The 62,837-nt window shown below is 45.6% G+C and overlaps 1 protein-coding gene across 1 annotated transcript; it reads left to right on the plus strand.

Moving 5' to 3' along the window:
- Positions 1 to 1,575: 1,575 nt before the first annotated feature.
- LOC142290714 (cytochrome P450 3A24-like) lies at positions 1,576 to 60,297 on the plus strand. Its single transcript, XM_075334703.1, has 13 exons — positions 1,576 to 1,782; positions 7,486 to 7,579; positions 12,118 to 12,170; positions 26,856 to 26,955; positions 27,045 to 27,158; positions 32,925 to 33,013; positions 34,877 to 35,025; positions 35,278 to 35,405; positions 39,863 to 39,944; positions 46,257 to 46,417; positions 48,422 to 48,648; positions 53,395 to 53,557; positions 59,484 to 60,297. Exons 1-13 carry the CDS (start codon positions 1,712 to 1,714, stop codon positions 59,577 to 59,579), a joined length of 1,527 nt encoding a protein of 508 aa, XP_075190818.1. The 5' UTR covers positions 1,576 to 1,711; the 3' UTR covers positions 59,580 to 60,297.
- The last annotated feature ends 2,540 nt before the right edge of the window (positions 60,298 to 62,837 follow it).

Here is a 62,837-nt window from a genome sequence, read left to right on the forward strand (position 1 = left end):
CCAAGGTGGTCGTGTGGACACCGTCACACAGCATTTCTCCCAATGATTCCGGTAATGACAGAGGCGTATAATTGTCCATAGCATACACCCTGGCGTGACACCAATCAGAGCAGAGGAGGCGTGGAGCATTGCTCGTAACGACACGCCCGCGTCGCTGATGACGGACGACCTAACGATGTTGTTCGTCATTTGCAGGGTGTCAAATGTAGCAATATTTCTGCTACGTTTGAAATGACGAACAATATTTTGAAAATGAACGACGTGTCAACGATCAACGATTTTCGCTACTTTTACGATCGTTCAGAGTCGCTCATAGGTGTCACACGCAATGACGTCACTAACGACGACGGACGTGCGTCACGTAAACTGCAACCCCGACAACATATCGTCAGATAAATTGTAGCATGTAACGGGGCCTTTAGGCCTCAATCAGACATCAGTTACATTCATTGATGAGAAAAAAAAATGTTTCTCCACCTTCTCCTATTTAACAGTAAGGCCTAAGCCACACGGCGAGAAAAACAGTGCGAGTGGAGTGCGATAAAACATCGCATTCCCCTCGGACCAATTCTAGCCTGTGTGTCAGCACACATGAGCGATTATTTTCTCAGCCCTAATCGGACTGAGAAAACAATCGCAGCATGCTGTGACTGTAATGTGAGACTCTTTCTCTCGCACCCATTCAAGTGAATGGGGCGAGAGAAAAATCGCACTGCACTCGTGGTACATCGGTGTATCACTAGTGCAGTGCGAGAATGGCAATAGCTGGCTACGCAGGAGAGAGGGAGAGAAATTCCTCCCTCCCCTCCTCAGTGCCGGCCCGCCCCCCGCAGCTGAGGTCTGCTCGCACGAACGGACCTCAGTTGCAAGGACACACGCATGACACTCGGCTCTGCTGTACTGCCAGCACGAGCCGAGTGTCATGCAAGTGGATCGCAGTAGTCCCCGTGTGGCCCCAGCCTTAGTGTAAAATGAACAGCACAGGGATGGCATCAAGGCCACTTGGTCTGCAAAATGTCACGGACTTGTGAGTAGCCCCGTAGACTGTCATAGGTGTGATTTTCTATCTGTGAAAAAAATGGATATCACCCGCACATGAAAAAGCCCTTTTTGCTTATTCACGTCAGTTTCTCCAATATGAGTGCATGTCTGTGCGTTTTTGCAGACCAAGTGGTCCACGCAAAATCACAGAATCATATCCGGTATTGATACCAGTGTCGGATCAAACTCGGCAATGAAAGTCTATGGGTCAGGAAAAAAAAAAATAAAAAATCGGACAACATTCATGTGATATCTGTTTTTCACTGACTGATAGATGGACAAACTTTTTTTTTTCCCCATGAGTGAAAAAAAACCCTCAAAGTCTGATGATTCAAATCATTAATGAAACTCACTCAAAAAAAATCACTGTCTGGATGAGCCTGATGTGATCAAGGCGTACAAACTCTCTGGGCCTTTCTGTGTATGGAGAAGTTTTTACAGGAAGTCCATAGTGAGGTAGAAGAAAGCAGTCTGTGGCCAGCAATGTTCTCAGTATGTGATTCCTCCTCCAGCGTCACAGGGGAGGGAGCAGGGAAACGTCACCACAAGGGAAGGAGCAAAATATAAACTGCAGCTCAGGTGTCCATAACCAGAAGTGCAGGAAGACCATCACGAAGAAGGGAAAGACCCGGCATCTATAAGAGAGAGTAACATCTAAGAAGGATTAAGCATGTATCTCATCCCAGATTTCTCCAAGGAAACATGGATCCTGCTCCTCACACTGCTGGCACTTCTCACTTAGTAAGTTCCTATGCTTAGTTTCTCTTTATATGAAGTGGTTTGTCTGCGTCCTTTCATTGCGATAATAGGCGAAAGATAGTGGCTTTATATCCGTGATCCTGAGTAGGTCTATTTCTTATAAATGGATGGGACGTATTTACAGTAAACATTCCTGACGCTGACACTCCTAAGGTCAGTAATATGTACTGTCCAAATGTAATATGTTAGACTGAGTTCACATGTCCTGTAATCATCTGTTTGAATGGATCCGGCAGAGTTCCGTTGGCAAAAGCATTTCTGCCGAATCCGATTTTTTTTAACATGGGAGTCGCACAACTGATGGGGGCGGGTACGCACGCTGGCGATATCAGTACCGATATCGCAGTGTGTAAAGCGGCCTTAAGGCCGGGTACACATATCCAGCTTTTTGCCTTATGCGGCGCATGCCAGTACAGTATGATACAGTACAGTGGCAGCGCCGCAACTTCCGGGGTCACTTGCTCCGGTAACATGACAGCATGTGACCGGCGCTTGTTGCGCTGCCAGTGTACTGTAGACACTGTACTGGCGTGTGCCGCATCCGTTAAACCGGCGAAAAAGCGGATGTGTGAGAGTGCCCTAAGAAAAAAAAACAGATCAATTACAAATGCAAGAAAAAAGGATGGCTAAATAGCAATTCGTTAATGGATCCATTCTGCATAGACTCCAATGTTACGAAAAGAAAAAGGATCTGGCAGACATCAGTTATCTAACAACGGACAAAAAAGTTGTATTTTGCAGAATTTTTTTCTTAACAGATCTCTGAAGGATCCGTTCCAATGGATAATTACAAGACATGTGAACTCAGCCTTAGAAAGGTAACTGCACATCATTTATTCTGTTAAATGCACACATTTATCTTCTGCCTCCATTTATCGCCACCTCCAGATTTTCTCGTATTGCACTCATGTGAGTAATATGCCAGTGTGACTCTGCCCTTCTAATCACACACAGCTCTGCAGTGGCCATCACACATCACACTCATAACTCCTCCTTCTATTTATAATTTCTGGAAATGGAATTATCTTCTTGTCAGCATCCGCCCCATAGCCTGGAAGAGCTCATTTACATGAAGATGATAAAAGATGATTTATCAACAATGCTTCTAATATGAGGCAGACAGGAATGACTTTTTTTTCCAGCATTCTATAACCTGTATGCCCATATTAAAGGGAACCTGTCATCAGAAATGTTGCTTTAAACCTAAATGTTTCCCCCTCTGCAGCTCCTGGGCTGCATTCTAGCAAGGTTCCTGTTGGTTTTTTGCTCCCTTTTAGACCAAATATAATACTTTATAAAGGTGTACCTTTTGGGATGCAAATTTTCTAAATCGTCCATGGGGGCGGGCTCTCTGGTGTCCGTTATGTCCATCCTGCCGATTTACGACGTCCCCCAATGAGATTATGGGCGGGGCTGTGATTATCATTGCAAGTGCCCACCCATAATCTAGTGCACGCGCTTTCCTCTCTGCCTCCAGCGTTCTGCGCAAGCGCTGGCCGTAACCGGTGGTGTCCTGCTCCGATTCTCCCATCTATTTCCTGCTACAGGGAAAGAGGGGACGTGCGGTCATCTGGCCAGCGCTTGCGCAGAACGCTGAAGGCAGAGGGGAAAGTGCGGGCACTTGCGATGATAACACAGCGCCGCCCATAATCTCGTGCCTGCGCAAATGTCACCAGCGGTCACACTGTGCACGCAGTGCACAGTCCCGCTACAGTGGCACTGCGCATGCGCCGGACCACGGGCTCACTGGGCGGCATCCTGGAAGTATGAAATGCTGCGTTGGGGGACGACGTAAATCGGCAGGAGGGACATAACGGACACCAGAGAGCCCGCCCCCATGGACGATTTAGAAAATTTGCATCCCAAAAGGTACAACTTTATAAAGTATTATATTTTGTCTAAAAGGGAGCAAAAAAACAACAGGAACCTTGCTAGAATGCAGCCCAGGAGCTGCAGAAGGGGAAACATTTATGTTTAAAGCAAAATTTCTGATGACAGGTTCCCTTTAACAGTTTAGATAGATCAAATGTGGTGACAGATTCCCTTTAATAGGAACTTGTCACCCTGAAAAAGCTTTTTATCTGCAGATGTGTGTACATGTAGGTGGTGGTCGGGCCCTGCAATATAAAGTATATGGTTATGTAGAGTGCAATGTGTTATGCTTATTGCTAGATGTGTATGTTATGATGCTAACTGGGTACATGTTCCAGATACAGTAGAGCAGGACTATTACCAAAGGCGCCACCTAGTGGTTCGGCTGCAGCACCGCTCTGAACAGCAGTAATGCCGATTCCCTGGCATTCACACACCAGAAATACGTCATGACAGTGACAGTGGTCATCAGCTGACCCCCCGGCTTTCATGACATCCCATTGGTGCCTCGCAATCACGTCATGGGGCCGCCAATGGCAGAGGGGAATGGCGTGCTCCCGTTAAATCCCACTGTCAGAGATTAACAGCAGGATTTAACTAGTTAACAGGCGCCTGTTAGCTGCACATGTCGGCTGATCAGATCAGCTGACGTGTGGCATAACATGTCAGCTCTCTGCGCGAGCCCGCATTAAAGGGACAGACACAACCTATGACAGACGTACTGGAACATCAAAGATTTTAAAAGGGTTAAAGCCTCACACCACAGACACAAAAAAGGCAGCATCAAGAATGCAATAAAAACACGTAAAAAAACGCACACAAAATCACACGTGACTTAATTACACAATACGTGCAGAAATAATACCATTTCATGAACCTGATACATACCCAAACTGATAACTGTCTGTGAATTGCATTTGGCAAAACATCTGGCGTATTCTCAAACTTGATTGTTCCATGACAGCTATCTCTCCGATTTCCACATACACAGGGGACACTCAGGGGGATGGAGGGTGTACAGTCAGGCGTTCCCCCCCCCAGACACATAAGATAATAATAATAATCTTTTATTTCTATAGCGCCAACATATTCCGCAGCGCTTTACATTTCAGGAGTATCATATACAAACAAGTAACAGTTATAGAAAATACAATATTTAAAGGGAAAAAAGACAACCCTGCTCATGAGAGCTTACAATCTACAATGAGATGGGGGGGCAAGGTACAAGTGCTTATTTACAATGACAATCCAGCCATCTCAAGAAAATGGAGGATAGATAATGGCTTCCTGGATCAGTTGGCCAGAGCATTGAGATGCATTTGGGTGCCGTGGAGTTTGACGTGGGGTTACTTTCTGATAAGTTGTGGAGGGATTAGGTGAAATTAGTTCGGCTAGGGAGTGTAATAGGCTGCCCTAAAAAGATGCGTTTTTAGGGTGCATCTGAAGCTGAGTAAGTTGTGATTCGTCCTATCTTCTTGGGGTAGAGCGTTCCAGAGGTTTGGTGCAGCTCGGAAGAAGTCTTGGATTCGGGAGTGGGAGGTTCGAATTAGTGTGGATGTTAGTCAAAAGTCATTTGCAGAGCGTAGAGAACGGGTGGGATGATAGACAGAGAGGAGGCTGGAGCTGTAGGGGGGTGCCACATTGTGGAGAGCTTTGTGGGTGAGAACAAGCAGTTTGAATTGGATCCTGTGATATATGGGCAGCCAGTGCAATAACTGGCACAGAGCAGAGGCATCCGAGTAGCGGTTAGCCAGATAGGTGACCCTGACTGCTGCATTAAGGATGTACTGTAGAGGAGAGAGTCTAGTTAGGGGGAGATCAATTAATAGAGAGTTACAGTAGTCAAGGCGAGAGTGGATCAGGGCCACGGTGAGGGTTTTTGTCGTTTCCATTGTGGGAAAGGGGCGGATTCTAGATATGTTCTTGAGGTGCAAGCGGCAGGAGCGGGCAAGAGATTGTATGTGGAGAGATTAGTGTCAAGTATAACACCCAGACAGCGGCCCTGCTGCCTAGGACTTATCGTTGTGCCACACACAGAGAGGGAGATATCAGGTTTAGGAAGGTTGGAAGACGGAGGGCAAAGAAGAAGTTCAGTTTTGGAAAGGTTACGTTTCAGATAGAGAGCAGACATGATGTTGCAACTGCAGTCAGGCAGTCACTAGTGTTCTGTAGTACAACGGGGGTGAGCTCAGGGGATGAGGTGTATAGCTGTTTGTCATCAGCATAAAGATGGTACTGAAAGCCAAATCTGCTGATGGTCTTTCCAATTGGGGCAGTGTAGAGGGAGAAAAGAAGAGGGCCAAAGACTGAACCTTGAGGGACCCCAACAGTGAGAGGCAGAGGAGAAGATGTGGAGCTAGCAAATGATACACTGAATGAGTGGCCAGAAAGATAGGAAGAGAATCAGGAAAGCACAGTGTCCTTTAAGCCGATAGAATGGAGCATAGAGAGAAGGAGATGGTGGTCAACATTGTCAAAGGTGACAGAAAGGTCAAGAAGAATAAGCAGAGAGTGGTCACCGTTACGTTTTGCTGTCAATAGGTCATTGGTCACTTTGACAAGGGCAGTTTCTGTTGAGTGTAAAGGGCGGAAGCCAGACTGTAAAGGATCTAGAAGAGAGTAAGTGGAAAGGTAGCAGGTGAGACGAGAGTAGACCAGGCGCTCCAAGAGTTTGGAGATGAAGGGGAGATTGGAGACTGGTCTGTAGTTGCTTGTGCAGGACGGATCAAGAGAAGTTTTTTTTAACAATGGAGTAATGATAGAGTGTTTGAGGGAGCAGCGGAAGATACCAGAAGAGAGAGCGAGATTGAAGATTTTATTTAGGTGAGTGGTGACAACCGGAGAGAGGGACTGGAGAAGGTGTGAGGGAAAGGGATCAGTAGGGCAAGTGGTAGGACGAGAAGAAGAAAGGAGCCTGGAGACTTCCTCCTCTGTGACTGGGTCAAATGTTGAAAGTGAGCTGGATGGGATATGGGGAGGGATGGGATTCACAAAGCTTGGTGGCTGGGAGATGATCTCTCGGCGGATGTTTTCTATTTTCTCTGTGAAATACGAGGCTAGGTCATCAGCATGAAGGTCTTTGATAGGGGTCTGTGCTTTCGGACTGAGGAGGGAGTGAAAGGTGTCAAAGAGCTTTTTTTGGATTGTTGGATAGTGAGGCGATAAGGGTGGGGAAGTAGGCGAGGTGAACGGAAGAGTTGTAGGTCCTTAACATGAACTTGTAGTGGATGAAGTTTTCTGGTGTGCGGCCTACTTTTATTAAATGTGCCTAAGACCGGGATTACACGACCGTAGATTCTCTCATCTGAGAGAATTGGTTCGATTATGCTAATGACAATCTGATCAGAGTTTGATCCAAGTGTCTGTATACTGTGATCCGATTTTCTTGGATGAGAAACGAGAACACTGTGACATGAAGTGGAGAACTAAATTTTTCCATCTTCTCCATTCTTTGAGTTGACAGAAATCAGACTGCACTTGGATGTCACCCGAGTGCAGTCCAATGATTTTCACATTCCCATAGAAATGAATGGGTGACAGCCATCTGATTTCAGAGCAAAATTGCAGCATGCTCAATTTTTTTCACTGACAGTATTCATAATCAACCTAATGCAAGTCAGTGGTGAACCCAAGCATTTTTCAGGGAAATCTTCAAGAAAAATACTCATATTCCCATTGATTTGCATTAGATTTGTTATTTGTGACAAATACTGGAATAGTACTAGGTATTTGGATAGCATAATCCAAACCCGAATATTTCACTATTCGCGCATCTCCAATAATAACCCTTTTTTATTTCCATTTTCTTTCCAGTTATGGGATCTGGCCATACAGAATATTCAAAAAATATGGCATACCCGGTCCTAAACCCCTACCATTTATTGGAACTTTTCTTGAAACCAAAAATGTGAGTATAAAGACAAATCATCTGCTTAAAGGAGATTTGCAGATAAAAATAATATACAGAAATAAGCATTAACGGGAACTTCTCAACTGATTCATGCTGTCTAAACAATGGGCAGCATAAATCAGATCCTGGAATGATTATAGCCAGGTATAAATTTGTCTGAAATGTTCCAGCGTCTTAGAGAGATTAAACCTTAAGGCCACGTGCACACGTTGAGTATTTGGTGAGTTTTTTTTACCTCTGTATTTGTAAGACAAAACCAGGAGTGGAATAATCACAGGAAAGTATAATAGAAACTTGGGCACCACTTCTGCATTTGTCACCCACAGCTGGTGTTGGCTATAAATACTGAGGTAAAAAAGTCACCAAATACTCAATGGTCCAAGCAGGAACCATATCCGGAGTCAAGACTAATTTGGCTCTGCACAGTGCTGCTGGAAGAGGTTGATAGGTCTTTCCCATATCAGCTCTTGGAGAAGCAAAAAAAAAAAACCTATATAGTGAAACGAGTAAATAGAGCCAGAAAGAGTATTTCATATATAAAATTAGAAATCTTTATTGAAAAAATTAAAAAAATATTTTTTAAAAAAGAGGACACTGACAAAGGTTCAAGGTTGCCAGAATTTTGTACATGCAAATATATAGACATAGATACAGTGATTGTCACTGAATGAGACACACAATTATCTAAATAGGTGCTGCCAAACAAGTGTGGAAGAAAAAGAATCTCCTCAAGAATTTTGAAAAATACAAGAGGAATTGACCCCACCAAACTAGGGCTAGTTATTCTTGTGCATTACCATAGAGATATCTCAAAAAGAGGGGAGAAAGAAGACCTGGGGGCCCAGGGGCTCAACAGTATGTAGCTGTGTATAGGGATATTGTCAAATCACAATATTCACCGTACTCATATCTCTGCCATAATGGCATATTCACCATACTCATATCTCTGCCATACTGGCATATAATGGGGCCAACAGACCAACAGTGAGTATGATAAAAAGAAAAAAAGAAAATCTCAAGTAAAGAAAGCCCAAAACGAGAAATGATGAAAGAGACTGCAAAATTTGCTTATGTTAAAATAAGACCAGAAGAGATTCAATATGAAAACCCCATAAGTATAATGCTTGCTGCCATACTTGGTTTACACATCAATATATTCGCCATAGTGGCAAGTAATAAAAATTGGTAGAACAGCTGTAAGGGTTGTTTAAAAGCAAACCCAAAGTGAAGCAACAGCAGAGAGAAATATGGAAAAAGTCCAAGAGGCAGCAGGAGATTTACCTAGGTTATAGCGTGTGCTCAAATATGACAGCCAAAGAACCAAAAGGAATACCCCTACGCGCGCGTTTCGCGTCTAGCTTCTTCCAGGGGGTGCAGATGAATAGTATACCCAGAGTTTTTGTACTCACTGGTAGCCGTGATGATCAATGGCGCTCCTGCGTCCCGCCTCGCCCCCACGACCGCCAGGTGCGGCGTCTGACGTCACCACGCTCAGCCCACGTCAGACGCGTCATGACGTGGACGGAGGGCGGCGAGGTACATGAGACGCGTTGCCATGGCAATCTGGAAACAGGCCGGACACAACAGCGCACATCACGGTAAATCACAGGACCCAGGCAGAGCTTCATAATGATATAATACCGGACCAACAGAACACAATTAAAGTGCAGACGTGCATGAAGTTTAGAGATGCAACCATAAAATTCATATAGTATGCATATATTATATATTCAATTATATAAATTAGAGTGAAATAAATAGTATAGAAAAAACATACAGACGAAGAAAAATTACCAAAACAAAAACATAAAATTGATGAAAAATAATAAAAAATAAATAAAAAATAATAAAAAATAATAAAATAATAGATAAAAGGTAAGTGAGAGTGATAGCAAATACACATATAATAAAATCAAGTGAAATCAATGAATATTGACAAAGACGAAATATATATATAAAAGTGAAGATGTGAAGTCAAGCCTACTTAGTTAAAGTTAGATATAAATATACAAGAAAAACAAAATCAAAAAAAGATAAAGAAGTGGCAAAAAAAAAAAAAAAAAAAAAAAATTGTCATGAAATCGGTCTGATGGTGATGAAGCTGGTCTCGTGGTTATAAAGCTGGTCTGATGGTGATGAAGCTGGTCTGGTGGTGATGAAGCTGGTCTCGTGGTTATAAAGCTGGTCTGGTGGTGATGAAGCTGGTCTGGTGGTGATGAAGCTGGTCTCGTGGTTATAAAGCTGGTCTGATGGTGATGAAGCTGGTCTGGTGGTGATGAAGCTGGTCTGGTGGTGATGAAGCTGGTCTCGTGGTTATAAAGCTGGTCTGATGGTGATGAAGCTGGTCTGGTGGTGATGAAGCTGGTCTCGTGGTTATAAAGCTGGTCTGGTGGTGATGAAGCTGGTCTGGTGGTGATGAAGCTGGTCTCGTGGTTATAAAGCTGGTCTGGTGGTGATGAAGCTGGTCTGGTTGTGATGAAGCAGGTCTGGTGGTGATGAAGCTGGTCTGGCACTGAGAATCCTGCATTTCTATCTGTACACAGTATATGGTGGAACATAATAAGATAAATCTTGATGTGACCTTTACTCAGGCTACTTGCCACAGTAATCAGTGAAGGCAGAACTTCCTGGATACCAAAGATTGTAAAATACTGTTTTATGAATGATTAATCTGAATTATCAAAGCACGTAAAATGCGTCATTATACCTGCCAACTCAAAATAGGCTTCATTTCAGCAGTGTTGCTAACCATCCAGAAATTCCAAGACAATCTGTAAAAATAAAGTACTCTTTTGCCCTGTCCGTAAAGAAAATTGAAGGTGTCAGTAATTTTTTTTCAAAGCTAAACACACTGATAGAGATTATTTTGACTGTAAAGATATGTGCCCACGATCAGGACCTGCTGCGTCCTGGACGCGACGGGTCCTAACCTGCGGGGCCGCGAGTCTCCTCTGCAGGAGACATCAGTTGCTTGCGCCCATGGTCAGGGTTCGGATCTCCCTTTTCTCCCTGCGGAGAACAGCTTGCGTCTCCGTAACAAACAATTGACATCCTTGCGTCTCGGGGATCCGCAATGCATGTCAGTTTACACTTACATGCACAGTGGGCATGGGATTTCTATAAAAACCCATCCACTGTGCTTGTACTATACAACTCAACGTTTTGAACGCAGCTGAAACATGCTGCGTCCAAAACACTGTGAACACTAATTATGGACACGCAACCTAATTACCATCATGTTACAGTTAATGAAGCTGATATTTATCAGAATTATGCCACGTTCATTGTTTGGTGAGCTTTTTACCTCAGTTTTTGTAAGCCAAAACCAGTAGTGGGTGAAACATGCATAAGTCGTGCTCGTGTTTATATTATACTTTTCTGATAGTCCCATTCCTGGTTTTGGCTTGCAAATACTGATGTAAAATACTGACCAAATGCTCAACATGTGACTGTGGCGTTATGGGCTTAGACAAGTGCGGAACTTTGGCAGATATCTCGTCCGCCACCGGGGGCAAGGTGGCCCGTCGACCCAAGCGCCTGCTTCAGCTGGATGTGCATTCAAGGGGGCACATCCAGCTGAAATGCATTGCAACACAGAGACCCGCTGGTCCCCGCACTGCAAAAAAAGCTGACCGCTAAACATTGGCAGCAGCTGACATTGGTGTCCCCGTGACAGTAACTCTAGTTACGCCACTGGGCTTAGACATATACCACTTCTAATAATAACGATTTATGGTTTTCCAATGTGTCCATAAAAAATATTGTCAGTCTGTGATTTTTTTTTTATAAGCTGTACAGGAAAAATAAAAAGCGAAATTGGCAACACTAATGGACAGGTTTCTGCTGTAGCCACATAGCTGAATCAGGTTCCTGGAGCATTTATCTTTTCAGCCCTATACCTTGGTGATCGGCATAGTGGTGTCTGTGTTGAGTCATGGAGGTTAGGTTTGATGTTTACACTTGGGTCTCGTGTAGACAAGCATATTATTGGACAGCACATTGATCAATGTATTTAGACAGCAATATTAGGATGACCATTTTTTCATACAGTTTGAGTGTCTGTGTTAAAAAACAGCACCATACATTATTATCTGCCTCAAAAAAAAAAAATTGGATCCCATACCAATCTTCCATATAGCATCAGATTTTCTTTACGGACACATTGCCATCATTAACATAATAAGTTGCATTTGATCATGTGCATTTTAAAATGTTGACACATAAATACAGATACCATACGATTCTCACGTGGGCATAAAATGGACATACATACACACAATGGACATACATACATACAATGGAAAATTGTCCGAGTTTCTCGACAAAAATTGGACAATTTTTCATATGCTCATTTACCATGGCCTTAGTTTTATGTTCACATCACATCCATGTTTTGTGAGGGTAATTACAGCTTGCATCATCCATCTGTAATGGCCAACTGTGATCTAATGTGCGTGTATCAATGTTTTTTTAAATTAGTAATTATTATTCCTTATTCCTACTTGTGAGTGAACCTAATATATTGTTTCTTTTAGGGACTTACAGAATTTGACTTAGAATGTTTCAAAAAATTTGGAAAAATATGGGGGTAAGTAAAAAATATAAAGTGTGCGAATGAAACAGTAATATTTTATGGTAAATTAAATGTATTTATAATCTTATCACTGAGGTGCACAGCTGAGACTATTCAACATTTACTTAATAAATGTAAACAATCAATCTGTACTTATAGTGGTGGTTTCACAATATACAGTCATGGCCGAAAGTGTTCGCACCTTTGTTTCAGAAAATGTAGTATATCTCCCAGAATTTTGTTTTTAAATTACACATGATTACCGTAGTTATGCACATGCATATTTTCTTTGTGTGTATCGGAACAGCACAGAAAAACAGAGAAAAAAGGCAAATTCAACATCATTTCAAACAAAACTCGAAAAATGGGCCGGAGAAAATTGTTAGCACCCTCAACTAATACCTGTTTACCTTTTGGAATAAATAACTGAAATTAATCGCTTATTATAACCATCAACAAGCGTCTTACACCTCTCAACTGGAATTTTGGACTACTTTTCTCTTGCAAACTGCTCCATGTCTCTCTTTTTTGAAGGGTGTCTTGCCCCAACAGCAATTTTAAGATATCCACAGGTGTTCAATAGGATTTACTGTAGATCCAGACTCATTACTGGACACTACAGAACTTCCAGCCCTTTATTTCCATCCATTCCTGAGGACTTCTTGAAGTAAGTTTGAGGTTGTTATCCTGCCGGAAGACCTATGACCTGGGATGCAAACCCAGATTTTTGACATTGGGCACAACATTGCGACCAAAAATCTTTTGGTAATCTTCAGATTTAATGATGTCATGTACACAGTCAAGGCAACCAGGGCCAGAGGCAGCAAAACAACCCCAAAAAATCTTTGAACCTCCACCATGTTTGACTGTAGGTACTGTGTTCTTTTCATTGAAGGCTTCATTCCATTTTCATTAAAGAGTAGAGGGATGTGCTTTACCAAAAAACTCTATTTTGGTCTCATCTATCCACAAGACACTTTGACAGAAGAATTTTGGTTTACTCACATATATTTTGGCACATGGCAGTATAGCTTTTTTATGTCTGTATCAGCAGTGGGGTCCTCTTGGGTCTTTGGCCATAGTGTTTAATTTCATTCAAATGAGGCCACATAGTTTGCGCTGATACTGATGGACCCTGAGCCTGCCGGGCAGCTGGAATTTCTTTGGAACTTGATTAGGGATGCTTATCCACCATCCGGACTATCCTGTGTTGCAAACTTTTATCAATTTTTTTTCTATGCCATCCACGTCCAAGCAGACTAGCTACAGTGCCATGGGTTGTGAACTTCTTAATTATGCTGCACACAAAGGACAAAAGAACATCAAACTCTCTGGAGATGAACTTGTAACCTTGAGATTGTTAATATTTTTCAACAATTTTGGTTCTGAAGCCCTCACACAGTTCTCTTCTATTTCTGTTCTCCATGCTTAGTGTGGCACACACAGACACAATGCAAAGACTGAGAGGAAGGAGATCCAGCACTCATCCAGATAAAATCAATTTTCTTTATTTAAAAAATTCATAAAAAACATGGCCCATAATAAAACAAGGTACTGGCACCAATAAACACTGCTTACACATTTCACACCGTGAGGTCCTTACTCATAGCATAAATGATTTAACAACATAAGCCATTTTTATAAAGCTAAAGAGGAAGTAAGTCACAAGACAACATTATTCGTAATTAGCATATTCAAATGTGCAATTATACAATGAAACAATTATTCAATGAAAGATTGCACTATCAGGGTGATATCAGGAACTCCCAAGGGCAATTATCCAAACCTTCTGAGTATAACCTGCTTTAAGCTATTGTCCGGAGTTCACTGTTATCACCCCAAAGTGAAACATACATAGAAAAGCATAAACAGGGTAAACATGAATATCATCATAATAAATCCTTTAATGTGCAATCTTAAGAATGGCAAATAATCAAAGAATTAATTTGAAATCCACATATTTTCTTATTTTAACAATGAGGATAAAAAAATTAGATTTATTACTAAAACTGTTACTCTGAGCTTCCTTCTGTTACTGCCATAACAGTGAGCAAGATGTTATACAGCACCTAAAGGGGCAATTAACATTGCAATAAGCAAGATCACATTTTAATTTTTAATCAAAACTCATCGATATGACTGACATGATAACGTTCCATAAAGCATAAAGGGAGTAATTGGATTATGCAAACATTAGTAAACTTCCTGCATCAAACCATGACACAGAAACTATTAATAAATAAATGCCATGTCAGATTTAATGTTAAATACAAAAAGAATACAAAAAAAGAGTTTGCACTCTGATAATGATAAAGTATGGAAACCATGAATGTGTGAACATGGACCTGCATTACTGCTAAGGGAAATCAAAGAAAAATTAGATATTTAGCATATAGAAATGGCCATTTGTATATCTGCCCAGTTGCCACTTCACGGCATATCTTGTAACTGGGTACCTACACTATGCTGCAGTAATGCTGGTCCATGTTCACATATTCCTGATTTCCATACTTTAGCATTATCAGACTGCAAACTGTCTTTTTTTGTATTTTATTACTGCAACATAGTGTAGGTACCCAGTTACGACATATGCCGTGAAGTGGCAACTGGGCAGATCTACAAATGGCCATTTATATATGCTAAATATCTAATTTTTCTTTGATTTTCCTTAGCAGTAATGCAGGTCCATGTTCACACATTCATGGTTTCCATACTTTAGCATTATCAGAGTGCAAGCTGTCTTTTTTTTGTATTTTATGTCATGTTCAGTTATGCACCTGTTCACACCTCAGTTTGGTGAGTGTTGTCAGTCTTTTTGTCTAGATTTAATGTTAAGTCCATCCGGTATTCTGGTGTTTAGATTTAAAATCCACATAGGAGATCTTTGCTATTAAAAAGAGAAGCTATCACCTCCCCTATTTAGTATTGGAATTGTTTCCAAAGCTATTACCCTAAACTCGCTGGTGTCACCACCATGGCAATAAGCAAAATGCCTTGAAGCACCTGAAGGACTTCTAGTGCTGCAATTCCCAATGTCATATAGATGTTCTCATATTCTCTTACGCAATGTTCTGGTCGTGCTCCCAGCATACTATTTTTACAGATACCACAAGTGATCATATATGTGGCACCCTGGACTAGCCAGGTCGTCACAGGTACTACAACATGTACCCCCACCCCGAGATAGGCACATCAGCCAGACACAAAATCCTTGTTGCCTCCCTCCAGGGGCTGATGTCCACACCAGGTGGGGTGGAGCCAGGCGGTTGGCCCCACCCACTGAGGAGTTCACAGTCCTGGAGGCGGGAAAAGGAAGGGAGTGTAGAGATCAGTTAGGGAAGTGGAAGAGTAAGGAGTACAGTGGTAGTAGAGGAGCAAACTGACTGTGTCCGGGGACGTGGCCCGGGCACCGAGAGCAAGGTTGGCAGACGGTGGTGGCCGTCTGCAGGAGAGGCAGATCGACGCGGAACCGTAGGACCAGGGACGGGCGGAGGCCCGCCAGTACCGAACCGGGGAGAGAAGTGAAGCTAGCACAAACTGGCAGGGCCTGCGGACCCCGACCAGGCTTGGAGTCGCCGTTAAATAGGTCAAATCCATCAGTGACCGGAGCCCCAGGGGTTTCCTAACAGCCAAGACCCGATTAAAGGCAACCGTCCAACCAGCAAAAGGAAATACAGCTACCGCCACAGCTAGAGTTCCAAGGGCCAGAGCCTGCAGGCAAAAGGGGTCCTCCGGCACATATACACTCTGGGGAGCTGGTTACCGGTGGGAATCCATCGGGACCGAACATACACAAAGGTGCAGGGAAAGGCAGCCACCACCAGCCGTCCGGGAGAAACCACAGCAGCCGGCTGCGGGACCCGTCCATCCAGCCATTTGGTTTACCAGAGACTTTGCATCCATTTGTGGCTGAGTGAGTACTACCGTGCCATCCGGCACAGCGCTGCGCAGTCCAAGCGACCCTGCATCTTGCCAACCCTGCCTCCCTGACACCTCACCGGGCCCCGGGACCAACAACCCCCTACCCACGGAGGGGAGAGAAACATCCCAGCTGGGGGCGTGGCCTGGACCTCATGTAGAGAGGAAGCAGCGTGGGTGAGCTCCTGCCTGGATCCTGAAATATCCTGCACACCGGCCTTGCTGACAGGCATTACCGACCCTGGAGGGCTGCAACACTACTTATAACACCCGGGGAAGCGAGCACAGCCAGGATATGCCGACCCGCAGCAGCAATAAAAGGGACAGAGACGCGCAGGAGCGCGCCTCTGAAGAATCCAATATGGCGCCGCCGGCATCCACACCATCCCGAGCTGGAGCAGTGGGAGTAGCAAGCAGGTTGGAGCGGTTTGCCAGAGTGGCCCCTGGCACAGAGCCTACCTACAACGAGGCACCCGATGGCAGCGCTGAACGGGCCCTGGAGCAGGGAGAAAACATACCCGATGGTGAGACTGAGTACCCTGGGCCCTGCATGTTCAGCAGCACAAGATATGCAGACACAGAGGCCTGCGCTGGCAGAGGGAGGAGGGGGAGATGTGGAGCAAACAACACCTGTTTTCACTGAGGCCATACTGAGAGACATTCTGGCAGCGATTAACTCTTGCAATACCACATTGGCCACTCTAAGCAGCCAGATGGGAACTGTCACCTCAGATATGGCCTGTATTAAACATGAGCTGCAAGGGATGACTGTCAGAATGGGGGAGCTGGAGGAAAGAGTGAGTACAACAGAGGATAAATTACCACCAATGTCACGAGAGCTGGGAAAGGCCACGCAAAATATCTCCACACTGCTAAACAAGGTGGATGATTTAGAGAACCGCTCCCACAGAAGTAATTTGAGACTGGTGGGGGTCCCAGAGAGGATGGAGGGCAAGGACCCACTGAATTTCTTTGAAAAATGGCTTAAAGACACCATGGGAAAAGACATACTATCCTCTTTTTTCACCATTGAAAGAGCGCACAGGGTCCCTGCGCGTGCCCCACAGCTGGGAGCACCCCCACGTCCTATTCTGATTAAACTACTGCACTATAAAGATAGGGACACTATCCTGCGCAGAGCCAGAGATATCAAAGAACTTGCAATTGATGGGAGGAAGATATCAATATTTCCTGATTTCTCCATGGAAGTGCAACGTAAAAGAGCGCAATTTATTGAGATAAAAAAACGATTGCGCAACCTACAAGTGCCATATTCCATGATGTACCCTGCTAAGCTGCGGATTGCTGCGAACGGAGAGACTCATTTTTTTGAGACGGCTGGGGCGGCATTGTCTTGGCTTCATATCAATGAGAGATCCCTGAGGAGGAAGAATACCTGAGATTTCCCTTTCTGCCGCCAGGCGTTGTTTTTGTTTGGGACGCTATGCTGGTGAGCTCATTACAGTTAAATTCATCTAGGATCCAGGTTGGGAGACGGCCGGTTCATTGTGGACACACGCTGCTTTAGCGAGTTGTGGACCCCCCTCCCTGCATGGACTTGGGGCGTATTTTTAGCCCTGATTCTCTCTATTTGGGAGAAATGTGTAAGATACACTTGATTTTGAGGGCAGGGGCACTGCGCACTGGTGTGCGGAGCCCTATCTCTCTCCTTGTTTTTCTTGTTTATTGTTGTATGATGCAATCTGTTTGGGAAGTGTGGTGTGCCTCAGTCGTGTCGCTCAACCTAATGTTTTTGAGAATCGGTGGAGAACGCCTCTCTCCTCCAGGTATGAAGTATCCGTCCGGATCATATCTTAGTCTACGCTTATGGCGACATCTTTAAATATTGTAGCGTGGAATGTTAGAGGGCTCGGAGATGCGAACAAAAGATGTGCTATATTTACTCACCTACAGAAACTTTTACCGGCTATTTTATGTCTCTCCGAGACCCACATGGTCAAGGATAATGTTCATTGGCTGAGGAAGGGATGGATCGCGCATGAATATCATTCCACATACTCGACCCATGCACGGGGTGTGAGTGTGTTGGTGCATAAATCCATCCCGTTCTCATGTACCAAATCAGTGATTGACCCGGGGGGCAGATTTGTATGTTTGCTTTGCACGCTGTATGGTATACAATTTATTCTGGTTGCGATATATATCCCTGCACCATATTCAGTCGAACCGGTAAAAAGGATATTGTCTATTTTAGATTCCCTTCCATCTGCGCCGACGCTTTTGATAGGGGATTTTAATAATTACTTACATCCCTATCTAGATAAATTACACTCTGGAAACATATCGGAGAACGCCGCCCCGACTTCATTTGCTAGAATGCTAACAGAGCTGGGTTTTGTAGATCTTTGGCGTGCCCAACACCCCACAACCAAACAATTCTCCTGTTACTCTAGCTCCCACCACACCATGTCACGGATAGACCTGGCTATTGGAAACGCACTTATGGCCTCATATACATAAAAGGTGGCCTACCTACCTAGAAGTGTATCTGATCACTCACCATTACATGTTACGCTTGCATGGGGAAACCCCCTCGCTCTGCCCAGGCCTATCTGGAAACTTAATCCCTTCTGGATCCAGCTTATTGGGGGATCTTTATATGATAACATTCTGGAATACTTTCATCTTAATGAGTGCTCTGCACCGCCACACATAGTTTGGTACTCTATGAAAGCTGTGGTAAGGGGCATATATATTAGAGAAATATACATACGCAAAAATCAAACCAAATGTTACACCCAGAGTCTGATTCAGGAGGTATCTGATGCGGAGGCTGCGGTGGTGCTCAACCCGACAGTAGACACTAAAAACACTCTAGAGAAGGCACAGATGTCACTCAAAGAAAATCTCATGTCGGTGGCAGAAAATAAACGCTATTTCCTTAAACAAAATTATTTTATGGCGGGGGAGGGCGTGGGGAACCTACTGGCCACAGTCATTAGAGCACAGGAAGGATCTTCCTATATAAATAGGTTAAAAATGGAATCAGGTGACTTTGTAACAGCAAGCGAGGATATAATAAGAGAAATAAAGAGGTATTATATGCGGCTATACACATCAGACTGTGACCTCACGGAGACAGAGATTGAGCAGTATTTGGATGCTCTCTCTCTTCCTACACTGAGTGATGTAAACAGGGAATTGCTGGACTGGGACATCTCATTGGTAGAACTGGAGGAAGCGCTTGGCCAGACACAAAATGAAAAAGCTCCGGGAACGGATGGCCTGCCTGGAGAGTTTTATAAAACGTATGCACCCTTACTGCTACCCAAACTACTTAAGGTATTTGAAGAATCTGAAAGGCAGAGGGTCCTCCCACCCTCTATGAGGGAAGCCTTAATAGTCTTAATATTAAAACCCGGAAAAGATCCAGAGATCCCGGATTCGTATCGCCCAATTTCTCTCCTACAAACAGACATTAAATTGCTGGCCAAGGTGCTCGCCAATAGGATGTCCCGAGTCATCTCATCTATAATGCAGAGTGATCAGACAGGATTCATTCCATGCAGAGCCACATCTATGAATCTCAGGAAATTATATTTGGGAATTCAACATAGTTCTGAGGTACCGGGGGAAAGGGCAATTTTGTCTTTAGACGCCGCTAAGGCGTTCGATAGCCTTGAATGGGAATATATGTGGGCTGTACTTCGGAAAATGGGCTTTGGACATAGATTCATAAATTGGGTAAAACTGCTATATGACTCACCGGTGGCGAAGGTTAGGGTTAATGGCAGGGTCTCCGAGTCTTTTCCTCTTGGAAGAGGTACTAGACAGGGGTGCCCGCTTTCACCCTTGCTATTCGCGACTGCAGTGGAGCCGTTGGCCGTGGCAATACGGAAATCCAGGGAGGTAGAGGGATTTCGGTGTGGAGTCGTGGAACAAAAGATATCATTATACGCAGACGATCTACTCTTATATTTAGACAGGGTACGTTCCTCGATTTTGCCGGCAATGAATATCATTCGGGAATTTGGACAGAGGTCTGGTCTACGAATCAACTGGTCCAAGTCGGCTTTAATGCCATTGGACCCCCTTCCGGGGGACTTTTTGGACTTACAGATTCCAGTTCCTGTGGTCCGGGAGTTTAAATATCTGGGAGTAATTGTCAGCCCAATCCCGAAGGATTTCCAGGCCCTAAATCTGGAACCCCTGTTACAGCGATTCAGAGCAAAAGTGCATACCTGGTGCCGCTTGCCGCTATCAAATATCGGCAGATCCAATTTAATTAAAATGGTAATGATGCCACAATTACTATACCTTATACATAATTCTCCAGTGTGGATATGTAGGGAATTTTTTGTAAAAATTAATACAATATTCCGGGAACTTATTTGGAAGAAAAAGCAAGCTAGGATTCGACTGGAAGTGCTACAGCGGGGAAAGGAGGAGGGAGGACTGGCGGTACCAAACCCATATATATACTATATAGCCTCCCAGATGCAACATCTGAGGGGTTGGGGCAAAGAAGGAGGGTATGATACCAGTGGTGATATAGTGAGAGAGGGATCAGTATGGAAGTACCCAGGTTGCCGGTTGGATGTGGGACAAAGACAGATAAATGGGGCACGATATCCCACACTGGCTATGATATTCCGGGTGTGGGACAGGGGTAAGTCTCTTTTGGGGATAAGCGGACCTACAGAGCTCTGGCCACTGTGGCAGAACCCCGACTTGCCAGAAATTAAAAAATTAGTAGGGTTCAGAGGATGGGAGGATAAAGGGATCCATTTAGTGTCACAAGTACTACAAAATAATACTCTTAAAAGCTTTGAACAACTGAGAACGGAGTTTCACCTTCCGCATGTCTTCTTTTATCAGTATTTGCAGCTGAGACACGCACTGGAAAGACAGGGGAGGACAAACCAGGTAACAGTGACACATAATCAAACATTACATAGGCTGCTTACATCTGAGTCCTCTAAAGGTCTTATTTCGGAACTATATAAAAAATTACTACCTGCCCATCTGGAAACACATCCATTGATTGTTAAAAGCAAATGGGAACGAGACGTCGGTCCCCTGGAAGGCCAGTGGTCTGATATATTGGAACAAGTTCCTAAACTGGCGGTATCGGAGTGCCAAAAGCTGTCTCAAATATATCTCATCCACAGGGTATATAAAACTCCCAGTCTACTATTTAAGATGGGACTCAGACCAAACACACAGTGTGTTAGGTGTGGACAGGATGATGCCCATTTGATGCATGTTATGTGGGAGTGTGGACACATTGGTGATTTCTGGAACCAAACCCTGGGACTTATAGATCAAATATATCATATCACAATACAACCGTCACCCCGCCTGTGCCTGTTGAGTCTGTGGGAAGGAGAAGTGGATCCGGATTCTCCAACAGCTCTGGGAATAGCCCGTATCTTGTACCAAGCAAGAAAGCTACTTGGATATCACTGGTTAGACCCTCTACCACCAACATTACCAGAGCTCAAAAACAAATTAAATAACGTCATAAGATTGGAAAGGGGAGTTTATTTAAAAAGAAAAACATTGAAAAAGTTTTACAGCATTTGGCGGCCATGGATGGAGTTGCTGGGCCTACCCTCTAGTGCACTGGTTCGGGATGCAATGCTGGACCGGTTACTGTTGTGCCTGCAGTGATGGCATGTGTGAGGAAGGGAATTAAAACTAGTCTTTTCTGTGACGAAGTGGACTTTGAATGAAGAGGTGAGAGAGGACTGGAACGGTTTCATGGATGACTGCACGGAGATGGAGCGGCGGGAGAGTATAGCAATATGATGTGGAGCGACAAGGCTGATGGAGGAGGTGTTCCTGTTAGTCTGAGGCATTATTGCATAATTTAAGTTTTGTTTATTTGTAGAGCCACGAGGTTTGTAGGCTCAAGCTATATAATATAATTATGATTTGAGAACTCTATTACTATATTTACATACATGCAGAGAAAGAACCTGATTTATAAATCACATGTGTTTATCTGTTGTTTATTGTTATCAGTTATATGAAAAGTGAAATACTCTCTGTATTGATCCCTAATGATTTAATAAAAAAAGATCTGATTTAAAAAAAGAAACATCCCAGCTGCTCCCTACCATCGCTCCCGGGATCTCCGTCAATATCAGCGGTGGTGCCCAACCTCACCACAACCCGTGGATGGCGTCACAGACCAAATCCCCAAACCGAACTACCCCCCCCTTTCACTCACGGGCGAGGAGCGCCGCTCGAGTCCCCGGATCCGGCCCACCGCTCGAGCCACCGAGCAGCAGCAGCGCCGGACCCGAGCGTGGTGAGCGCAGCGCCCCGCCGCCCGCGACAATATACACCACAAATGTTTGGCTACAGTTAATAAAACTTTTTATATCATACTGTAAACCAGTAGATGCCGATTTTGAATTTTTTTGTTTTAATTAGAAATTTACAAAGACCGCGTGTTCTTTGTCCACACTTGTAGCATCCTCTTATATTCATCCAATTTTTCTCGTTTGATATCCCTTTTTTCGCTGTGTGATCACTCGGAGAAAGAATATTAGCTAACGTTAATTCTCGTTTGGGAATGAAATTACAACCTTTCGATAACATAGAATCTAAAACCGGATCAGTTTGTAATATCGGCATATGAATTTTAATTATTTGAACAATCTTACTGTACTGATTGTTATATTGTCAAAAACTTGTGAACGAGGGGGGGTATTTACCATGTTTTTTTTTAGTAAGAATTACTGCACCACAATTGTGAAAAAAGTATACAGTTTTTATTACAAAAAATACAAAATACTGGTAATCACATGTGATTTCCAGTATTTTGTATTTTTTGTAATAATAAAAACTGTATACTTTCTTCACAATTGTGGTGCAGTAATTCTTACTCCAAAAAAACATGGTAAATACCCCCCCTCGTTCACAAGTTTTTGTATGTATTCTATGGGGTTCATGTACACTACCATCATTATGAGGTTCGCTGTACTTGGTCTTTGTTTTTCTATGATTATTATATTGTGTAGCAAAGTATACCTTAGAATTATGATGAATTTTCCTTGAATAATCCTGTAAATAATCAGCTCTAGTTTTTTTCTCTGTAATGTTTCTGTACCTAATTAGTAGACTTTGGTGATACCCTCTTTCCTAAAGGCCCCGTCACACATAGAGATAAATCTTTGGCAGATCTGTGGTTGCAGTGAAATCATGGACATATTGTTCCATTTATACACAGCCACAAACTTGGCACTGATTGTCCACAATTTCACTGCAACCACAGATCTGCCGCAGATTTATCTCTGTGTGTGACAGGGCCTTAAGTCTTGCATCTATTATCGCACATTCTTTAAAAGGAACCTGTCAGCAGAAATTTTGCAATAAACCCCTCTGCAGCTCCTGGGCTGCATTCTAGCAAGGTTCCTGTTGTTATTGTGCCCCCTTTGAGACCAAAATAATACTTTATAAAGTCTTACCTTTTTGTATGCTAACCTTCTTTTTTTTTATGTACACAGGGGCGGGCTCTCTTGTGTCCGTTATTCTCCCTCCTGCCGCTTTACGCCATCCATCGCTCATTTCCATAACTGAGGATGCCGCCCAGTGCTCCAGAGGTCCCCGCGCATGCCCAGTGCCACTCTCGCGGGAGTGAGCACTGTGCAGTGTGACCGCTGGTGATGTGATTGCACAGGCGTGAGATTATGGGCAGCGCTGTGATTGTCATCAGCAAGTACCCGACCATAATCTCGTGCCCGCGCTTTTCACTCTGCCTCCACCGTTATGCTGCTCTGCTCCTCCCATCTATTTCCTGCTCCAGGGAAAGATGGGTAAGAGGTGACATGGGTTCATCTAGCCAGCGCTTTCACAGAATGGTGGAGGCAGAGGGGAAAGCGCGGGCACGAGATTATGGGCGGGTACTTGCTGATGACAGCGCCACCCATAATCTCACGCCTGCGCAACACGTCACCAGCGGTCACACTGTGCACAGTGCTCAGTCCCGCGAGAGTGGCACAGCGCATGCACGAGACCTCGGGAGCACTAGGCGGCATCCTCAGTTATGGAAATGAGCGATGGGGGGCGGCGTAAAGCGGCAGGAGGGCGACTAACGGACGCAAGACAGCCCGCCCTGTGTACATAAAGTCTTTATTTTGGTCTCAAAGGGGGCACAATAGCAACAGGAACCTTTACAGAATGCAGCCCAGGAGCTGCAGAAGGGGAATCTTTTAGGTTTATTGCAAAATTTCTGCTGACAGGTTCCCTTTAAGATACATAGGTTCCATGCTGCAACATCTACGCGCACGTACATATTCTCCCACCGGGAGATTTTTCACCACATATGTGGGATGACTACTAGTGGCATACAATAGTGTATTTCCCATAACAGGTTTTCTGTAAATTTGACTATCCACTTTACAAGCTGATGCGTTCCCTGTCAACATGATATCCAGAAAGGAAATTTGGTTCCTATTTATGTGATGAGTGAATTTCAAATTTACTGTGTTGTCATTCAGATACAAAACAAAATCTTCATCTATGAACCTCCATAAAAATATTATTTGTTGCAAAAAGGGATTATTCTAACTGTCAATTTTTGATTCCTCCCACCAAGTGACAAAAATATTAGCCAGCGATGGGGAGAATTTCGCCCCCATCGCACAGCCTCTGTGTTGTAAAACCATATTATTTTTGTTGCCAAACATAAAATAATTGTTTTTTAACAAAAATTTGGCAAGTGACACCAAATAGACCTGAAACTCAATAGAATATTTGGTGTATTTTCTCAATTGATCTACCAGAGCTATTAATGCCAAATCGTAAGGTATAGAAGAGTAGAGGGCCACAATATCACAGGTGACCCAAGAATAATCTCCTTTCCAACAGAACCTATCCATGATTTGCAGAATGGATTTGCTATCTCGTACATAACTTATTGAAATACTATGTCCCAAGAATGACAAAAGCATATTAGGAGTGGTACCTTTTTATAGGCTAACCAGAAAAATTATATTAGCAAGCTTTCAGAGCACAAAGGCTCCTTCTTCAGGCAAATTACAAATGAATTACTGAGACCAAATCACAACATTTAAATGAATGTTACAACAGGACATGGGAAAGATGATGCCTCCTAAAGATAAGCCAACTAAGGCTGCTTTCACACATCCGGCTTGAGCTGTGCGGCTCAATCCGGCTGTGCAAGCTATGCAACGGATGCGGTGAAAACACCGCATCCTTTGCATAAGTTTTTCCCATGCAGCCCGTCCGGTTTTTGCCCCTTGCGGCATGCTACTGAGCATGCGCAGTGGCAAAAAACGCATGCGGCGGCCGTATGCGGTTTTTCCTGCATCGCGCCGCATCCGGCCGCCATAGGCATGCATTGAAAAATGCGCCGCATCGGCCGAATGCGGCGTGATGAATTTTTTTTTGCCGCACGAAAAAACGTGCCAGGCAACGTTCCATCCGGCCGCCGCATCGGTTAAGTCTGCCGCATGCGGCAAAAACCGGATGGAACGCAAGACCATGCGGCACAATGCAGCACTAATTAAAGTCTATGCAGAAAAAACGCAACCGGCAGCAAAAAAAAATGGTTGCGATTTTCCTGCAAAGTGCCGGATTGTGCCGCATTGCAGAAACCGGAGGTGTGAAAGCAGCCTTAGAGATCTAAGTACCAACAGCTGCAGCCTTTCATCAAGCCACGAACATAGATTTTCCAACAAAGAATCATTGCCAGCCACAATGGGTCTAAGGCTATGTGCGCACTAGAGCTTTTTACCCGCAGATTTGCCCGCGGATTTGCCGCGGAAATTTCTTGAGAAATGTCTGCAATCTTTGTGCAGACATTTCCCAGCAATTTCTATGGCAAAAAAAAAAAGCTGTGCGCACTGGTGCGGATTTTTCTCGAGAAATTTCCGCATGCGGATTTTCTCGAGAAACTTTCTCGAAAAAATGAACATGTCCATTATTTCCGCGGGTACCCTGCGGATTTCTGCAGTACAGCCTGCAAAAATCCGCAGGGAACCACCCGCGGGAAAATCGCGGCAATTCCGCGGCAAATCCGCGTCAAATCCGCATGCGGATTTGACGCGGATTTTTTCCGGAGGTCCGGAAATCTTTCACTCAAAGAAGTTTCTCGAGAAAGTTTCTTGAGAAACTTCACATCTCTAGTGCGCACATAGCCTAAAGGTTGGAGGAAAATCCCCCCTTATGCACTTTAGGCAGTGCATGAAATAAGGGGGATTTAGGAAAATCAGGATTAAAAAATTCCGCCTGTTTAGTTGTAATAAACCCCATAGAAATTAATTTTTTAAATAAAGAAAATTGATTTTATCTGGACGAGTGCTGGATCTCCTTCCACTCACTAGTATCCTGGACTGCCCGGCGTCTTGTTTCCCTGCACCGCCCAGTATCAAGTGAACTCACAGCCAGTAATATGGACACTGAATAGGTGAACTGAAAGAAACCCCCCTTTTTTCTGGAAATGCAAAGATTGAGTCAACTTCGCTTTTTGTCTGATTTCAAGTGTGCTTTTCATATTGCCCACACCTGTTACTAGCCACAGGTGAGTTTGAACGAGCATCACATGCTTGAAGCAAAGTTGTTTACCCACAATATTGGAAAGGTGCCAACAATTTTGTCTGGCCTTTTTTGGGGGTTTTGTGTAAAATTATGTTAATATTTTTTTTTTTTGTGTGTGTGTTGTTCTGATTCACACACTCACAAAAGGTTTATAACAAAACATGTATTTTCTAGAAGAAATAAATAGTTTTCTGGAACAACTTCAAGGGTGCCATGACTGTATCTGAACAAATCAGTTTTCTCTATCAGGTTCTTTGATGGGAGACAGCCGGTACTGGCAGTTATGGACCCAGCTATCATTAAATCCATTCTGGTTAAGGAATGCTATACTGTATTTACCAACAGAAGGGTAAGTCCTCCAACTAAATTCTGGTTTGTTTATGTCTGTTTCTAGGAATTTTTGTGATCTCTATTAATGATATATTTGCTTCTTTTTAGAATTTTGGCCTTAATGGCCCCTTAGAATCTGCAGTCAATGTTGCTGCTGATGATCAATGGAAGAGGATACGAACAGTGTTGTCACCGACATTCACCAGCGGTAAAATTAAACAGGTAAACTATGTAGACAAATCATAAGTATAAACAGTATATTGCACATACGGCTCACAGGAATAATAGTAAACCAAGCAAAGAAAAAAGAGGGTGAACAACTGTCCACATTATCAATTTTAGATTTTTATTAATCAAAATAGAAAAAGTAATATGGTGCAAGGATACAAAATAGTGGTGAAGACAAGCCTCACCCCACCAAATACAATGCAAAATACTCAATTGCAATCTTTTTTGATAATTTTTGCTTTGTTTTTGTATGTGTTTTTATCTTATTTTTATACAGAGATGATTCATTTTTATGTGTTTTTAGAGCAGACACATACGGATTCTGCATAAAAAGCATTTGTGTTTTTTACATGCTTTTCCTAGGGTTCCCATAGAGGCCTATGGGGAATAAACACACCAAAAAAAATTAGTTTAACCATATCTTTAAATGTACAGTGGGCATGAGTTTTCATAAAATCCCACCCACCTTTTTCTTTAATTGTAAAACACAGCAAATTTTCTGCATAAAAAATGCAGTATTTACACTATACTGGAACATGATGTAAAATGGCAGAATAAGATGGAAAGTTCTTACCAACCTACCACATTTTACTTCAACCTTAGATACTGAAAACTCTAAGGAGGCATGCTCACCTTTTGGCCGCGAGTCACATGTGGTCCACAGTGGCATTCTTTGTGACCCCCAGATATGTTCACCTGTGCGTTAATGCATTAAGGGGTTGTCAACACTTGGGGCACCAGTCTGCATTCACTCTATGGCTACTTTCACACATCAGTTTTCTGTATTCAGGCACAGTCCTTTTTTTTCCTGATCCAACGGATCCTGAAAAAAAAGTGAAAACCGGATCCACCGGATCCGTTTTTTAACGGATCCGTTATGCCGGATCCGTTAAAAAACGGATCCGGTGGATACGGTTTGCATCCGTTTTTGCATCCTTTTCGTCCGTTTTTTGGCTGGATCCGTTTTGTTAATTACATTGGAGCATGCTCAGTTTAGAAAAACGGATCCGGCGGCCGCATCCGTTTTTTACCGCATTACGCCGGATCCGGCGTCCATAGGCTTCTATTGTAAAACACGCCGTATTGCGCCGGATCCGGCGCGATGCGGTTTTTTTGCCGGACAAAAAAACGTTGCAAGCTACGTTGCCTCCGGCCGCCGCTTTAACTAATTTTGCCGCATCCGGAAAAAAATGGATGCAACGCAAAGCCATCCGGTACAATCCGGTAACAATGCAAGTCTATGGGGAAAAAACGGATGCGGTACCGGATCCGTTTTACCCGTTTTTTTCCGGATTGAACCTGATGGCAAAAAACTGATGTGTGAAAGTAGCCTTAGCGACTCCAGACTTGTGAATCAGACAGCGCACACTGTCAGGATTCCTTGGTGCCAGGGGCAGATAAGCTGGTGACCACAAATATTTAATTTGCTGCATCACTCAATACAAATGAATTGTATGAGGCTGGATACACCTAGTCCAAATGTGGCTGGAAGTATACATATCGCATACTTCATGACCACTCATTCCAAGTACTGTAAAATCCCAACAGTACACATACTACACTTTGAGAGGAATCACAAGTCTGCAATCACATGGAGTGACTGCAGACTTGTGCCCTAAGCCTAGACAACCCCATTAAATATTAATTCCAAATTAGAGAAAAAAGGAGTGGTACGTAGCCATCTATGTGCTGCCCATAAATATTAGGAGAAAGGGAATTCTTGACCTCTGTTTGGTTCTCTAAACAGTGTATATGACTTACAGGTGGCAATCAATGTATGTGGCTCTCTCCATTATAGTTTATAGCATTTGAATTTACAATGCAGCGCTAAATGCACCCATAACCTTCCCCTATCTGGAGTGCAAACTAGTAGAAAAGGGAACCCTAATTCTTCCCATAAGCACAGGTTCCACTTTCTAGACTTTTACCTACCAGGTATTTATGACATAATTTTGTTGTGCCCGAAATGTTTCAGATGGTGATGCCCCTTAAGTTTCATTGTTGCCCTTGAGATTTCGGATGACAATATAACCCTCAGACCAGAAAAGGTTGTGCAACCCTACTTTAAAGGTTGCTACATCCTTACATATGAACTAGTGTATGAGCATCTGTTTTAGGCTGGGGCCACACAGGGCACTACTGCGATGCTTGCATGAGACTCGGCTCGCGCTGGCAGCACAGCAGGAGCCGAGTGTCATGCGAGTGTGCCTGCGTCTGAGGTCCAACCCTGCGAGCGGACCTCAGCTGCGGGGCGCGGGCCGGCTCTCAGGGGGGCGGACCAGCGCTGCGGAGAGGCAGGCCGGCATGGAGGAGGGGAGGGAGGAATTTATCTCCCTCTTTCCTCCGTAGCCGGCTATTGTGATTCTCGTTCTGCTCGCGCAGTACACCGGAGTACCGCGAGTGCAGTGCGATTTTTCTCTCGCCCCATTCACTTGAATGGGTGCGAGAGAAAAGAGTCTCGCCTTACAATTGCAGCATGCTGCGATTGTTTTCTCTGTCCGATTGGGGCCGAGAAAATAATCGCTCATGTGTGCTGTCACACAGGCTAGAATTGGTCCGAGGGGAATGCAATGTTTTATCACACTCCACTCGCACCGATTTTCTCGCCGTGTGGCTTAGGCCTTACTGAGAAGTCTGATAAGATAGTGTTCTCTTACCTACTTCCTACATGCATCAAATGTTTTGTCAATGCCTACTGTTCCCTCTTACATATACAGTCCTATGCAAATAGCCTTTTCAGAGTGAGAGAACAGGAATTCTAGTGCCATCTATTGGATGTAGCAATCCTAAGTCATTATCAACCCTCTAACGAGCCTTGCCATATTCCCTAGCATAAGAAGCCACGCCAGACAATCCATTTGCAACACATGCTTCTTGGTATTTGCCATTCATCAGTGAGGTCTGATTTGGCTGGGTAAGAGGCCTCTGACAGGTGATCTAAGGCCGGGGCCACACGGGGACTAATGCGATCCTCGCATGACACTAAGCTCGCGTTGGCAGCACAGCGGGAGCCGAGTGTAATGCGAGTGTCACTGCGACTGAGGTCCAATCATGCAATCGGACCTCAGCTGCGGGGGACGGGCTGGCACTGAGGAGGGGCCTGCCAGCGCTGAGGAGGGGTGGGCCGTCATGGAGGAGGAGAGGGAGGGATTTATCTCCCTCTCTTCTCCGTAGCCGGCTATTGCGATTCTCACACTGCACTCGCGGTACACCGGTGTACCGCGAGTGCAGTGCGATCTTTCACTCACCCCATAGACTTGAATGGGTGCGAGAGAAAGTCTCGCTTTATAGTCACAGCATGCTGCGATTGTTTTCTCAGTCCATTTGGGGCTGAGAAAATAATCGCTCATGGGTGCTGACACATGGGCTAATATTGGTCCAAGTAGAATGTGATATTTTATCGCACTCCACTCGGTCCAGTTTTCATGCAGTGTGTCTTAGGCCTAAGGGGATAAGTCTCTCCATGTGGAGAGTGCCAAGGTGGCATAACGAGTCTGATAGGCCATGCAATGTTCCTCTGGGAATTTAAATAGGCTAGTAGCCTCTTCAGAGACAGTACTTTTCACATGGAGAGACTTTAGCACTTATAATCACTATCGGTGGACTCTCACCCAGCCAAATAAGTTCTACTGTTTTGCATTGATGATCGTTAATCACACTGAAACACATGTTTGCAAATGTAGATTTTGATTTGGTCTCATATCCTCATATGGCACAGCTCATGAAAGGGTTGATTTTGACTTTTAGGATTGCTAGATCCAATAGCTAGCACTAGAGTTCTAGTCCGCTTCCTTTCTAAAGATGCTATTTGCGTATTTAAATTACCATAGAGGCTTTGCTCAGACTATAAGGCTCTTGACACAAACATGGATTCTCCTCAAGGAGAGAATTTACCCTTTAGAAGAAAAAAGCGCAAAAAAGTTAGGCTGTGTTAATATCTGGGTTGGAAACTTGTGCAGATTCAATAAAAGAATGCCTACAAAAGTAGTACTATATGATAAGGATTTACTATTGCCATTCTTTTTTAAAGGCCTGTGATGAATGTAAATAATGATCCAGTTGTGAACATACAGTTAGGTCCAGAAATATTTGGACAGTGACACAATTTTCGCGAGTTGGGCTCTGCATGCCACCACATTGGATTTGAAATGAAACCTCTACAACAGAATTCAAGTGCAGATTGTAACGTTTAATTTGAAGGTTTGAACAAAAATATCTGATAGAAATTGTAGGAATTGTACACATTTCTTTACAAACACTCCACATTTTAGGAGGTCAAAAGTAATTGGACAAATAAACCAAACCCAAACAAAATATTTTTATTTTCAATATTTTGTTGCGAATCCTTTGGAGGCAATCACTGCCTTAAGTCTGGAACCCATGGACATCACCAAACGCTGGGTTTCCTCCTTCTTAATGCTTTGCCAGGCCTTTACAGCCGCAGCCTTCAGGTCTTGCTTGTTTGTGGGTCTTTCCGTCTTAAGTCTGGATTTGAGCAAGTGAAATGCATGCTCAATTGGGTTAAGATCTGGTGATTGACTTGGCCATTGCAGAATGTTCCACTTTTTAGCACTCATGAACTCCTGGGTAGCTTTGGCTGTATGCTTGGGGTCATTGTCCATCTGTACTATGAAGCGCCGTCCGATCAACTTTGCGGCATTTGGCTGAATCTGGGCTGAAAGTATATCTCGGTACACTTCAGAATTCATCCGGCTACTATTGTCTGCTGTTATGTCATCAATAAACACAAGTGACCCAGTGCCATTGAAAGCCATGCATGCCCATGGCATCACGTTGCCTCCACCATGTTTTACAGAGGATTTGGTGTGCCTTGGATCATGTGCCGTTCCCTTTCTTCTCCAAACTTTTTTCTTCCCATCATTCTGGTATAGGTTGATCTTTGTCTCATCTGTCCATAGAATACTTTTCCAGAACTGAGCTGGCTTCATGAGGTGTTTTTCAGCAAATTTAACTCTGGCCTGTCTATTTTTGGAATTGATGAATGGTTTGCATCTAGATGTGAACCCTTTGTATTTACTTTCATGGAGTCTTCTCTTTACTGTTGACTTAGAGACAAATACACCTACTTCACTGAGAGTGTTCTGGACTTCAGTTGATGTTGTGAACGGGTTCTTCTTCACCAAAGAAAGTATGCGGCGATCATCCACCACTGTTGTCATCCGTGGACGCCCAGGCCTTTTTGAGTTCCCAAGCTCACCAGTCAATTCCTTTTTTCTCAGAATGTACCCGACTGTTGATTTTGCTACTCCAAGCATGTCTGCTATCTCTCTGATGGATTTTTTCTTTTTTTTTCAGCCTCAGGATGTTCTGCTTCACCTCAATTGAGAGTTCCTTAGACCGCATGTTGTCTGGTCACAGCAACAGCTTCCAAATGCAAAACCACACACCTGTAATCAACCCCAGACCTTTTAACTACTTCATTGATTACAGGTTAACGACGGAGACGCCTTCAGAGTTAATTGCAGCCCTTAGAGTCCCTTGTCCAATTACTTTTGGTCCCTTGAAAAAGAGGAGGCTATGCATTACAGAGCTATGATTCCTAAACCCTTTCTCCGATTTGGATGTGAAAACTCTCATATTGCAGCTGGGAGTGTGCACTTTCAGCCCATATTATATATATAATTGTATTTCTGAACATGTTTTTGTAAACAGCTAAAATAACAAAACTTGTGTCACTGTCCAAATATTTCTGGACCTAACTGTATATGTAAACCTAATATTGTTTCATCCTCCTTACAGATGTTTCCAATAATAAAAGAATATGGAGAACTTTTAGTAAAGAATATTTCTGAGAAAGTTGATAACAAAGAATCATTAAATATGAAGAAGTAAGTACATAACTTTATTAAATTTTTATAAAATACAGCACAGTTGTTCCTACTCTTCAGTAGAGATAAGCAAACCTGTCAAGGTTCAGTTCATGTTTCCCGCCTTTCCTGATGTTCACTGAACAGCTCGACAAAGATATCCGAACACCACTGAGTTCAATGGGAGACAAAACTTGTATTAGCAAGGGCTAGAGAGGCTGGTGTTAGTAAGGGCTAGGGGGGCTAGAAAAGAAAGAAAATAAGGAATATATTTTACCGAGTCTCCCACATGGCTGTCACATTGCTTCCAGGTCCTCTCATTAACCCTCATACATTTTCACTGTTTCCCCTGTCCACCAGCTGTCCCGGCATCTCTGATTGGTTACAGTCAGACCGCGCCCTCAACCTGTGTGACAGCGTCTGTGATTGGTTGGAATCACACACGCTGTCCCCTAATGGAGTGTAAAAATAAATTGGCTTAGGATCCCCCCTATATTGATACCCAGTGCAGATAAAACAGACTTCTACAGGCTGCAGCCCACAGCCGTGTACTTATCTTGGCTGCATAACAAAATGTGAGGGACCCCATGCGGCTCTTTAAAAATTATTTAAATTTTTTAAAAAACAGTGTGAGGTCCCCCCTAATTTTGATATCCAGCCAAGATAAAGCCGACAGCAGGGGGCTGGAATTGCCAGGCTGCAGAAGCCGATGGTTAACACTCCCCCCCAGCCTAAAAATAACAGCCCACAGCCACCCAGAATTGTCGCATCCATTGGATGCAAAAATTCTGGCACCTTGCACAGCTCATCCCGATTTGCCCTAGTGGCAATTGGGGTAATACAAGGGATTAATGACAGTTCATAGTTGCCACTAAGCCCTAGATTAGTAATGGGAGGCATCTATGAGACCCCTCCAATCACTAATCTGTAAGTGAAAAGAAATAAATACAAACTGAAAAAATCTTTATTTAAAGTAGTATAATCAAGCATTTTTCCTGAAGATCTTCTGGAAAAATGCTAGTTTCCCATTGATTTCCATTATGCTCGGTACTGGAGTGGAGCCCGTCCAAGTGTCCAGCCTGCTCTTTTCGAGTACTGAGCATGGTAGTTCTCATTCATCACTAGTGGGTATCCTACAGTCTACATAATACAAAATATTACAGTAAAATATTATATCGTGTTTACTGCACCAAATATTTAGTTTACAATTCTACTAAAGTAGATGTCAAACTGTTAGTTGAAGCATGAATACTAAAGGCTACTTTACACGGTCCTGATATCGCTAGCGTGGGTACCCGCCCCCATCTGTTGTGCGAGACGGGCAAATCGCTGCTCGTGCCGCACAACATCGCGCAGACCCGTCACACATACTTACCTGCCCGGCGACGTCGCTGTGACCGGCGAACCGCCTCCTTTCTAAGGGGGCGGTCCGTGCGGCGTCACAGCGACGTCACTAAGCGGCCGCCCAATAGAAGCGGAGGGGCGGAGAGGAGTGGCCGGAACATCCCACCCACCTCCTTCCTTCCTCATAGCGGCCGGGAGGCAGGTAAGGAGAGGTTCCTCGTTCCTGCGGCGTCACACATAGCGATGTGTGCTGCCACAGGAGCGACGAACTACATCGTTACTGCTGCAGTAACGATAATCGAGAATGGACCCCCATGTCACCGATGAGCGATTTTGCACGTTTTTGCAACGATGCAAAATCGCTCATCGGTGTCACACGCAGCAACATCACTAATGCGGCCGGATGTACGTAACAAATTCCGTGACCCCCAACGACTCCGCATTAGCGATGTCGCAGCGTGTAAAGCCCCCTTAAGATGATACATGAGGGTCCTGGTGTTATTTAGCTCTGTCTTATATTTTACCATTTTGTCTTTTCAGCATCTTTGGAAGCTACAGTATGGACATTGTCCTGAGCACATCCTTCAGTGTGAATGTGGATTCATTGAACAATCCCAATGATCCATTTGTAACCAATGCAAGAAAACTTTTCACCTTCTCCTTTTTAAACCCTCTGTTCTTAATAACAGGTAAGATCTGTTAATAACCTCTATATCACGTGCTGATGTCAGCAGACTGGTTAATATGTGGCACAATCATTTAGTTACAAATGGCACCTGATGGAGGTCTACTCTAAAATCATGATGTAGACCTGACAGTAAGTACAGCCATCGCCTCCATGTCCCTACTGAAATCAGGAACAGCCCAAAGCTCCTAACACTATGGAATATAAAACCACTGTGCTGACTGAATGATTCAAGTTCTTTTTTTTTTTCTTACAGTTCTGTTTCCATTTCTGATTCCTCTTTTGAACAAACTGAATTTTTGCTTCCTTCCGAAGAGCGTCCTCGACTTTTTTCAAAATGCTATTAAAAGCATTAAGAAAAGCAGGCAGAAAGGAGATCACACCGTAAGTGAATGTTTAACTCAACTGCAGAATTTGTAGAGGGATTCTCTTGTAACCCCTATCACCAAATTTCATTAATAAAAATTTTATGATTTTCATTTTGAACCTAAACTGATTTTTAAGTATCACAGAACCAGGGCTGTATTTTGCCTTCGTGCTGCCCTAGGCACTTTAAGTGGTCGCGCCCCTTATTGACAACGTAAAACTGAGTTTTCGCACACGACATCTGTTTAAGGCAGATCTACTCTGTAAAACACTTGAAAAAGTATCAATGAGAAACGAAGGGCACTAACCCCCCCCCCAATGGGAATCACCACAGGCACATCAAAACATAGCATGAGTATAAAATATTCCCACCGTCCCCACTTATATACTGTGACTGTCACACTGCCCCTAATAAACTACACACTGCCCTCCCTTATAAATTATATCCACCACACCTTCCTCAATTATGAAATATGATCTGCACACTGTCCTCACATCATGCTGCCCCCTCCTCACAATGTCCCATGCATGCTGCCCCCTCCTCACAATGTTCAATGCATGCTGCCCCCTCCTCACAATGTCCCATGCATGCTGCCCCCTCCTCACAATGTCCCATGCATGCTGCCCCCTCCTCACAATGTTCCATGCATGCTGCCCCCTCCTCACAGTGTCCCATGCATGCTGCCCCCTCCTCACAGTGTCCCATGCATGCTGCCCCCTCCTCACAGTGTCCCATGCATGCTGCCCCCTCCTCACAGTGTCCCATGCATGCTGCCCCCTCCTCACAGTGTCCCATGCATGCTGCCCCCTCCTCACAGTGTCCCATGCATGCTGCCCCCTCCTCACAGTGTCCCATGCATGCTGCCCCCTCCTCACAGTGTCCCATGCATGCTGCCCCCTCCTCACAGTGTCCCATGCATGCTGCCCCCTCCTCACAGTGTCCCATGCATGCTGCCCCCTCCTCACAGTGTCCCATGCATGCTGCCCCCTCCTCACAATGTCCCATGCATGCTGCCCCCTCCTCACAATGTCCCATGCATGCTGCCCCCTCCTCACAGTGTCCCATGCATGCTGCCCCCTCCTGACAGTGTCCCATGCATGCTGCCCCCTCCTGACAGTGTCCCATGCATGCTGCCCCCTCCTCACAGTGTCCCATGCATGCTGCCCCCTCCTCACAGTGTCCCATGCATGCTGCCCCCTCCTCACAGTGTCCCATGCATGCTGCCCCCTCCTCACAGTGTCCCATGCATGCTGCCCCCTCCTGACAGTGTCCCATGCATGCTGCCCCCTCCTGACAGTGTCCCATGCATGCTGTCCCCTCCTCACAATGTCCCATGCATGCTGCCCCCTCCTCAGTGTCTTGTGCATGCTGCCCCTCTCCATGAGCTCCTAATGCTGCCTTCCTCTTTTCCATAATGTCACCTCCATGCTGCCCCATTCATCCTAAGACCACCAGACTAACGCTTATGCTGAGACCCCCCCCCCCACACACACACTACCCCACTCTTGATATTGACTCCCCTACATTGTTCCACTCCATACTGAGCCCAGACATGCTGCCCCTTCTCCATAATGAGCTCCCAATGCTGGCCCCCTCTTATTCTGAGCCCTTACACTCCCCCCCATCGATATTGTCATTGCTCTATCCCTCAACCCTTGTCCTCTGTCTCTAGCATTGGCCCCTTTCTCCCATTCCCCCAGCAGCAGCCGCTCTCTCCCGCCTTCACCAGCAGCCTCTCCCCCAGCATCAGCCTCTCTCTCCCCAGCCTCCCCCAGCATCAGCCTCTCTCCCCCCAGCCTCCCCCAGCTTCAGCCTCTCTCCCCCAGCTTCCCCCAGCATCAGCCTCTCTCCTCCCAGCCTCCCCCAGCATGAGCCTCCTCCAGCATCAGCCTCTCTCCTCCCAGTCTCCCCCAGCATGAGCCTCCTCCAGCATCAGCCTCTCTCCTCCCAGCCTCCCCCAGCATGAGCCTCCTCCAGCATCAGCCTCTCTCCTCCCAGCCTCCCTCAGCATCAGCCTCCCCCTCCCAGACTCCCCCAGAATCAGCCTCTCTCCTCCCAGCCTCCCCCAGCATCAGCCTCCCTGCTCCCAGCATCAGCCTCCCTCCTCCCAGCATCAGCCTCCCTCCTCCCAGCCTCCCCCAGCATCAGCCTCCCTCCTCCAAGCCTCACCTTCCCCCTCCCAGCCTCCCTCCTCCCAACCTCCCTCCTCCCAGCCTCCCCCAGCCTCAGCCTCCCAGCCTCCCCCAGCCTCAGCCTCCCCCAGCCTCAGCCTCCCTCCTCCCAGCCTTCCCCAGCTTCAGCCTCCCTCCTCCCAGCCTCCCCTAGCCTCAGCCTCCCTCCTCCCAACCTCCCCCAGCATCAGCCTCCCTCCTCCCAGCCTCCCCTAGCCTCAGCCTCCCTCCTCCCAACCTCCCCCAGCATCAGCCTCCCTCCTCCCAGCCTCCCCCAGCATCAGCCTCCCTCCTCCCAGCCTCCCCCAGCATCAGCCTCCCTCCTCCCTCCCTCCTCCAAGTCTCCCTCAGCATCAGCTTCCCTCCTCCAAGCCTCACCCTCCCCCTCCCAGCCTCCCTCAGCATCAGCCTCCCCCTCCCAGAATCAGCCTCTCTCCTCCCAGCCTCCCCCAGCATCAGCCTCCCTCCTCCCAGCATCAGCCTCCCTCCTCCCAGCCTCCCCCAGCATCAGCCTCCCTCCTCCAAGCCTCACCTTCCCCCTCCCAGCCTCCCTCCTCCCAGCCTCCCTCCTCCCAGCCTCCCCCAGCCTCAGCCTCCCCCAGCCTCAGCCTCCCTCCTCCCAGGCTTCCCCAGCTTCAGCCTCCCTCCTCCCAGCCTCCCCTAGCCTCAGCCTCCCTCCTCCCAACCTCCCCCAGCATCAGCCTCCCTCCTCCCAGCCTCCCCTAGCCTCAGCCTCCCTCCTCCCAACCTCCCCCAGCATCAGCCTCCCTCCTCCCAACCTCCCCCAGCATCAGCCTCCCTCCTCCCAGCCTCCCCCAGCATCAGCCTCCCTCCTCCCAGCCTCCCCCAGCATCAGCCTCCCTCCTCCCTCCCTCCTCCAAGTCTCCCTCAGCATCAGCTTCCCTCCTCCAAGCCTCCCCCTCCCCCTCCCAGCCTCCCTCAGCATCAGCCTCCCCCTCCCAGAATCAGCCTCTCTCCTCCCAGACTCCCCCAGAATCAGCCTCTCTTCTCCCAGCCTCCCCCCCAGCTTCAGCCTCTCTCTCCCCCCAGCCTCAGCCTCTCTCTCCCCCCAGCCTCTCTCCCCCCAGCCTTAGCCTCTCTCTCCCCCCAGCCTCCCCCCCAGCCTCAGCCTCTCTCCCCCCAGCCTCAGCCTCTCTTCCCAGCCTCAGCCTCTCTCTCTTCCCAGCCTCCCCCCAGCCTAAGCCTCTCTGTCTTCCCAGCCTCAGCCTCTCTCTCTCTTCCCAGACTCCCCCCAGCCTCAGCCTCTTTCTCTTCCCAGCCTCTCTCTCTTCCCAGCCTCCCCCAGCCTCAGCCTCTCTCTCTTCCCAGCCTCCCCCCAGTCTCAGTCTCTCTCTCTTCCCAGCCTCAGCCTCTCTCTCTCTTCCCAACCTCCCCTCAGCCTCTCTCTTCCCAGCCTCTCTCTCTCTCTTCCCAGCCTCAGCCTCTCTCTCTCTCTTCCCAGCCTCCCCCCAGCCTCTCTCTCTTCCCAGCCTCACCCCAGCCTCTCTCTCTTCCCAGCCTCCCCCCAGCCTCTCTCTCTTCCCAGCCTCACTCTCTTCCCAGCCTCTCTCCCCCCAGCCTCCCCTTGCATGATTACAGTGGACAAAAAGAGGCATCGCAATTTGCAACGATCATCAACTAACCTGTAAGGAGCCCATACATTCTAGGCTCTGCCTCTGCCTTACCTGCTCCGGTGCCCGCCGCCCTGCTCTGGCTGGCTCCTCTTCTGGCTGGCTCCAGCTGCAGACGCGTCCTCCTCCGCGGCATGTGTCATCTGCAGCATTGGACGCTGCAGCACGGGGCAGTCAGCTGAATGTCGCGCCCGCGCGCCTCTGACCCCGGAAGTGCAGGCCATGGAACTTCCGGGGTTAGTCAGCTCACTATGCCTGGCGCCCGCCATGTATTGAAATAGACAGCAGAAGTGCGCCTCCCCCCCCCCCCCCGGAACACAGCCGAGTGTAACGGAGGGAGGGACGGGGGGCGGGGATGTAAAAAAAAAAAAAAAAAAAAAAAAAAAAAAAAAAATTTATAATTTTTTTTTTTTTTTTTTTGCTGCCAGAAAGTGCCGCCCCCCGCAACGTGCCGCCCTAGGCACGGGACCACGGGTGCCTAGTGGCAAATACGGCCCTGCACAGAACCCTTATTAAGAGAAACGCAGAGTACAATATATGATACTGTAATATATGAAGTAGTGAAAGTAGTCGCTAAAGTATCTGGGACATAATGTTGCAGTATGGCGCATAAGATTACAAATACCGTTTTCTGTATCTTTGCTTGCTCTGATCTTTTCTTTGATCTTTTAGGCTCGAGTAGATTTCCTACAACTCATGGTAGATGCTCAATCTAAACAAAACAGTACAGGAGAGTCAGATCATGGCTATAAAGGTATGAAGGCTGACTTTCTGCAATATACTTTCCTCAACATAAAATACTAAGAAGGATAAATTGTGCAATTATGGAAATCACAGGATTGATAGACACTTTAATGGTAAATAGAAATGAAAACTATTTTCAAAACTTCTTGATTTATTCAATATAGGGTAGTGACACCACACACAGACAAACCCGCACTTATACGTCTTGGTATGCTATCGATGAGGCTATTAATGGTTATCTGAAGACTGTCATGCAACTCTGAATGCAGTTGGGCAAATCATCATGCTGCCAACTCCTATGGTAATTGCCGACCAATGACATTCCACTCATGCTCAATGGGAGACATATCTAGAGATGCTACAGGTAATGGTAACCACATTTAGGTCAATTGGCTGCTCACAGTAGCATGAGCAAAATGTGGACTTGCATTGCTGTTGAAAAATGACTACTGAGACACATTGGAGCAGGGGTGGGGAACCTTTTTACTGCCAGGGGCCATTTGGAAATTGGAAACCTTCGGGGGCCGCACAAAATTATCAATGTGTTAATGAACCGGCTATATTAATCAAACAGTTAATTAACTCACCCCTACTGTGGTGGCTGGAGCTGCTTTTCATGACTGAAGGGGCTGTTGGCATATACATCACATAGGAGACACTGGAACTGCTGTATATACATCACATAGGAGACGCGGGGACTGAGACGCTGGGACTGTTGTATATACATCACAGGAGACCCCTACATCACAGGAGACACTGAGGGCACATGCATCACACGAGGTGCTGGTATATGCGCCCAGCCCCTACTCTGAGGTATAGGCACCCAGCCCCTCCTGTGAGATATATGCTCCCAGCCCCTTCTGTGAGATATATGCTTCCAGCCCCTCCTGTGAGATATATGCTCCCAGCCCCTCCTGTGAGATATATGCTCCCAGCCCCTCCTGTGAGATATATGCTCCCAGCCCCTCCTGTGAGATATATGCTCCCAGCCCCTCCTGTGAGATATATGCTCCCAGCCCCTCCTGTGAGATATATGCTCCCAGCCCCTCCTGTGAGATATATGCTCCCAGCCCCTCCTGTGAGATATATGCTCCCAGCCCCTCCTGTGAGATATATGCTCCCAGCCCCTCCTGTGAGACATATGCTCCCAGCCCCTCCTGTGAGACATATGCTCCCAGCCCCTCCTGTGAGATATATGCTCCCAGCCCCTCCTGTGAGATATATGCTCCCAGCCCCTCCTGTGAGATATATGCTCCCAGCCCCTCCTGTGAGATATATGCTCCCAGCCCCTCCTGTGAGATATATGCTCCCAGCCCCTCCTGTGAGATATATGCTCCCAGCCCCTCCTGTGAGATATATGCTCCCAGCCCCTCCTGTGAGATATATGCTCCCAGCCCCTCCTGTGAGATATATGCTCCCAGCCCCTCCTGTGAGATATATGCTCCCAGCCCCTCCTGGGAGATATATGCCCCCAGCCCCTCCTGTGAGATATATGCCCCCAGCCCCTCCTGTGATGTATATTCCCCAGCCCTTTCTGTGATGTATATACCACAGCTTCTCCTGTGATGTATATGCCCCCAGCGTCTCCAATGTGATGTATATGCTCCATCTCCTCCTATGATGTATATGCCCCTAACATCTCCAATGTGATTTATATATCAGAGGAGGGGTTGGGGCATACACATCACAGGAGACACTGGGGGCATCCACATACCAGGAGACACTGGAGCATATCCATGACAGGAGATGCTTGGGGCATATACATGACAAGAGGGGCTGGGGAACAGACATTACTAGGTCACTGGGAGGCATAAGCATTGCTGTGGGGCACAGACGCACTTGTGGGGTACAGACATGACTAGGGTAGCACAGAGACTACTAGGGGGGGCACGGACATCACTAGCAGGGCACAGGCATCACTAAGGGGGGGCACAAAGACATCACTAAGGGGGGGCACACAGACATCACTAAGGGGGGGCACACAGACATCACTAAGGGGGGGCACACAGACATCACTAAGAGGGGGTCACAAACATCACTAAGAGGGGGGCACAGACATCACTAAGAGGGGGGCACAGACATCACTAAGAGGGGGGCACAGACATCACTAAGAGGGGGGCACAGACATCACTAAGAGGGGGGCACAGACATCACTAAGAGGCGGCACACAGACATCACTAAGGGGGGGCACCCAGACATCACTAAGGGCGGGCACACATACATCACTAAGGGGGGTCACAAACATCACTAAGAGGGGGGCACAGACATCACTAAGAGGGGGTCACAAACATCACTAAGAGGGGGGCACAGATATCACTAAGAGGGGGGCACAGATCATCACTAAGGGGGGGGGGGGCACACAGACATCACTAAGGGGGGGGCACACAGACATCACTAAGGGGGGGGCACACAGACATCACTAAGGGGGGGGCACACAGACATCACTAAGGGGGGGCACACAGACATCACTAAGGGGGGGGCACACATACATCACTAAGGGGGGCACACATACATCACTAAGGTCACTAAGGGGGGGCACACAGACATCACTAAGGGGGGGGCACAGACATCACTAAGGGGGGGGGCACAAACATCACTAAGAGGGGGGCACAGACATCACTAAGAGGGGGGCACAGATATCACTAAGGGGGGCGCACAGACATCACTAAGGGGGGGGCACACAGACATCACTAAGGGGGGGGCACACAGACATCACTAAGGGGGGGCACACAGACATCACTAGGAGGGGGGCACACAGACATCACTAGGAGGGGGGCACACAGACATCACTAGGAGGGGGCACACAGACATCACTAGGAGGGGGGCACAGACATCACTAGGAGGGGGGCACACAGACATCACAAGGAGGGGGGCACACAGACATCACTAGGAGGGGGGCACACAGTCATCACTAGGAGGGGGGCACACAGTCATCACTAGGAGGGGGGCACACAGACATCACTAAGGGGGGGGCACACAGACATCACTAAGGGGGGGCACACAGACATCACTAAGGTGGGGCACACAGACATCACTAAGGGGGGGGCACAGACATCACTAAGGGGGGGGCACACAGACCTCACTAAGAGGGGGGCACACAGACCTCACTAAGAGGGGGGCACACAGACCTCACTAGGAGGGGGGGCACACAGACCTCACTAAGAGGGGGGCACACAGACCTCACTAAGAGGGGGGCACACAGACCTCACTAGGAGGGGGGCACACAGACATCACTGGGAGGGGGGCACACAGACATCACTAGGAGGGGGGCACACAGACATCACTAGGAGGGGGGCACACAGACATCACTAGGAGGGGGCACACAGACATCACTAGGAGGGGGGCACAGACATCACTAGGAGGGGGGAACAGACATCACTAGGAGGAGACTGCGAGGCACAGACAGCACTTGGAGTAATACATATCACTGGGGAGGCTGCACACAGGACTGGGAGCTGCACATCACTGGAGGGGGCACAGGAGAAAGGGCGGTGAGCGGGCGGCACACACCGCCGGAGAGCAGGTGGCACAATGCTGAAAGCGGTGAAGTTGCTGTGGGACGGAAGCATAGAGCTCTAAACCTGCCCACAAAGTTATTCCTGAGCACGCTGGCACTTGCCAGTGAAAGAGGTCATTGGTGCACTTAGCGCATGTAGAGATTTAAAGGGCCGGCGACCGGTAAGACCGCGGCGGCAGCCGGAGCACTGCCGCCCCGGGAATCTGCCCGGAGGCCGCAGAAAAGGTCATGGCGGGCCGCATGCGGGCCGGAGGTTCCCCACCCCTGCATTAGAGTAACGGTCATACCACTGGTTCCATGATTTATCCATTCTTTACTGCAAGTGAAATTAGATGTCTCATACTAAGCCTAAGGCAGAACGTGTTTGCACGACATTGGGCTATGGACCAAATGTCCAGCTTCAGGTGTTCTATTGATCTCTCAAAGGATATCATGTTACAGAGCAATACTGCAATGGTGGTAAATCATCTTCATGGGTTAGTACCACTTTTATCTTGGACACAATAATGGCTGAAATTGCTCTGGAGACCACATGGGTAAGGCCATGAAGAGATCCAACAAGTTCACCATGAGAAAGTCCAGCACATCTGCTATTTAGTAAAATCCATATCTTTATTAGTTATTCCAAAATAAAAACAACTATAGGAACAGTCATAGGAAAAACCATCATATAACCTACCAGAATATACATGTGCCGCCCCCGTACCAGCAGCCGGCGCTGCTCGAGGGATCCGCCGGACCCGGGGGTCACGCGGACACGCCGAATGTAAAGGGGAACGTAGTTGTACGGCCTTTAACGTATTTGGTTCGTGACGCCACCCACGGTGTGTGGTGAAGTGGGACACCACCGCTGCTGTTGTGGGATACCCGGGGGAGATGTAATGGCAGCCGGATGTTAACCCCTCCGGGGGTAGGGATGGTTGCCCCGGGGCCCAGTGTCTCTGTGCAGGGTATGGCGATGGCAGGGGCTTGCGCACCCGGATGGACCAGGGGATGTTTGGTTACTCACAAGTAAAAGAATCACATGAGTCCTTTGGTAAACCAAGGTGCTGGTGGCTGGCCGCCGCGGCCGGTTGTACTCTGGTCCCCCACCCGGGGTGATGGTCGCCGTCTTCTCCTCTGCACTAGTTGTGGTTGTGTTTTTAGACTTCCCGGTATGGAACACGGGAGTCCGCTCCTGGCTTTCTGTGTGCCTGAGGAGCCGTGCCTGGTGACGCTGACCCGTGGGATCTATGGGCCCTGGCGGTTGCCCTATCCCTCTCTGTGGGTGGTTGTCTGCTTTTGGGACTTTGGTTGGGACAGGACCTATAATCCTGCCCTCAATCGGTTGATTAGCTAGGCCGTTGGTTCCGGTCCTGGCTTCAGGGTCCGAGTACACCCTCTGTGCACGGTTTCCGGTCGGGTCTCCGGTGTCGTTACCGGCGGGCTCCAACCCTACTCCGGTCCTCCTTGGATCTGCTGAGCCATCTTCCCGTCTCCTGCTGATGGAGACCACCATCTGCCACCTAGCCAAAGTACCAGGGCTCCGACCCTGGCACCGTTCAACTTGAACTTCTCCTCCGCTGGAGCTACACCTAGCTCCAGCCCACACTCCTCTCAACTTGAACTACAACTTAGTCTGTTTGCTTTCCCGCCCCGGGCTGTCTAGACCCCTAGGTGGGCGTTCCCTAACTGCCTGGTCCCGCCCACTGGTGTGCCTGTCTTGCCCTGAGGGGGGGTGACTAGGGTTTCAGGTCGGCTGTATGTAACCTAGGTGAGGGAAGGTGTTATGCGGGGGCCTAATGTGTGACTACCTGGTTTTTCCAGGGCATCACATACAAGTGAAATAACCCAAACAAAGTAAACGTGTTTCGGGGATATAACACTTATTCATGAATAAGGGGTATATCTCTAAAACGCGTAAACTGGACTTACTCATGGTGGACTTGTAGAATCAATTGGATTTTAGTCCATGCACTCCACTGGCCAGGTAAGCCGGATTTGTATTTTCTCTATGGAGGCATTCACAAAGGAATGCCACTATGGAATTACTCCTGAGATTGTGGTGTGGGTGACATAATATACAGTAGCCGAAGCCATCTAATATTCATTTCATGTATACTAACAGCTTGGAGTCACATTGGAGAAAAAGTTAGAGAAATGGTTCCACCACCAAATTAAAGTGTCTCAGGAGCTATTTTTCAACATGACAATGTCAGTCTGCATGTTGCGTACTGTGAGCAGCTAGTGTGTCCTAAACTTTCTACCACAGCCTGCAACATCTCTGGACTAGTATCTCATTGAGCAGATCATTGACATCAATGATTGGCAATTGCAAAGATGGCTGCCAGCTGCGGTTCTTGATGATTTGCTCATGTGCATTTAGCGTAGAAGAACATTTCTCAGGTAACCAATAATAACCTCAACCAAGGAATGCAAGTGCATATACTTCTGCACATGGCACTCATTCTCGATAATGAATAAATTAAGATGTTTTGAAAATTTTGTTTCCTTTTTTTCTACATTTGCACATCATTAACATATCTATCCATACTGTGAATTTCACAACTTTCCTTCTTGGAGTTGCATTTCAATTTCATAACTTAACTAATGTCCTTTTCATGTCTATCTATTTTATTGACCAGTGTGAATACAGGCCCACACTCTTACAATTTAGTCTATGATTTAGGTATCCTAAACTTAGTGCATAAGTTAGTAAATACAGCATACATTTCTGGCTTTCATGTACTACTTCTCATTTCACACCGTACACGCGCTCATATGTAAAATGATTGTAACCAACTCTACGTTGTATTTATATCACAGAATTAACAGACACTGAAATTATGGCTCAGGGACTTATCTTCATTATGGCTGGTTATGAGACCACCAGCACTACACTCATGTTTCTGGCTTATCATCTGGCAACTCACCCGGATGTCCAAACCAAACTTCAAGAGGAGATTGACACCTTTCTTCCCAATAAGGTGAGACTATATATATATATATATATATATATATATATATATATATATATATATATATATATATATATATATATATGTATATATGTATATATATGTATATATGTATATATATATATATATATATATATATATATAATCTCACTATAGTATAATCTTAAATGTATATAATTATGTTCAATACAATCTTGTGTATGCATGAGTGTAAGGTTTAAATTGACAAGCTAAATAGATAAATTCATGGTTAATGTACAACAATTGTATCCACAGGCCACACTTTCACATTGGCATGATACACAAAGCTGGTTTCTGTTTTCAGCTATAAGACTGACCATACATTAGAAAGCCAAAGTACAACAGAATAGAATTGATGCATAACATCTCAAAAATCAATGTCTAATAATAAAGCCACTCCATCATAGAACACCAACAAAGGAGAACACTGGGAGCATTAAATGGCTTAAATTGCAAATAAGTGTAGAGAATATTAAAAACACAAATATTAAAAATGAGGTGCTACACAATGTTACAAGGAATGGGAGATTAACAATCCCAAGGTGAGTAGACAACAAAGTGTTCCGTATTGGGAAATCCATGGAAGACAACCAATTTAAAGACAAAGGGGAAATGGAACAATGAATAAACTATTTAGACACGGTTGTCACATCAGATAACAGAAATATTACTGCCTACAACAAACATAATATAACGCATTGTCCTAAATAGAGTCCTCAAAAATAATAATGGCGTCTTACCCATGGAAAGAGTAATAGCCCCCACAATGTGCCGCTCACTGCCTAAGTGGATCTCCGACGCGCGTTTCGCGATGTTATGTGACTGTCAGGGAGAAGACTCCATTATTATTTTTGGGGACTCTATTTAGGACTGTGTTATATTGTGTTCATTGTAACAGTAATCTTTCTGTTATCTGATGTGACAACCGTGTCTAAATAGTTTATTCATTGTTCCATTTCCCCTTTGTCTCTAAATTGGTTGTCTTCAGTGGATTTCCCAATACGAAACACTTTATTGTCTGCTCACCTTGGGATTGTTAATCCCTCTTTCCTTGTAACATCATGGAGCACCTTGTTTTTAATGTGTGTTTTTTTAATATTCTCTGCACATTTTTGATCAATAAAAATATTTGCACTTTAAGCCATTTAATGCTCCCAGTGTTCTCCTTTGTTGGTATATATTAGAAAGCCATTGTTTTTGGCTGAGCATGCATGCAGGAAAGAGAGTAAGCTCCTGATTAGAGATCATCGAATACGAACTTTACAGTTTGGTGTCCGTACCGAACACAGACTTTACAAAGAAGTCAGTGTTCAACTTCAGAATTTGGGTGCTTCGCGTATGCTAACCACTCGAGCAAGCATCGCTGTGCTTGGGTAAATGCGGTGCTCAGCCTTGTTTAAATGGCTTGCTCTTGGGGTAAGATCAGCCTTATTGGATGTAGTGTGCACCAAATAAATAAATAAATAATTGAAAAAACCCTCCCTCTCCCGGAAGTGTTTTGTTTATAGCTGGCTGTATGTGGGTGGAGAGACGAATTGCCCAATTTTTTACTTCCAATGGTGTTCAAGTCAAGTCCTGGTCCAGAACAAAACTTTATATAAAGTCCGGCTGAACCCGCAGAACCCGAACTTCCACGGGTCCACTCATCTCTACTCCTGATATACTCTTCCTTTTGGTAGTTCCTCTCCATAGAAACAAAATTAACTATAGAATATAGAACAATAAGGAGTCCCCCATACAAATTTTATGTTTAGCCAGGCCCATAAAAATTGACCGATATACATTTAATGTGTATGGAATCCTTAGGTAAGCAGACTTGCCATTAATTTTAAGAAATCTCCACATTAATTGCTGCCATTAACATAAAACTCTCTAAAAAATGAATTGGCTAGTGACTGTGTGAACTTCATTTTAACCCACTTGGTAGTGGTGTCATCGGTGGTGAAATTCTTAAATGCCTGATAAACCAGCAATGTATTAAATTGTTTTCAGGCTCCTCCAACATACGAAGCTCTAAAGCAGATGGAGTACCTTGATATGGTGCTTAATGAAACCTTACGACTCTACCCCTCATCTTTGAGACTTGAGCGTGTCTGTAAAACGACAACTGAGATCAATGGAGTGACCATCCCAAAGGGCGTTGTGGCTGTTATCCCTGTCTTTGTGCTGCACCGTGATCCTGAGCTCTGGCCTGATCCAGAGGAATTTCGACCTGAAAGGTATAATATATGTGGCGATATTTATTGGGAGAACATAATGAGTATAAAGAGGAAAACCCATTCACATTAACTGTTTACATCACTTTCGACATTAAAAACTTGTTCTGATAATACATTGTAAAGCTTAACCTTCTCTTGGTAATTAGACGTTTTGAGATCATTTTTTAAAGAAAATGTAGTAGTTTACTTTATATTCACCATTATAGATAGCTCACACTAAATAAATGGATTCACATAAAAAAAAAAAAAATATATATATATATTATATATATATATATATATATATATATATATATATATATATACTAGCCGTACTTTGCCCGGGTTAATAACTGTTGTTAACAAAATAAAATGTATTAACAAAAATTTATTCTGCACAAAAAACACAAAACAAATAGAAATGTAATTATTAAAAGGCAAAAACGAAGCATTTCACAACATATATTTCAACACCACAGATATTCCACACAGATTTAACTAGATTGGCCAAGTAATATGCTCCGTCTGTCTCTTTCCAGGTCTGTCTCTTTCCAGGTCTGTCTCTTTCCCCATCTGCCTGTCTCTGTCTCTTTTTTTGTCTGTCTCTATCTCTCTGTTTCTTTCCCCATCTGTCTCTTTCTAGGTCTGTCTCTTTCCCAGGTCTGTCTCCCCGTCTCTTTGTCTGTGTCTTTTCCTGTCTGTCTCTTTCCCTGTGTGCCTGTCTGTCTGTCTCTTTCCTTGTCTGTCTCTATTTCTCTGTCTCTTTCCCCGTCTGTCTCTATCAAGGTCTGTGTCTTTCCCCATCTATCTTTGTCTGTCTCTCTGGTTGTCTCCTCTTTCCCTGTCTGCATGTCTGTCTGTCTCCCCATCTGTCTCTTTCCCCGTCTGTCTCTTTCCCCGTCTGTCTCTATCAAGGTCTGTGTCTTTCCCCATCTATCTTTGTCTGTCTCTCTGGTTGTCTCCTCTTTCCCTGTCTGCATGTCTGTCTGTCTCCCCGTCTGTCTCTTTCCCCGTCTGTCTCTTTCCCCGTCTGTCTCTTTCCCCGTCTGTCTCTTTCCCCGTCTGTCTCTTTCCCCGTCTGTCTCTTTCCCCGTCTGTCTCTTTCCCCGTCTGTCTCTTTCCCCGTCTGTCTCTTTCCAGGTCTGTCTTTTTCCAGGTCTGTCTCTTTCCAGGTCTGTCTCTGTCTCTCTCTTTCCCCGTCTGTCTCTGTCTGTCTCTTTCCCCATCTGTCTCTGTCTGTCTCTTTCACCGTTTGTCTCTGTCTGTCTCTTTCCCTGTCTGTCTCTATCTCTCTGTCTCCCTGTCCATCTCTGTCTGTCTCTCTGTCTGTCTCTCTCTATCCGTCTCCCCACCGACATCTTATTACCTCACATATAAGCTTCTTATACTATGAATGTCTTTTGTTCCTTTAGCAACCAATCACAGCTCCTACTAATAACCTGTAGTTCCAGGCTCCATTTTCTTTAATGGAGCCATGTTTTTTGGAGAGTAACTGTAAAGCGCGGGGTTACATTTTCCTGTGAAAACATAGTCTACGATGTTCCCTGGGTCACATGAGGTGTCTATGCAAAATTTTGTGATTGTAAATGCGACGGTGCGGATACACTTTTCGTTTCACTTTTCTTTTATTATGTAGATAGGGGCAAAATTGATTGGTAAATTGGAACGCACGGGGTTAAAATTTCGCCTCACAACATAGCCTATGACGCTCTCGGGGTTCAGACGTGTGAGTGTGCAAAATTTTGTGGCTGTAGCTGCGACGGTGCAGATGCCAATCCCGGACATACATACATACACACATTCAGCTTTACATATATTATATATATATATATATATATATATATATATATATATATATATATAATATATATATAATATATATATATTACACAGTACCTACAAGTAGTATTCAACCCCCTGCAGATTTAGCAGGTTTGATAAGATGCAAATAAGTTAGAGCCTGCAAACTTCAAACAAGAGCAGGATTTATTAACAGATGCATAAATCTTACAAACCAACAAGTTATGTTGCTCAGTTAAATTTTAATAAATTTTCAACATAAAAGTGTGGGTCAATTATTATTCAACCCCTAGGTTTAATATTTTGTGGAATAACCCTTGTTTGCAATTACAGCTAATAATCGTCTTTTATAAGACCTGATCAGGCTGGCACAGGTCTCTGGAGTTATCTTGGCCCACTCCTCCATGCAGATCTTCTCCAAGTTATCTAGGTTCTTTGGGTGTCTCATGTGGACTTTAATCTTGAGCTCCTTCCACGAGTTTTCAATTGGGTTAAGGTCAGGAGACTGACTAAGCCACTGCAACACCTTGATTTTTTCCCTCTTGAACCAGGCCTTGGTTTTCTTGGCTGTGTGCTTTGGGTCGTTGTCTTGTTGGAAGATGAAATGACGACCCGTCTTAAGATCCTTGATGGAGGAGCGGAGGTTCTTGGCCAAAATCTCCAGGTAGGCCGTGCTATCCATCTTCCCATGGATGCGGACCAGATGGCCAGGCCCCTTGGCTGAGAAACAGCTCCACAGCATGATGCTGCCACCACCATGCTTGACTGTAGGGATGGTATTCTTGGGGTCGTATGCAGTGCCATCCAGTCTCCAAACATCACGTGTGTGGTTGGCACCAAAGATCTCGATCTTGGTCTCATCAGACCAGAGAACCTTGAACCAGTCTGTCTCAGAGTCCTCCAAGTGATCATGAGCAAACTGTAGACGAGCCTTGACATGACGCTTTGAAAGTAAAGGTACCTTACGGGCTCGTCTGGAACGGAGACCATTGCGGTGGAGTACGTTACTTATGGTATTGACTGAAATCAATGTCCCCACTGCCATGAGATCTTCCCGGAGCTCCTTCCTTGTTGTCCTTGGGTTAGCCTTGACTCTTCGGACAAGCCTGGCCTCGACACGGGTGGAAACATTCAAAGGCTGTCCAGGCCGTGGAAGGCTAACAGTAGTTCCATAAGCCTTCCACTTCCGGATGATGCTCCCAACAGTGGAGACAGGTATGCCCAACTCCTTGGAAAGGGTTTTGTACCCCTTGCCAGCCTTGTGACCCTCCACGATCTTGTCTCTGATGGCCTTGGAATGCACCTTTTGTCTTTCCCATGTTGACCAAGTATGAGTGCTGTTCACAAGTTTGGGGAGGGTCTTAATTAGTCAGAAAAGGCTGGAAAAAGAGATAATTAATCCAAACATGTGAAGCTCATTGTTCTTTGTGCCTGAAATACTTCTTAATACTTTAGGGGAACCAAACAGAATTCTTGTGGTTTGAGGGGTTGAATAATAAATGACCCTCTGAATAAACTTTTCACAATTTAAAAAAAAAAATAAAAAAAGAAATAACATTCTTTTTTGCTGCAGTGCATTTCACACTTCCAGGCTGATCTACAGTCCAAAAGTCACAATGCCAAGTTAATCCCGAATGTGTAAACCTGCTAAATCTGCAGGGGGTTGTTACAGCTATTGCAATCACAGCTTATGGTTTGTCCGGTTTCGGTACAAATCTATGCAGTATCGGTGCAGTTGGAGTGTAGAGCCGACAGTCCAGCTGTGCCTGACAATCAGTAGAGAAGGCAGAGATTAATTATTAGAAACAAAATAAAGACCATGATTAAAACAACTTGTTGAAACGCGTCGCTCTGAACTGGGGCTAGAATTTACTTTTGCATGTCCCTGGATTTTTTATTCATTCTATTATTCCAATAAAGAAAGAAAAAACTTTTTTATTCAATATAAGTCTGCGCTGGATTCATACATCTTTATTGCTATAGATTAATTATTACCATCTCTGCCTTTCTGATCACTATATAAACAGTGATGAACCTGTACACACTATAGTAAACGCTTAAGATTTGTACTCTGGACCAAGCAATTATGTAATTGCTGGGTACTGAGAGGGAACAGAGCTGCTGAGGTCTAGTATATGCATATCAGTTCTGCTTTTCAAGAAGAGGCTGGATTTTTCCTGTAATTGGGGATAACATACCAGCCCCCGTTACAGGGGAAATCAGCATTGTAAAAATAATGCATTTAATAGTTGATATGCCCCCAAAAGTCTTGTATGAACTTACAAAAAATCCCTGAATGTGTGTCTGGTTGGTCGAATTGATTTACAATAGCTTAAAATGGTTTACAAAAAAAATAAAAATAACTCGCCTCAGCCATCTAATACCATTCTCTCAATTGTGCCCGGTCTCCTTCTTATCACTACATCCTGCTGAAAGGACAACGTACATATACAGGGACATGTGACCGCTGCAGCCAATCACTTGCTCAGACCAGGTGGTTCACCCCTGTAGGCAGTGATTAACTGGGAATTCTTGTTTTTTTTATTGACCGAGACAAGGAACTGGAGACTAGATGGGGACAAGGAAAGCTTCAGAACAGAAACAATTATCAGTGAGGTGTTTTGTGGTTTTTATTATGCCATTTTACGCTTCTTTAAAAGACATTTTGTGAGATGAACAATCCTTTTAAAGGAAACCTGTCCATTGATTCATGCTTCCCGAGCCACAGATAACATGAATCAGATCCTGGCTGCACAATTGCAGCCAGGTATATTTTTCTCTGAAATGCTCCAACATTCCAAAGAAAGTATACTTTAAAGAAGAGACTAGTTTGTTGTGTTTCAGAGAAGAACACACCTGGCTTCAATGGCAAAGCCAGGATCTGATACATGCTGTGCGCTGTTTGGTTCCCTTTAATTAGCTGTTCGCTATGAATTTCCTTATGTTTTGTGTAATTTCTTTGCACAGGTTTAGTAAAGAGAACCGGGAGACACAAGACCCCTACACCTTCCTACCCTTTGGAGCTGGACCACGGAACTGCATAGGGATGAGATTTGCCATGGTCAATATGAAATCAGTCATCTCCCTGCTCCTGCAGAACTTCTCTTTCCGACCGTGCAATGACACTCCAGTAAGATACACATTTAAGATGGATTCTTAGTTATGCGAATTTCTGAAATATATGTAATACTCAAGTTAGTTTGCATTATTGTAAATGTGATAAAAAGAAAGAAAAATGCGATCAAACGTCCGTATGCAAAATATACTTTTTTGAACCAACGGAGAGGGGTAAATAGCGGTTTAAATCAGAGGATACACATACACAGCTGGGTTATAATTGGTACAGTATAACAATAAAATCCTTTACACATTTGATAGGCAAACAAATATACAAATATAAAAATACGTTTGGTTTGGAAAGAAACATATATAGTACACTCAGGGCCGGATTATAGGCGGGGCAGACGGGGCTCCAGCCCAGGGGCCCCCACCAAAAGAGCTTCTAAGTGGGCCCCCACCATACTTGGCACCTGTCAGCATTTTTTTTTTCTTCCCACCCTCTCCCCCTCCGTAAAGACAGTCTAATAAATCAGCTGTGTGTTCGGGGGGGGGGGAGGCGCGGGGTGTTGAAGCACCGCTATTTATTTGTATCTGCGTCTTTAAGACGCAAAAACAAACTGCGGGCACAGGACGCTGATTGACACCGAAAGTACCAGCGGCCGCTTGTACGTCCGGGGTCAGGTGTGCTAATGCTCCCTGCTATGTGCTGCGGCCGTACCCAGCGAGGGGCGGGCAGCTGCCTCCCCTTCCCTAGAAGCAGGGGCACGGTGTAGTGCGCCGCTGTATCTGCTGTCCCCGCTGTGCTCCTCTACACTGTGTGCATGCCAGGCACACTAGCAGGAGGCAGCGCGCTGTGCTCTGTCGGCTCTGCTGTGTGCTGTGCTCGGCATGCACCCAGTGTAGAGGAGCGCAGCAGAGCCGATGACCGCAGCTTCCTCTTTCCGTTCCTATTCAAATGTATTTGCATCTTTCAGACGTAAATACATTTGAACAGCGCGCCGGGACCCGGCCCCGCCCCCGACGTGCAGCAACGTGATGAGATCAGCACCTTGCTGACGTCATCAGAGTGCTGCAGGCGCCACACAGGGGACAAGAGGAAGCGAGCGCTCCATGAAGGAGCTGAAGAGACAGGTGTAATTAATGGAGATGAGTGAGGAGGGGCTGAGGACACAACGGAGAACATTTGTGAAGGAACACAGCTCTGTGACAGGCAGAGGAGGAGTACTGTATTCCGAGGGAGGGAGGAGTGTGTAGTGATGGGGCAGTGTAATTTGTGTGTGTAGGGGGTGATAAGGGTTGTATTGTGTGTGGGGGGAGGGGTAATGGAGGGTGCATTGTATCGTGTGTGTGGGGAAGGGTAATGGAGGGTGCATTGTATTCTGTGTGGGGAAGGGTAATGAGGGGTGCATTGTATTGTGTGTGGGGGAGGGTTAATGGGGGGGTGCATTGTATTGTATGTGGGGGGAGGGGTAATGGGGGGGTGCATTGTATTCTGTGTGTGTGTGTGTGTGTGTGTGTGAGGTGATGTGGGGTGCATTGTGTGTGTGTGTGAGGTGATGTGGGGTGCATTGTGTGTGTGTTTGTGAGGTGATGTGGGGTGCATTGTGTGTGTGTGTGTGTGTGTGTGAGGTGATGTGGGGTGCATTGTGTGTGTGTGTGAGGTGATGTGGGGTGCATTGTGTGTGTTTGTGAGGTGATGTGGGGTGCATTGTGTGTGTGTTTGTGAGGTGATGTGGGGTGCATTGTGTGTGTGTGTGTGTGTGAGGTGATGTGGGGTGCATTGTGTGTGTGTGTGTGTGTGTGTGTGTGTGTGTAGGAGGTGATGTGGGGTGCAGTGTGTGTGTGTGTGGGGGGGTGCATTGTAGTGTGTGGTGATGTGGGGTGCATTGTGTGTGTGTAGAGGGTGCATTGTAGTGTGTGTGTGTGTGTGTGTGTGTGTGTGTGTGTGTGTGTAGAGGGTGCATTGTAGTGTGAGTGTGTGTGTGTCAGAGCTGTGTGTGTAAGAAGCAGTACTGTGTGTGTGTATATATGAATTAGAGCAGTCTGTGCGGCCCCCCCCAGAACTATATGGGTCCCCCAGAGCGCTATGTCACCCATCGCAGTAATGAGTACACCACCAGAGCTGTTTGCCACTCCAGTAACGTCTATGCCCCCTGCCCCTCCTGTGATGTATATACAGCAGTGCTGTCAGTGTGCAGTCATGTCTGTTAGTGACAGCCATCGTGAAACACAGCCACATGTCCTGAAGGAGCTGGACGGAAACAAGCGGGAGAGGTGAGTGAGGCTGCTGGCGATTTCCCCATATTAATACCTGTAAAGGCTCATGCACACGTAACTGCTGAATATTCTGCAGCGATTTGACAGCACATGTGCGCGTCAAATCGCTGCAGAAACACTGCATAATGAATGCAGTTTTTCAGTACAGAAAATCCGATTTCATGCGCTATGGCTGCTTCCCCCACCATAGACAGAGCGGGAGCTGCATCCATAGCGCACGGAATAATTGACATGCTCATTTTATGAACGCACAGATTTGGGTCAACATTTTAGCACCCAAATCACTGCGTTCATAAAAGCTACGTGCGCACGTATCATGCACAATCTAAATAGATTGTATAGGGGACGCAGGACGCATGCATTTACACTGCAGTGCTATACGCAGTGTAAATGCATGGAATTACACAACGTGCGCACGACCCCTAATGCGTCTGTGTCTGCATATATGTCAGTGTATATGACTGTGCATATATTTGTCTGTTTATATGTATTTTTATGAATTTGTCTTCAAATATGTATATGTATGCCTGTATGTGTATGTACGTGTCTGTGTGTGGATGGGGTCCACTGAGACTCTTTCACCCGGAGGCCACAAAAACCTGGAGCCGGCCCTGGCTGCCTTAACATTGAGATCAGTAAAAAATGTGAGTAAAGCTTTACACGCTATAATATATCTAACGATGTGTCACGTCGTAAGTGACGCACATCCGGCATCGTTAGTGATATTGTAGTGTGTGACAGCTACGTGCGACCCTGATTGTGTGTTAAAACGTTGATCGCTGACACGTCGTTCATTTTCTAAAAATTGAACGTCTGGTTGTTCATCGTTCTTGAGGCAGCACACATCGCTCCGTGTGATACCCCGGGAACAATGAACTGCAGCTTACCTGCGTACTGCCGGCAATGCGGAAGGAAGGAGGTGGGCGGGATGTTTACGCCCCGCTCATATCCGCCCCTCCGCTTCTATTGGCCGGCCGCTGTGTGACGTTGCTGTGACGCCGAATGTCCCTCCCACTCCAGGAAGTGGATGTTCGCTGCCCACAGCGAGGTTGTTTGGAAGGTACGTACGTGTGATGGGGGTAATCGTTTGTGCGACACAAGCAACAAATTGCCTGTTCCGCACATACGATGGGGGCGTGTGTGATCGCATACGAGATCGAAATGTGTAAAGCAGCCTTAACTCTACTTTCCGTGTATAAGTGACGGCTGTGAGTGATCCTGGACTGTGTCTGTATTGTAGTACTGTAAATCTGAATGTGGCAGAACAGGATAAATGTTCATTGGATTTCTATCTAAATGCTACAGTTCGCGCTCTACTGTTATGGCTAAAAATGTTAACGTTATGGGGCCCCCACCAGATTTTCTGCCCAGGGGCCCCCACCAACCTTAATCCGGCCCTGAGTACACTGTGTGCAGAATTATTAGGCAAGTTGTATTTTAGAGGATTTTTTTTATTATTGATCAACAACTATGTTCCCAATCAATTCAAAAGACTCATAAATATCAAAGCTTAATATTTTTGGTAGTTGGAGTGTTTTTTTTAGATGTGGCTATCTTAGGAGGATATCTGTTTTTGCAGGTAACTATTACTGTGCAGAATTATTAGGCAACTTAATAAAAACAAAATAGGGTGGTTATGCTTCTTGTGATCCTGTTGTCTATTTGCCATGAAACGCTTGATTGTTTGGTGATCACGCTTCAAAAGTTTGGCAATTTCAAGACTGCTGCATCCCTCTGCAAGATATCTCACAAATTTTGGACTTTTCAGAACCCGTCAAATCTCTCTTCTGACCCATTTTGCCAAAGGAAAGGAAGTTGCCTAATAATTAAGCACTCCTTATATAGGGTGTTGATGTCATTACAGTGATGTACATCACCTGATTTACTTAATTGGTAGTTGGCTCTCAAGCCTATAAAGCTTGGAGTAGGGCAACATGTATAAAGAGTATCATGTGATCAAAATACTCATTTGCCTAATAATTCTGCACACGGTGTATATCAAAAATGCCTAAAAATATGTAACAAATTAGTCACAAAAAATTGTGACAACAGGCATCCTCCTAGCACTAGTGGACCAGTATGTTATACCAATGATCATGCAAAAGGCACTAGGCTAGTGAATGTTAATAGGACTAACGGATAGCAAAGCCATGAATATCTGTCAAAGAAACAGATGACACAGGAGTGCTACATGCCCATATGTGGAATTGCTAGATATATGATACATTGGAATAAGATGAATGGAGGGATCTGTAATCAGCAAAAGCGTCCAAGGGTGCTGAGAGGAAACATCGGACACTAGTGCCAGGCCACACATAGCTAAATAGAAGGTGTGAGACTGTACCTGAATAGAGAGGACCGAGGCATGAGTGTCTACCCGACGCACGGCATTTTGGTGTAAACCTTCGCCAGGGGGCGGTGACAGGAAGCGTGAAGAGACATCCGATCGGGATCAAAGCACCAGGGCAATGCATGCATACTGACAAGCTGTTCTGGGACAATGGCATCAAATTCGGCAATTCCGGGCGGCTGATGGCTGATATTTTTAGGCTGGGGGCGCCCAATAACCGTGGGTATGCCCAGTCGAGAGAATACCAACACCCAGCTGTCGGGCTTTATCTGTGCTGGGTATCATAATATAGGGGGATCCTAGGCCAATTTTTGTTTATTTATTTATTTTACTGTACGATATAGTGCCCACCGATGTCTGTGATTGGTTGCAGTCAAACACGCTGTCACTCAGGGTGTGGGTTTGTCTGACTGCAACCAATCACAGACACCGGTGGGCGGGAGAAGCAGTGCATATTCAATGAAGGTAATGAGGAAAGTGAGCAGTGTGACAGCCGCGCCGTTGACTCAGTAAGTATGAAGTGCTTGCTCCTACTCCTTTGCACCGGATTCTGGTCCCCATAGACTTTATATGGGGACCGGCATCTAGCCAGATGCCTGGGGTCAATCCCCTGCTGACCCAGAGTCAGCGGGGTGATTGATCTGCCAGTCCTCCGAAACGCAGGGACAAAACGCAGAACAGTTGACATGCTGCATCTTAGCTGCGTCTTAAAAAATGCAGGCAAAAAAAGATGCATTGTGCGGACAGCAAAATAGAAATTATAGACTTTGTTGGGGAAGGAAATGCATGCATTTGGGTTCATCTTTGTCACCTCAAAAATGCACCAAAAATGCTGTAAAAGATGCACTGTGTGAACATAGCCTGAATAGAATGTAGCAAGTCCTCAACCATGAAAGTATAAGGTTTATTTGGGGTCTTACTAAGTGCCACTGCCAACAAGCAAATATCTAACAGATGGAGAGGCATAAGAACATAAAGCTTGTCAGAAAGTTGTAGAACTCTTCACTATTGAGCCATTAATATTTAATACTTTAAATGGACTGGATCTTAGGACTCGAACCAGCGACCAGGTGATTCTACTGTGGTTGTCCAACGAGAGCCCTGTGAACGGCATTTTACCTCCTGGTCTCGATGGCTCTTCTTTTGATTAATTGGCCTGGCACAGTTGCGGCACAGAGCACAGGTGATATCATGCCAGGCTGGCTAATCTGCGGATGACATCAGGTTCGCAGGGTTCCTGTCTGATGACCACAGATTACTGACCTGACCCCTGCTCCAGAACCCGCTAATAGATTTGTATTGTCTCTAATAATGAATAATAGAAAATATGTTTCATATAAGTCTTAATCTAGTAAATCTAATGTTACAGATCCCTCTGGAAATTGACACACGAGGATACTTAAAGACAACTAAACCTGTTCTACTCAACCTTGTGCATAGAGAAGCCCCGAAGACTGAGAACTAGACCCTTAAGACCGCTGTGGATGGGACAAAGCTATCGATAGTAAATGGAGTACAAATGAGTTGAGGATGTACATTTTGAAAATACCAAAGAAAACTGATGGATAGATGGCTGTAACATTTTGTAACAAATCTGAGTATTTCTTCCACATCTTGTCTTCTTTGCTGACACATATCAGAGCCACGTCTGCAGCATCTGGGGCACATCGGGGCTGTGCATATGTGACACTAAAGAGATTGTGTTTCATTCCCCTGTTCAGAAGATAATGTTCTGTAATTGCAGCATGTACAGTTAGTACCACATGTGGAAAGTTCCCTGCAGCCACGTACTGGTCCACATGAGGTTGTGGACTGGTTGTTACCTATCTACATACCACTACTTTGTGCCCCTATGCAGGAAATAAATACTATTGATCTTTTGTAAAGTTGTTTAAATACAATATTACCTTATGTAAGATAATAGTGTTGTAGGGGGCGACAGCAGAGCCCCTACATCAAGAGAAGGTAGAACGTGATATTGTGCAATGTAAAATAACAACTGATGTAAAGGTCACGTACTCGTACATTCAATATTATACACATATTAAGGATACAAATCTGTACTATACACAATGAATATGGGACCTGGGCAGAGGCAGGAAACACATTCTCTTCTGCCATATGATACAATATAAAGAAACCAATAAAGACAAAGTCAAGATGTCATATGTGTCAAGCCTTTATTTCTTAGTAACAAATAACTGAAATCCACATTAAAGCAGCTTTACAGACATGCCATTAGTTTGGGGTGTAAAATCCTTCCACCATCTAGCAGAAGCAGGCTGGGTGCTTGGGAGTCAGAAATGGATCCTAAGGACAACAAAGAAGCATTTATTACCTTTTTTTTTTTTTTTTTAAAAAAAAGGTGTTAGGCTATGTGCGCACGTTGCGTACAAGCCCTGCAGAAATTTCTGCAGCGATCTGAAGAGCACATGTGCGCTTTAGATCGCTGCAGAAATGTCCGTAGTGAGCGCCGATTCCATGCGCTCTGCCTGCAGCTCCTGCCATAGACCGTGCAGGAGCTGCCGGCAAAGCGCAGGAAAGAAGTGACATGTCACTTCTTTTTGCGCAGCGCTTCGGCAGTAGCCGAAGCGCTGCGCTCTTAAACGCCACGTGCGCACGGCCCCTGCACAGTCTCCATAGACTGTGCAGGGGACGCAGGACGCATGCAGTTACGCTGCGCTACAAAGCGCAGCGTAACTGCATGTTTTTACGCGACGTGCGCACATAGCCTTAGGGTATGTGTGCACGCTGCAGATTAGGTGCAGACATTTTCTGCACCAAAAAACACACCTTGTAGCAGAAAAATGCATGTGTTTTCTGTGTTTTTTGTCCCATGCATTTTTTTGTTAAATCAATGCTTGGAAGGGCTAAAAAAACGCAGGAAAAAAAACACACCAAGAATTGACATACTGCAGATTTGTTTCTGCACCCAAAACTGCAAGGAATAAAGAAGCAGCGTGTGCACAGCATTTCTGAATTCTCATTGTCTTTGCTGCCTTAATGATAGACATGCAGGATTGGGCAACAAGCTGCCAAAAAACTGCGCCAAATCTGCAATAAAAAAACTCAGCGAGTGCACACAGCCTTAAAAAAACGCCCTATCGGCTACAAATTATGTTTGCCAAAGTAAAAAAAAAGCTAGGCCAATAAAACACTTGGGTCATTTAGGGGTTAACAAGTAATCCTATTGGTAAAACAGTTTATTGTTCATGCTGATACTGGTTTGTTTGGTTGTCCTTGGATAACCTGACTATTCACCCTGTCATCACCAAAGCCTGCTCCCACACGCACTGTATGGCTATGTGCACACGGTGCGTTTTTCTCGGCGTTTTTGCGCGTTTTTCGGGTGCGTTTTTGGCCTCAAAACTGCATGACTTTGCTTCCCCAGCAAAGTCTATGAGTTTTCATTTTTGCTGTCCCCACACAGCGTTTTTTTTCAGCTGCGTTTTTGTGGTGACCACAAAAACGCAGCATGTCAATTATTCCCGCGTTTTTCACTGCGCTTTTCATCCATTGAGTTCAATGGGATGTTGAAAGACGCAATGAGAAACGCAAATAGCTGCGTTTTGGTGCGTTTTGGTGCGTTTCTAAGACCAAAAACGCAGCTATAAACGCAGGAGGTGGGTAGTAAAGTGACGTGTACAGGAAGAGGATTCCTTCTGTCAGTATATACAGAAGCGTGAATCCTCCCGGTACCGTCACCGCTGCGTCCACCTCCCGTCCTGGGCATGTATGCTGCCGTGCGGCGCCATGTCTGGGCGGGAGATGGAAGCGGCTGCGAAAACAAAAGTTAACAGTAGAAAAAAAAAAAAAAAGTTATACTCACCTGTCTGCAGACTCCCGGTGCCATGCCCGCTCCCAGATCCTCTCACGGTATCGCCACCCCCGCTCCGGCTGTATGCAGACGGCCGGGAAAGCTCCGATGGATGCAGGACCTGATCACCTGATGCAGTCACCTGACGCATCAGGTGATCGTAAGTATCGCGGTGACGCGAGCGCCTGGCCGGTATCAGCGGATGCATCAGGAGACTTCATCCCTGATTACCGGCAGCTGCTGCAGCGATCGGACAGGATCAGACTCCCGCCCCATCGCTCCAGGAGCTGCCGGTAATCAGCACATAAGTGAGTATTATTATTTTTTTTTTTTTTTTTTTGCACCGATGCATCTGCTGATTGTATAATCGGCTTTTATACAATCAGCTGATTTGTGATGTGATTCAGCCCCTAGAACCTGACACATCATCAGATCGCTTTGCCTTCCAGCAAACCGATCAGATGATATTGGATCCGGATTGGACGGCGCGGGACCCTAACCCAGGATTACTGCGGAGGGGGGTTTATTTCAATAAAGATGGAGTCACTAATTGTGTTGTGTTTTATTTCTAATAAAAATATTTTTCTGTGTTGTGTTTTTTTTTTATCTTTACTAGAAATTCATGGTGGCCATGTCTAATATTGGCGTGACACCATGAATTTCGGGCTTAGGGCTAGCTGATAATATACAGCTAGCCCTAACTCCATTATTACCCGGCGAGCCACCCGTCACCAGGGCAGCCGGAAGAGTTGGATACAGCGCCAGAAGATGGCGCTTCTATGAAAGCGCCATTTTCTGGGGTGGCTGCGGGACTGCAATTCACAGTGGGGGTGCCCAGAAAGCATGGCACCCTGCACTGTGGATTCCAATCCCCAGCTGCCTAGTTGTACCCGGCTGGACTCAAAA

This window comes from Anomaloglossus baeobatrachus, chromosome 1 (genome assembly GCF_048569485.1).
Source record: "Anomaloglossus baeobatrachus isolate aAnoBae1 chromosome 1, aAnoBae1.hap1, whole genome shotgun sequence".
In the NCBI taxonomy this organism is placed as follows: Eukaryota; Metazoa; Chordata; class Amphibia; order Anura; family Aromobatidae; genus Anomaloglossus; species Anomaloglossus baeobatrachus.

Excerpts from the sequence above, each read along its gene's own strand:
- LOC142290714 (XM_075334703.1), top strand. The coding sequence starts at position 1,712 with ATGTATCTCATCCCAGATTTCTCCAAGGAAACATGGATCCTGCTCCTC. Across the intron at positions 26,956-27,044 it reads CTGTATTTACCAACAGAAGG|AATTTTGGCCTTAATGGCCC; the intron begins GTAAGTCCTCCA and ends GCTTCTTTTTAG. Across the intron at positions 27,159-32,924 it reads CCAGCGGTAAAATTAAACAG|ATGTTTCCAATAATAAAAGA; the intron begins GTAAACTATGTA and ends TCCTCCTTACAG.